Below are 60,948 nucleotides of genomic sequence, written 5' to 3'. Positions count from 1 at the left end.
GCCTCTATTAAGATCACCCTTCCTCTCCACCCAGGGCTTCCTCTGTATTTTTCTGCTGAAAGTCAAAGGAAATAACAAAGCCAGGGCTGCTGTTCAGCCTTCCCCAAATTTCGCTGCCCCCTCCATGACAACTCAGTCCCCAGCCTTCACTCTTCCCAGCAAAGCCACATTGCTGGGGATCTTCCCAGCTGACTTCTCCTCCCAGCATGAAGGATTTCCCCTAAGTGGAGGTGGGTCTTCATTCTGTTCTCTGAAGTCCTCCTAGGGACTTTTGGGTTTAAACAAGAGCCACAACAAGGGCCAGACTAAAAAGCTTTAAGCAAACTCAAAGAAATCGTAAGAAAACGCTAATTCTGTCATTTCCAGTCCTGAGGCAATACACTCTCATTTTCTACTGGTCTTTTTACACTTGGTGAGTTCCAGGGAAATGGGTGGAAGGTGTGGAAATCCTATTGCAAAAGCACCTGCCCACTCCTTTCCTTTCCCCAGAGAGCAACACACAGAACATTCTATTATTTAGTTAATTGCAAAGAAACAATTACAAAGGAACTTGGCAAATTCTCTCTAATCGCAGCAAGACCCATTGCAGTTCAGTAAGTTCAGCAAATTAGCAAATAAGTGAATATTAAAAGGAAAGAATAACACAGCTCAAATTGCACTTTGTTTGTTTGTTTTGTCACTCATGGTTTCTGCTTAATTATTTAAGATATTTCTTCATAAATTCCAGTACATTGTGTCTAACAATGACGATTTACTAGCATAGAAATGCAATACATGGCTATTAAATATCTGCTGAGAGGAGAAAGAAAACTGCCAATTCTGTGTGTAAATTATAGAGAGCCTGTTCAAGAAAAATTTCCAGGTTAGATAAATAGAAGGTTCTGCCACAATTTGTGTAACATACAAATAAGGATTACTGCTAGATAATGACAATGCTAAGTAATGTTTGTGCAGAGCGTTATAACCTGTCCTACAGGCACTGATGGTCAATCCCCTGTTTATTAAAAGCTATTCTCTTTTTCCATGCATATAACTAGAGGCCATTTAAACACAGCCTTCTTTTTACAGCAGCACTGTAATTAAATATCAGATTTTACAGTATTTCATGTCTGGATTCCTATTACAGGGAAGACTTTCAAGCTCCAACACATTACGGAAGCAGAGCCTCATCTCTGCAGAGCTGACGGACTGAGGAGGGGCAGAGGAGCGAGATCCAGGTGTGGTATTATCTGGCTGATAGCGAGGGAGGTAAAACAGCCATTTACAACGGGCATGATGTCTCTCCTGGTTCTTCCCAGACCATTTTGAGCATCAAGATTTTATGACACATCTGCTCACACTACCAAAAATAGAAGCCCTAAAGGAGCTTATGTTGTCCCCAGCACAAAGTGTCTTTGAGGCACACTGGCAATAACCTACCAAACAGAAGAGGAGCAGTTACAGTCTCAGCAACATCTTGAGACATAGCTCTGGTGAGGGGAACAACGTGAATGCTTTCCTGGAGACCACCATGAATATAGACACCCTCAGATTTGAAAAGGTGAATTCAGACAGCCAGACAGTGGAAGGGGCAAGAGAGGGAGAAGAAATGACTTGATCAGTAGACTACAGCAAAGTGTAGTTAATAAGAACATAGCAATGCTCCTCGTTCAAAGCTATTCCTTGGAGCACAGCGAGGACAGAATAAGTGCTAAAGGCCACATATAAGCAACAGCCAACGTGCCTTACGTACACCTGAAAACAGGGCAAACACTCAGAAACTGATGTCAGCGCTGTCTCTACCAGCAAAGAACCACATCAGCAAACGTTCGAAGGAAACGTCAGAGGAACTGATGCAGCGCCAGACCACCAACCCTGCCTGAAAATCCTCCCCAAATAACCTCGTCTAACATGGATATTTTGCAATTTGCAGGCCTTAATGATGCCCGTTGTGAATGAAACTTTTTTTCCCCCTTAGAAGCTGATATGGGAAAAGCCATTAGTTAGCTGACAAACCTGTCATAAACAGATGCTGCAAAGCTTTCAAGAGTCAAGGGCATTCTGACTTCAGATGAAACCAAAGTATGGTTTAATATAGAACTAGTGTGAACACTTAATAGCCTTCAACTGAATTAAGGACTAGTCTGCTCCAAGAAATCGTATTAAAACTTTTCCATTCACGCCACATGGCTTACCTCCAGTGTTTAAGACTCAAAACTGAAGTTTCTGCTAAGAAATCCAGAGCATATGTCAGTGGAAAGATCAAAAAAGTGAAATTTATATAATATATTCATCAAACACACAATGTTTGTTTCATCTTGTACTCTTATAGCTGTTTTAGTCCTACCACAAGGACTCTGCTTGATAGGAAGATGACTACAGGATTCCCCTGCCTTCACAGCAGTTAGCAGGGTCTTTATCTTCATAAAGCAGCATAAGGCTTCTTTTTCCCTGGGAGTCCCTAGAGGATTTTTCAGTGGACCTAGAAAGGAATGCATACACCCTAGTTCCTTCCACCAGAGCTTCATAAACAGCAACAATAACGGAGGTAAGGGGATAGCCTGTAAGTAACAGGACAGTCTTCAGAAGCCTGTAGACTCCTACTCTTCCCCCAGCGGACAGCTGACCAGTCTCACCCAGTCCTCTGCACGTCCAGCACTGCCAAACCCTAGCCCAGGGAGAGCTCTGTGGCCTAGTGAGTTCGAACACCGGTTATCCATTCTGCATCCCTCCTACAACAGGTTTCCAAGGAGTAGGAATCAATAACGGATTTGGGCATGTTTCTCTTCTCTGGCAAACTATTCTGAACAGTCACCACAACGATTTCTTTTGAATCCTCTATCTGAATTTCACTGGTACGGTAACTGGTCAGTGTGACTGTTGCAACCAGCAAGCAAGCAGCACGACAGATGAAAAGGCATAAACGAAGCTCACTGAACTCCGCACCAACCCAGGTATGTTTGAGGCAATGGCATGGCTTTTAGTTACACAACAACTTGACAGGATTGCTTTTCTGAATACAACACCTGAAAGGCAAGACTGAACGCAAAAGCCCATCACCTCTTCCAATTCCACCAGGCTTTGGTGAAGAACACCATTCATTCCTGATGGGACAAGCTTGAGGGCTACTGAAGAAGAAGTTTCACACCCCACATGTTTATGGGTTGTCTTGTTACTATCGGCTCAGGAAACAGTCAGAGGTAAAAGGTCAGCCTAGATGCAAAGTGAAAACAAGAGGAGCATGCAGCAGAAATGCACAAACAATTGATTTACAAACTTTATTTGAAAGTTCAACAATTAGAAGAAAATACATTGCAATTGTTTTAGCTTTTAAAATATCCCAAAATAAATTACATAAGACTTGCACAGTTCTAAATATTAAAAACATTGTAAAAAATAATGGCGCTCTCATATGCCAAGCTTAATCCTTTTTGACCATATTAAAAGTTGCCTGTACAGAGATTATTTTGATAGCTAGGTAGAAAAAAATAGACAGTTTTCAGATCTTGATGCCACAGTAAAGAGTCACAGGCATAGGCACTTAAGGGCAAAAAGAGATCAAGAGAGATAACATCCCATGACAGTCAGATCTCCATCTGCACACCCGATCTCTAACTAAACACCACTGTCAATTGCAAAAGGCTTTAAGCAGGGGACATTATCCCACACCAGTAGAATGGAAAGCGTGCTGTTAGATGCTGTAGGTCACAGTGGAGTTTAATTTTAATTTTAATTCAAGACCTTGACGCCCCCACAAGGTTACCAGTGCTTTTTACAGAAGACGTGTGTTTTTCAGAAACTGAGCATGTTTATATTGGGCCTCACTTGACAGGTTTGAGCCACACCGATTTTTACTGTCCTCAGCTCCCTGTTAAGGAAAAATGCCCTTTATTTGAAAATTAACTTTTGCATCTTTCTTTGTTCCACACTTCTTCCCAGATTTACAGGTGCTGGCATTCAGACAGACAATCACAGAATGAAACCTAATGTCAATTACTGCTCCTTTCAACGCTCCATTACAGTTTTGTTATAACAAAACAACATCAAATGCCAGGAACACCTTGGAGGTTTTTCTTTCTACTGTATCACACCAAACTCCTGATGTGCAGTGAGCATACAGTTATCTTCCAAACCAAGATATGAGTTTCAAGCCCAGCTCAAGTTCAGTATCAGATTTTTGACAGCTAGAAGATAGCAGACTCAAATTTAGGTAGCTCTAGACACATTTTCATTAATCCCAGAAAGCATTTGCTCCTTTTCACCCTGATTTCTGTCTGTGCCTTTGGGTCGTACCAAGATATTATCTCCCCTCTACCCCAGAACTTGTCTATTGACAGCACTACTGCTAGTCACACACTCAGTTAAAACACAAGTCTCTCAGCTCTGTATCTACTTCCTAATACTTTCATATTGATTATTATAGCACAGTAAAGTAAAAGAATGTCATCTGCACTACATTTGCTGTTCCCTATAGGGTAACAGCTCGGTAGGTATTTTATATCAGTCTTGGACCTGACACACTACATACCCTCCCCCTAATGTGTCAGAGTCCTCAGCTCTAGTTACTCTCTGGAGGTATCCATGACAGTCACAGTTACAGACTTGAAATATTATACATAGGCAACTCAGTATAGCTCTGCTTCTATTTAGCAAAATGACTCTCTTTCATAACATCACTTCCAGAAACAGAGGGAAACAGGTCTCAGCTTCTGCCAAGAGGATTCTATCCCTTTTATTCTTTTATTTTATATATTTTTTGTCCTTTCTGCAGATGATAGTCATGTGACCGAAGTACCAGCAGGAAAAATTTACCCAACGGTAGCGTAAATGACATTCTTCAGACTGCTTTGGGTATGGAGAGCTCCCAAAACTGCCTTTGGAAATAGCACAGGCAGCATTTCCACTGATGGGATTAAATGAAATCAGCTGCATTGTGCTGCAGCCATCCAGTTTCCTCTCTGGCTGCAAGTACTGGCATGAACCATGATAAGCCTCAGATAGTGCTTCATTGAAATCAAAGAACCGAGACAGCTCTGACTTATTAGTATTCTGTGAAACAGCGGCGACTGATTTTTAATTTAAAAAAAGAAGAGGGAAAAGATGATAAAAATCTTATATTTAAAAGTGTGCTTCCTGTTTACAGGAATCTTTATTACTCCTTGATGACAAAGAAACCATTAGGGTCTCCACAAAACCTTCACTGTGTGTTTGTAAAATTAAATTCTCCTTTCAGTAAATATCACATAACCAATCTAGTTCACCTTAAAAAACAACCCTACACATTGTAACGCCTATGAAGGATGTTGGCATGATAGTAGGAACTATAAGGTCCTCCTTCCAGTCAAGAACGGGTACAGTCTGCATAAAAGATCTGGAAAGACCCACCTGACCATAATCTCCACAGCCCATTATGTCTTTGGTCCTTCCATGGACAACAATATTGTCAAATAGTGTTATTTCTAGGTGTACTCTTAACGTCTATTACAAACCAACTTCTGTTGCCAAACCAAACTGCACGGGTTGGGTTTTGTATATTATGCTCACCCCAACCCGCACCCCTCCGTACAGAGCTGGAAGCGCCCATGCTCTCCAGCAGTCAGCCTCACAGCTCTGCCTGACGACAGAAGGTGGCTGTATATTGTGACCCCGCTCCCAGCCTGTGACTGGACTTACTGTGCACTCGCTATACATCTGTCTCTGTGTTGTGTGCACCTGTAAAGTACTGCTGAGAGGAGAGATCAGCCACAGCAGACTTAAAACCCCTCAGCGCTCAGCGTACGAGCAGTCTACTTAGGTGAAAGCTTCAGTCAAGTGACAGAAACTAGAACAGGACGTAAAGCAACATATCTGTGACGTCAAATGTTTTCTTATTAGAGATGACCCTGCATAAGCCACTCATATTTGTGATATGTAAGCAGAAAAAGCAGTCACAAGGGTATCCTTCACAGAACACTCCTGCTATTATGCACCTTCTCTGACAAATACAAAAAACTGATTACGTGATTGGACATTTCAAATACAAAACAGTACCATACATATCATGGCAAGCACACTTGGAAAAAATAAATAAGAAAATCCTGCTGATACAGTAGGACTAGAATAGCCCTATGAAAGGGCTTTCTAAAAGCCTTTACAAAGTCTGGACAGACTGTAAATGTTCAGTATAAAAATAAACAAAAAAGATATTAAAATATGACACGGTAAGATTTTTAAATAGAGAGGAGGTGGTAACAAATACAAGCTGTTCCCCTTCATGGACACAGGCTGAAAACTGGAGCCACGTCATTAACTGCTTTACGATTTCACAAATTATTTTAGTTGACCTGAAACAAAACTTTGACATGGAACAGCTTAAGGCTTTATTGCTTTCATTTAATTTTGGCAATTGGATTTATAATCCTCATTGCAAGACAAAATATTAAAGTGTGTTGATTCAGTTTTTAAATCCAAACTCTCTGCGTACCAGGAGGATGAGGTTAACAGCCAGGCAGTGGCTTTTAGCCATAAAGTCTGAAGCGATGACATATCAAACAATTACTTACTTATGGCTGAAATGGTGACAACTGTCACGAAAAGGGGCTGATATCTCCCCTTTTTCATCTTCCATATACTTTATCTAGGTAGAAACAGTTTTGTGAATAGAATAATTCAAGCTCACCAGAGCCTGTTACCAAAACTTAAAAGTGAGCGTAGCTTTTCTTTGTCTGCAACAACGGAGAGGCAACGACAATATCATCTGAATCGTCCGAGTGAGCTTCATCCACGGGCAGAGGGAGAGGAGGCTGCGCTTGCTTCTCAGAGGACCTGGCTGAAATAATTACAAAGGAAACAAGGTCATCAATAAACAACATTGACAAAAACAAGCCCTTGTGGGAAGTGCAATATTCTCCGAGCCATTAAGTTTCCAGCATTACCCACAGTTATGAATAGCTCCGATCTATCTTTTTCCACATGTAACTATTCCCGTTCCTCTCCAACGAATGAGCATGCACGGCAAGCGTTAAGCTGACACACCGACCACACCTGATTTGTCTTATTGTCTTTAAATCTCTGCAAGTGGTTACACACCACAAAGTAAGGCAATTCAATACTGAAGCCATCTTGGGTCGTAAAAATAAATATTAGATGGCCAGAAAAGGAAAAAATGACCCAAGCAAGCTTAAGCTAAGCAGAAAGGTCATAATGAGAACTTCAGCCAGAGAAAATGGAAATCAGTAAGTAAAAAAAGGATGGAAGCTCTCAGTGACTTTCATCCTTATATTTGTTAAACACCAAAAATATTATTCACTTGCTGTACTACCTTACTTAATGACAATAAAAATGGTGACCACACCGTGGCTTTTTTTTTTTTTCCCCTCTTACTTTGCTGTTTTTCTGGGTGCATGGCTCTATGCATCTCATTGACTCCAACATTTGAACAGGTTCAGGGCATGAACAGATAGAACCCTAATGATTCCAGTAAATACTGGAAAAATCAGAGGGATGAAATGGATACGCACAAGGCCCCTGAGATCTGATGAGCAGAACCAGCAGCTTGTATACCCTCTGCAAGAGATCTATGAACTAAATGATGACAGCTATTAATACCTTCTAGCACAATATGCTCCCCTCAGCTCCACTTATTTTTCAATTTAAAATATCAATTCTCTGAAAACACTGTCTCCCAGAGAAGAAAACAAATCAAGACAACCTGTGGTAGAAAGAGGAAACAGACAAGTAAGAAGCCATATACTGAGATTTTGACCCTGAAATGGAAGGGAAAATGAAGAGCACCCAGAGAATATTACCTGGGGAGAACAACAGATGTGCCATGGGTCTCATAGTGAAATAAGAGGTTCCTGACACGGAAAATAAAAACCCTGGTATGGAAGAAGAGGCACACACAGCAACTGGAATGTGGAATAAAGACAGGAGACCGCAACCAGCCCAGAAATAGAAAAAAGAGTGACAGACAGAGAGCCTGTGAACGGAAAAGAGGAATGCAGGGAGGCCCTTACACTGACCTCAACCTACAGAAGCAAAGAAACACGCAACTTTCTAGCTAGCTAAATTCTTCTCCACTTCAGTCAAAGAATGCAAGAGTTTTTCAGGAATATTTACGAGCCAGTAGTACTGGTGATAAGGATGAGCAAAGAGAACTTCCAGAAGCAGGCGTGATAAGTAGAAGGTGCAGCTCCAACAGATGTGACACATGAAATAGCTTAATATTGTCCAAATCACTGTTGATTATATCCTGCTATTGATGTCTGAGATTTTCCCGTCTTCATGTTCAGTTTACTGCACTTCAGAGCGACAACTTTATCTTTGTGCTTGTGAGGGGGTAAACACTGATTAGACTTAAGGGTTGTGTGTAAATAAATTATGATTTCAAAAAAGCCTCAAATTGAGTTAACAGTTGTATCCAGAGCAGCTAGCAATACGCAGAGAGAAACGCTGCCCTTATTCGAGTTTGCTGGGCATGTACAGAACATATTCTTCCTTCCTGACACTCCCCTGTCAGAAAGAAAGAAAACGCTAAGTTTCACAGACTAAATTGTTACTATCTTTACCATTTCATGGCAAGCAGCAGATATGGCTTTACAAATCTCAAAGTACTGTCCACATTCTGAAGACAAGCAAAGCAGCACTGAATGCTACACCATTTTTGCACCCCCCCCCCCTTTTTTTTTTTTTTTAGAAAAAAGTCTGCAATGCTAGACCAGGATTACATAAATTTGTTCTAGCAGATACGTAAGATTCTTTAAAACACATTTTCATCTTTCCCACTCCTCTCAAAGTAACCCTGAAAGGCTAGTGAAATTAAGTGACTTACTGTAACATATACTTTCACTGAAAGTTTAAGATCATTGCAAGATCTAGAGGTCACAAAATGCAAGTTTGGACTTGGGACAAATGAAGCAAGAGCTTGTTCAACAGCTGCATGATTTAAAGCTAAAGGAATTTGATTGCTTTAAATCACTCAGCTGTTAAACAAGCTCCTTGTCTCATGTACTTTCCAAGCTGCAGGATGACCAGTGAAATACATTACATCAAAACCCAATTTTGCTAGTGGATTTTTACATCAGTCATGAGCTAGGAACGACAGATGTTGGACTTTCAGTCACCTTTAACCTGTTTAAGCTACATGAATTCAAAAGGCAAAAAACCTGCTATAAGCAAACAGATTGTCGAGGGGTCACATTTCTTCATAAAGACGGCACTTACACCAGAACGTTCTCCTCCCTTTGGTATTCTTTTCCCCAATTTGTCTTTTGGGAGAGTTTGGTTAAAAACTCCAGTGCACCAAGAGCTAACACTTCACAGAGCTACTCCGTGGAAGACAATGTTTTGGGCACTTGTGAAGAGGCATGCTTCTGTAACTGCACAAGTTACCTAGATACATCGCAGATTTTGAAAATGTCACCCATAATCGTAAAATCAGCAGCAAATATAACCTGCCTTGCTCCCAGTCCCTCTTCTTTTATATTGACCAGAAAAGGACTTCAAGGAAGAAAGTTTGAATGCTTATGGTCTCCTCTCTATCCCTTCTGGTGTAAATTCTTCCAGAACTTCTTCACTCATCACTTTGTGATCATAATCTGCAATAAAGGTTAGCTGTGGAGACTTCACAGCTCGGTAGTGACTGTGCCCTATTAGTATTCATATGATTACCAGACTAGCTTCATCTTATACCCTTCTTGGGTTTTCAGAAGCATTTCTTCAGAAGCACAAAGCATTTTTTTTTCCAAGTGATTCTTTCTCTTGGGGTAGAATTTCGCAACTGATTTACTCTGGGTTTAGACTGAGCATACCAGTAATGACTACTGCAGCACAACCCAGGCAAAACAGGATGCTGCAGCATTGTTTTTCTGGATACTGTCACTAGACAGAACTAAAATGACTCAAAACTAACATCTTCAGAAACAAGTACTACCTACTCCTTCACAAAGTAGAGTACGCTCGTGAATATGGAATACAGTAAAGTTTTTTAAACACGTTTTGCTTCGCTGAAGGGTAACCTCTGTATTCATAAGCCCTGCAAATCTGGCTCATTCCCCATCTCATATCTTAGAGAAACAGCCTCAGCTGCTTACAGCATGCTCTGTCTCTGAGCAAGTCCGCAGGGACTGTCAGCTTTTCGTTGACAAAAAACAAGTTAATGTTTCTCAGGTCACCCTCAAAGTTGCTTTTTTCTCCAACTGGTCCATAAAAGTCTAAAACATCCCACTCTGGACAGAACCAACTTTTTTTTTAACTTCTTTGAAACTGCATGTTTAAGGCTTATTGTTTTGCTATTCCTACTTAGTAATTCTAACACCCCCTTAAAAGCCTCTTTGGCTTTAACTCCCATCTTCTCACAAACAGCAATGAAGAATTCAAGAAGGAAACCAAATGGCACAAGACAGACGTTTTCCCAGTTTGTATTACAGTGGTACTCATTGACAAGGCTATCCAGGACTTCATTTTTCCCCTTACTGCAGCAACTGAAGACTGCTGCTAGGACAGTTCTTTTCACCAGATGTCTGTTCCCTTCAGAAACTAAGTCAGGATGGTTCTCAGCTTGTTTATTGCCTCGGGGTCAAAACATAGTGGAAAGTACCATACTACAGCTACAGGGCTGGGGGGATTGAAAAATACAGGGGAACACCGTGTTCCTTGAATAATTACCACTCAACACCAGAGAGAGACCTTCCAAACCATGATTGCGTCAAAAAGGCAAAGCATTGTGAGGAAGCTGGTACTGACACGGTCAAAGCTTTTATTTCTTTATGTAAGGGACTGTACTTGCCAGTATAAGCAACACGTCATCAAATTAAAAGACTACACACAGAGCACAAGTATGCATTTGCACATGTGTGCATGTTCTCTATAAAATGGTGTGTGCACCCACTCAAAGCACCCATACTTGTGAACACAGAGGAAAATGAGATTACCAGGAAGAGATGACATGAAGATTGAAGGTCGTCTCTGGAGCGCTGCTGAGACTGGTTTCTTCTCTGTAACGTGAACCGCAGAATCTGCTTTCTCACTTGCTGCGCCGGACACAGAGGGCCTGCAAAAAGACATACTGCATAGCGCGAGGCACGGAGCAGCGACTGAAGTCTGTCTGCAGAGGGTATGCTGAAATGTTTCTTGGGTCATAGCCTCCAAGAGACAAAAGTTTATCATCTGCAGAAGTGAACTTGGACACTAAAGTGAGGCCACAGCCACATTACTCTCTTTGTAACCACAGCAGGCAATATTAAACACTTTCGGAGCCGTAAACCATGGAGAAAAAGGAAGTATTTTTCAAGACAGAGTCATCACAAACATTAGCAGTAAGCAAAATCACAGCATTCTTCCTGAGCTAGGTCACTAGATGGTATTCTAGCTCTTCCCTGTTCTCCCTCCACATAACCCTGAACTTTTACATGTCAGGGCTCCAGAGTCACTTACATTAAGCAAGTGTACTAGCGACTGGTTTAAGAGAAATTTTAATTTTTAATTTTTTTTTTTCCAGAGTGTAATTATTTTACTTTACTTGTCCTCATTGCAATGAAAGAGAACATGCAACAGGATATGGGAAGACTGCTGCTGCAACCAGAAACCCTTTTAGTTGCATACCCTTTGACTTTTCTCATAAGCAAGACCTCCCTTGTCTTTGTTGGAACAACAGCCTTGTTCTCCTCCTCTGCCCACACTAAAATTCTATTAAAAAAACAACTCCTCTCCTGTAATAAAACCAAATTTGCTACTGCACATGGCAGAAGTACCTATTCCTTACTCACCTCTCCTCAAGCAGTACTGTACGTGCCAAGTGAGCCCTGAAAACGGACTGGATGAATGTCACAATCTCATCTTTCTCCTTGCAATCAGAAGACCAGGAGTTTGACATGGAAGACACGCAGGAGTTCTGCAAAGCAATCAGATTAAAGAAAACTGACCTTTTAAAGATTGCACAGAAGCTTGACAGTAGCTTTCACAATCTTACTCCTGACTGTGAAAGTGATAGTAGAGCAAATATTCCCATCTTTTGGTCTGCAGTCTTTAAGGTTCTGTGAGACTAAATCAGCATGAAATGCAAATCTGATCACCATACAAGTTTTAAAGCATCTGTATTCAATTAATGAACGAGCAAATACCTGCAAGGGAAGTTCATTTATCTTCCAGGAAGGAAATCTTTCCAAGTCAAAGGAGGTAACGCAACCTTCACAACGGATATATCTTCTGCTTCTATCAAGCAGAAGTATTCAGTCCTACTACACTGGGCCAGTTTACTGAAATAAACGTGCAACCAGATGGACAACCTGGATGGAGAACTCCAAATTAACTTTAGCCTGCTAAAGGTCCAAAGGATGTTTATATAAGTTGGCAAATGATTTACAGAAACTAGATGTTTAATCGGTAAAGAAATTGTTTCCTGTTCAGAACTGAGCAATCCGGAGCGAGTTTGATGTGACAGGGGACACTACAAGTCTTTGGTTGAGCACACCACACGCAAGACTCCTTTACTTTTCAATCCAATCAAAGATGCTTTCCAAACTCTTATTTCTGAACTTCAGTTACAAGGTTTGTCTATTACTACAGTGATTCAGTAGTGAACACTTGAGAGCAAGTACAGTTTTCAATAGCACTCCGAGTTAAAGAGCCAAAGGGTACGTCATTAGCTGATGGGAGTACCAGAAAAAAAGAGGAGACCCAGTCATACTCCATAATGCAGAGAAGTTACAGCTTTACTTCTAAGAAAAACTATGAACTAAAGAAGATGGAAAGGGAGGCTAGGGAATGAGCTCGGTATCTTTCTGGAACTACAGTGGTGCTGCCAACCAGTGCATTAAAACATCACCGGGTGATTCGGAGAATTAAGTCTGGAAGTACAGTACTTCACACTGTAAACTAAACATAATGGGATGCCTGGATACCCGTTCGCCCCAACAATTACCTTGTGAGATTTTGCATTGTGCATCCTGTTATTCAGTAACAGTTTCTGTCGAGCTAAATGTCCTCTGAAAGCTGCCTGAAGCATAACAACTGCCTAGCATGGAAATAAATAAGCAGATGTTAGTTCCTTTGAAAGATGGCAACTATAAATTAAAACAAGAGTCCAGAGGGAAGAGGCACACGGGGAAAAGAACTTTTCCCTGTGCAACGGAAACTCTTCGATGTTTGGACATTTTCTTACGTTTAAGGGATACCCACGTCCCCATTACTGCACAGGTACTCTGCTGCAAGCCAGAGAATTCCCAGCTTGTGACAACCCATAGACATAAACCTCTATGGTTTAAATTCAATCTGGGATGTGTTTAGAATCACGTAATACAGAAAAACTCTCCTGTCTTCGCATCAAATCTTGTTCAAAAGTTTCAGAAGCGTTCATTTTGCAGAAGGTACCAAGTACAGAAAATTTGAGACCAAATGGGGAACACTGACAAAATACATCAAACAAAACGAGGACATCAGAAGGTACGTCATGAGCCAGCCTGAAGAACGAACATGATCTTGGTACAACAGTTCATGTTATAATAAATGCTCTTTAAAAATAAAAAAGTTATTTGTTTGTGCTTTCATACAAATTAAATCTGTTCTACTGTTTTGTTGGGTGTTATAAACACACTCACCTCATCCATAGCAATTTCTTCTTTCTGAAATGAAAAATGCAGAAGTTAATGCCACAAATATATAACTTTTCTCTAATAAAGATTTTCCAAATTTCCCCAACAATTAACACACACAGAAACACCTGTCCCACCTCTCCCTGAAAACTCAAACAATAAACTTAAGCAAAAAAAAAAAAAAAAAGGTTTTCCCCTTTTCCCCTTTGAAAGATGTGTAGATAATTCTTTTATCTTTAATTTTCTAAGAATCACTTACAAGACCCACCTCACACCATGTGTCCTATACATGGAAAAAGCATCATTATGTTGTTACCCATAGAAAAAAAATTAAGTTAAACGCTTTTTTCTAGACCATTTTGTCCTAGTTGGGTGAAACTCAATATACAAAGCTTCCTGTATTGTTTGCAGAATTTCTGCAAGGGGAATTTAACTTCTCAGTCATACTCCAAGGAAGCAACAGCAGCAGCACTGCTTCAAACACTGCTACACTTCCTTAGTTCTCTGCTTACCCAGATGCCCCCTCAGAAACCGGCTATCTCACAGCACAAACAGCAGGGTTCTAGGGAGCAAAGACAAAAGGAGCAGCAGGGAGGACTTGAAGAAAGCATTGGAAGAGAAGATGGTGGTAAGGAATTATACTGGGAAGCGCTGCTGCAGTCCCTGGAGCCTGGCAGCAGGTTACTGTAGATAAACACAAGTAAGATTCAGAGCGGGATGTCCTCGCTGTTCTATGACAGGAAAATCTCACCTTATTTTGGTACATCCTCCACTGTCTTTGGATGATTTTGGCTGCTTGCTCCTTCCTGTGATCTTCTTTGCCTTTAACCATGCAGACTGGTGAAGACTGCAAAGGAGAATCTTTAACTTAGAACACTAAAGACACAAGTTGGAAATCTAAGAGGGAAACAGGTTACCAATGACACAGAAAAGTCAGCACCAAAGTTGTTACATGTTCATCCCGCCTGCAGGGTGGAAGGAAGTTACAGAGGAAAGTCTGAGTTCTGAATACTGCTCATGTTCAAACCCATCACCTAGATGACTGTTACAGTGAAGCACATTCCTGTCCCCATTTTAGCTGTTAGAAGAGCATGGGAATGGGAAGGTTTTTGTTTACACATACTCCTTTTTTTCTATGCATTGCTACAGCAATAGGAGCTCCAACAGTGGAACCCACTGCTTTGTTGATCAGAAATGGTTTGTATGTTATCGACAGACTGAGGACAAATGTCAGGATATCTAATTTTGCAATTCTTCTTCACGAAAGACTAGTTAATTAACTGGGCAGCTCTCTCATGTCTCTCATCCTGGCAACTGTGGCCCCATAATCATCTGTTTAAGCTTACTGATGAGTTGGCCATCGTATGACACCGACAGGACGGAAAGCTTGTGTAAATTGGTGTAACTCTACTCTTCTATCTTGAAGAAATTAATTAGAGGAAAAAGACAGAAACCATGAACAAACCAAGATTTTGTTCCAGTTATTTCTTCTGAAGTTGAATATTCCACCTCTCACCATCTGATCCTTTTGCTCCCTAATTATCATACCTCACTTGCCAAACAAAAGTTAACCGCAACTTTAAATGACTAATTTAATTTGTTGGTGTAAAATTCTAAGTAGAGGAACAAGAGATTTCATAGACTCTGAAAAAACCTCTTGATTCTGTGAAAAGGGTTTATTTATAACCTAAAACGCTGAGTTACAGGCTTAAGTTTAGCAAATGGATCATGTTATATTAAAAATGACAACCTACTATTAAAATGAAAAATTGGTAGGAACGCAGTGATAATTACAAATAATGGGAACATTTCAATAAATGGATGGTTACTGGCCAAGAATATATATAGTCTGCAGAGGGAAAAAGGAGCTGTTTATTGGCTGTTTTTAAAGACTCAAGTTATTTAGTATTCAAAATATCATCTAGCACCCATCAGCCTATAACACACAAAAAAGAACCTAAAGAATTGCACAGTATATCAAAACCCAGCACCCTCTTAAGCTAGTGGACATTTTTATTCATATTTTTTACTACCTGTATTTCAGGGTCTATTTATTTTTAAGTAAAAATGATCAAAATCCACAGTAATAATTTTCAACTAGTTTTTAGTGAAATGAAATTAACGTGACCACACTGCGTCTGATAGCATGACTGTCAGTGCCTATCCATCTCTACTGGCCTGTTACCACATTTGGTAGAGGGATGGAAGATTGCAAAAGTATCAAGTTCAGTCATATTTCACAAAAAAGCCCCAACTGATTACAGACCCCCATTTAAGACTGTCCAGGATTAACAAATGCACAAATACATTTATTAGATACCAAAAAATACAGAAAGAAGAGGTTATGAATACCTCAACTTTAAAAAAAACTACAGTTCAATGGGAATAAAGGTTTCTTTTCTTGTATTGACATCTTCCCTAACTCTTTAATATGGTGTTCCATCAGCAGTGGAATTAAAAACCCCTCAGTTTTCATGATTATTAGTGCTCTACACCCTGTAAACCTTCCCATGAAAAAGTATCCCACTTCCATCCAAACAGAAAGGCTAGTGACTGTTTTCTGACTGGACAGCACATGTGCCCTAACTATCACCTGACGAGCATAAAAATCACTGAAAAGAGTCTTTTGTCTTTTGCCAGCCTGCAGTGAGCACACTTATCTGTGTCTCTATCCTTTATCTAACTGTCAACTCCTACAAGACCTTCCTCCCTCTACAAAATTGGACTGAAATTATCTAATGAGTTCAGATATTATAAGAAGATATAAGCGAAACCACAAATTTATTTATTTTTTTTAAAGTAAAGCAAAACCCCCAAACACTTAAAAGTGTAAGCTTTTTGCAACATTCCACTGAATAAGATAAAAGCAATGGTGAGGCAGATTATCACTAACAGAACTCAACCCCCCTCAAGTTGCAGTGCTAATTATTGAAACAACTTATCAACAAATGCTGGGAATTAACCATCATTCAGAATCTCTATGACAAGATTTAATTCCTCTCTGAAAAGACACAACGAGCAGCTACTTAGACTATCATCCCAACTTGCAAGGTATTAGTCAGACGCAAAGGAAAAAAAAAAACACCCAACACAAAACCACTGTCTGTACCTTATTATGCTTTTCCACTGCATCTTCTGCCATTTGTCTCTTCTCTTCCTCCAATTTTGACTCCAATTTCCCTACTTTCTGTGCCAGGTTCTGGATCTCCTCACTATGGTTGGAAAACCAAAGATATTCAGAGCTAGAAATTTTCTGTCGTTCCTGCTTTGAAAATACTGAACCTATTTCATAAGGTTTGGTTGCTCTGGGTTTATTTAAAGGCCACAGTGGGAAACTGCTCAGGATAATATGATACATATTCTTATAGTAACAGATATGTAACATCAATTCTCAAGTTGCGATAGCACAGCCTTACGTTAAAACCAAGAAGTCCCAAGGCTACAGTGGTACCCTTCATACTATCAATATTACATCCAGATCTGCTACAGTTTCATATTTGTCGGTCAAAGCCCTTTGTTACGAAGCAATAATGAAATAACTTGTTTTCCCCACCCTTGCACAGGATTATTATCAACAGTTACAGAGAATACACGAAGTAAATGGAATGACATATTCGCAACGGTCTAGAAGCACAGGCCAAGGTAAAAATACTACAGTTTTTTCTTAGAGAAAAATTATAATTTAATTCTTACTTTTACTATACTTAGTAAAAGTATACTTAGGTCTTCCACTTCCTCTAAAACCACTCTATAGAATTCTTCCCCTAGTAACTTACTCCATCCCTCCAAAACAGTTCTGCCTAAGTGAATTCCCAGCTCCCTGCAGTTTAGATGAACTCCTATGGATTTTGAGCCACTTGAAAAGAGAATTATACTTTAACAGGTATTTTTTGGTTCCAAAAGGATCTACTAGTACAAAATATGATACCTTAAAGTTTGCTCTTCCGTGCTCTTTTCTTCCATCTTATTCTGCCACTTCTGCAGCTCCAGCTCCAATTCAGCCTTGGCCTCCAGTAGCTGCTTGATATCTAATCTACAAAGGTATAAATAAATCTAAGCAATACTTAAGACGCTCATAGGTCAACAAAGTAGTTATTTTTTGTTCAAACTTATAAATAAAATAGGCTGTCTCAAATTTGCAGAGTAAGGAGATGTTTCATTTTTCCTTTTAAACAAAACGCAGTCATACATCGTTCAAAAGCAGGCGGCCCCTTCGCAGGCTCTCACTGTACATTTTCGTTAAGAGGTGAGTTGACACAGGAGGCAGAGCGTCCTATCAACAACAGAGCTGTGTGCCCATCTCTGCTCGTCATCAGATGGACCTGCCTGCCCTTATGCACTGACACACCAACGAGTCCAAAGCAATACACGTGGCAAAGCAATTGCTTACTGGGCAGAAAAGAAGTCACCGTGCATCATATGGCAGGAGGCAGGCTTAAATGGAGAAAGTGGTAAATCAGGACAAAACATGTTGAAAAAAACGAGACAATTTTTACAGCAGAATACTTGCAAGAAGCGCTGAGTAAAGTGACATATAACCTTTCAAAGGCTTTCAGTGTGGTGGCAAAAAAATATGCCTTGAAAACGTGTTAGAAACAAGCAGAAATTCTCATTTTCCATCCTCTCGCCAACTTTTTGGTTTCTTTCCACAATGTAATTTTACAACGCTAGTAGGATTAGAATAAGCTTTAGAAATAAAAGCTGAAGGGACCCTCAAAATTTGTTTTCTTACTGAAAATGTGAAGGACTTATTACATCATTCCATAATGTGATAGGAAACAAATAATGAAATAGTTCACACCTACAAAAGAATATCATCTCAAACAAGAGCCGCACTTACTCTTTATCGAGCAGAAGATTTTGAAGTGCCTTCCTATCACTCCTCAGCTTCTTCACTAGCCCTTGGAGGCGACGACATTCCTCAACGTGGTCTACCTGTTGAGAGGCTGGATGATCCAGGTCTACAGAAGGTGAAGATGACACAGCGAGTAACTGTGATGACTCGCTCTCTGCTGAGGACACCCTGGTGCTCTCCATGGCACCTACTTTCTAAACAGGATAAAACCACACCAAAAAAAAAACAAAATAAAAAAAGACAACGACAATTAAATTTAGATCAAATGGAAGTTAATTCTGAAACGTGCATCTACACGTAAAAACTATGAGAAAAGAAAAAAGGGAATAATGGCACAGGGTACAGACGTTTACATGCATGGGCCAGGCTGATACACTGAAGGACTACACACTATGAGCACAAGCCAGTGGTTCTGCATTTTCTGCTTGATGACAGGAAAGATGGCCACGTGATTATGATCACTTACTTCTTCTAGTTCTGAAATCCGCCTCACCAGCCTCTGTCTGCTCCACTCACTATAACCTAAACACAATAACAACACTTTAAACACGAAGCTGTATCAGTGAGTCAACATTGCTCTTGCTTTTTGAAACTTCTGTCCATATAGAAAGACCACCTAAAGACCTCTGAACTCCGACTTTAAATACGCAGCAATGAAAAAAATAAGAATGGTCTTAAAATATCTGACTTCTACACCAAGTAACTCAGAAATCAATATAAACCATTCATATTCATCGGTTTTCAACAACTGTTTCCAGTGAAATATTAAATCTTCAAGTGGTTCCAAGTCCAGAATTCTCAGGGAAAATAAAGGAAATCCAGGTCTGACTGGAGTAGCATATCCAGATATCAGAGAGAGACTCCTGTAAGAAACTTCTCATTCCAACTTTTTGAATCTTCACCTTTGTAATAACTCCTTTATTTCTACCACTGTAGGGTCCTGCTCTCAAACACATCTTTCAAGTGTGCCTAAATCCCCTGCCCCACGTTCACCAACTTTTCAGTACATACTTTTTGTTCGATTGGAAGGAGGAGAACTGCTCAGTACATGATCTAGATCTTCTTTCAGCCTCCGATTCTCATTCTGTAACTCCTTGATGTTCCTGGATAATCTCAGGACAGCGGCATTCAGTGCCTTCAGTCGTTTTTGGGTATCTCTGCCCTCTGTACTTGGAAACAGGGTCAAAACCAGAAAGTTAACTAAAAGCAGAGAACAAAGCAGCAGCATTAAAAGGAGCAGAACAGCCTCACCATTCAAGTCAGCTGGCTAAGGTAACTGTCTCAGCCCACCCCCAATAGCATTTCTCAACAATTTTATTTGAGGAGTTACCTATTCTTTTATGAAAAAACATGCAAAGACCATCTTGCTCAACACTTTCACAATTGTTTTAATTTGCATCAAAGAAATAAGATACTCTGAAACTCTAGAAGTTCATTTATTACTTTTACTTCCTCCCCCACTCTGTTTCATTAACGCATAAACAAGGGTGCTCGTATGAGTTTGACTTATTTGGTTTTCTATTCGTTTTGTTAACCAACCTTACAATGCTTTACCAGTTCTCTGCGGACCACTGATTCAAAAACACTTACCTTCAGCCAGTTGGGAGACTCCTCAAAAAAACCTGTTCATCACAGAGAGCTAACCTGCGTGCTCTGAATTGATTTCTTTCACTTAATGAACAGAGTGAGATTGGGAGAGAGAAAGGGCTATACACAGGCGGAATAACTCTCAAACAAATCCAGCACACAACTGTATTTTCCGGTAACTGTGAATGCTACTCTAATGAAAAAGAAACTATTCCTGTGAAAGTAAACCCCAGAGAAATTTCTTTCTTCATTTAAGATACGTTTCAGTCGATAAGAGATTTGAAACAGATTTGAAGGATACAGCTAACATCGATGTGATGGGAATAAAAGGCATCAGAAAACGTAAAGCCCGCTATGCATTAAAACTTTTAAATGTATTACCGTGATTTTGCCTTTTTAATTTTTCTAATAAAAGAGATAAGAAATCTCAGCTTCTAGATGTGCAAATTTTAAAAGTTTGCTCACAAAACAGATTCCTAGTGAGATTAAATACTTGTTCTTTGTTGCTATGAGAAAATTCTGAAAAACTTACTTCTGGAAGCAAAGGTCTGAAGTAACTGACAGACCTACTTTTGGACAAACACCACTGCCAATGACAATCACAGAACAGTTTGTGAAAGAATCTTACATCTCATCCACTGGAATAATTACAAGGTAAAGAGGGAGACAGTCTACAATTAGCCTGAGTGAAAAGCTGAATCTTATCTACCTTTTAAAAATTAAAAGGAAATGAAGCCATATAAACAAACAAATAAGGCTGCCCAGATGTCATGGGTGACTATTCATACAGCTGTCCCAGGCAGGAGGGGAAAAAAAAAAAACAAACTAAAAACCAAAACACACCACACCACCAAAAATGGGAAGTGACAGAAATTGCAGAAATCATAACTGTATCACCAAGTGCCATTACTGTAGGCTCAAATACATGAAAGAATTGCAGACCATTTTGAGGACTTGAAAGGTTGCCTAGTTTCTAGCTACAATTGGATACTACAGCTTCACATATAAATAATCCTATTTCAGCATCAACACTGAAAAAGAGGAGCTAAATGCCACTCACTTCAGCCAAAAATAATGTAGACAAGCATCATGAAAGAAACTCTCCTACAACTCTTTCTATGTGCCAGAGTCTTGACCTTCAACAGCATTTATTATTTCAGTGCTCAGCTTCTCAAGTAGAGACTGACAGTCACATAATGGAGAGAGACTGCCCTGACCACTGCTTTTTGAAGCTATGAATAAATGAGGACAAGGAAGAAACCTGATGACTCATTTTTACCTGTGAATAAATTAGGTGTGATGGCTTATAGCCTCAAGAGGCTAGTCACTGCATGCCTCAGCCAAGAGAGATTAAATTATTTATTTTTTTTTTAAAACAGTGACAAAACAAATTGCAGTTTTCAATCCACAAGAGACAGTGAATTAGGGAAACCTAAGTAGTATCCATAATGACCCATAAAGAGTTCTTATATGTTTCTATCAATCTAAATAATTACACCCAAAATTAAGACAGATGCCTGTACTTAACACTAGGAGGACAAGCATACTCTGAAGTGGTGTAGTAACAAATTTTCCTGTCCCACAAGACCATTACCCTCTTCTCAGCTTGAAAAACACTCACTTGAGTAGGTGCTTTTAATTTTCTGTCTTACTGGAGCTCTGACTTTTGCCGTTGTGCTTTGATTTTTATTTCCTCTATAGCCTGTTTACCCTCACCACCATGACTACACCCACACACTAGTGACAAGCACTAGTACAAGCTTCTCTGACAGTGTCTTCCTAGTGCCGCTCATGGATATCTCACAAAAGCTACCCTGACCCGCACATCTGTCTCTCTGTACTACAGGAAAATAATGTTTACTCCAAAATACCTTCTTTGCAGCATACATCCTAGAGCAGGATTCCGACCGACTCAAGAGTAAAATGTCAAACATCTAGTAAGTTTGTTTCAATCACCAGTGATGTCGGAATAGGTGTGATTATGGGGGAAGATGGATTTTATAAATTTTCAGCACTTCCATGTACTTTTAAAATAGCTCTAGTATTTTTTTCCACATCCACAAAATGATCTACCTCAAAGAAAGAAAACTTGACAGAGACAAGGCTGTGAAGCCAACCAAAGCAGTACCAAAAAGCAAATCCAGCAATCCAAATGACAAACTGTTTCCATGTAGTTGTTTTCCACCAGTTAAAGTAGTACGAGTGATGTATAAGACACATATATGCAAACATTTGCCTCAATAGAATTGAACATACTTTTTCCTCATAGTCTCAGATTTTGCCAGAAGGAGTTGGAGACGATGAACCTGTGAAATATGAAATACAGATCCCATTGAGGAGATAGCTGTGGAAGCTGACATCGCTAATGCAACACATTTGTCCATTAGGTAAAAATCAGAACAAGACTCTCTGGGCAATAGCAGAGGCAATGATGCCATCACTGAAAATCAGGCTACTATTATATTGGCTTTCATCTAGACACTTCACTTACAGACGTACATTAGCTTCTTTATTTCCCCCTTTCAGTGAACACACTCAACTTACTGAAGAAAAAGGGTTTTTTCAGTACATATTGTTGGAGTTATGAGAATATCTATGAAAATCTAATTCCAATGGCAGGTGCAGCTAAGCTGTAAGAAACCTATCTAAAACACTCCATTTATACTTTGACTCAACACTGGACAACTTCCTCTCCATTGAAGGACCTGTCAGATGTACCTCTTCATAGTAGGTTTCCATAGCCATCCTCATTTCTTCCAAATTATTAGTCTTCACATCTGCCTGGAATTTGCTGAAAATAGAATCATACAACAAATAATGCAGTCAGCCCAGCAAAGATACTGCAATATCTGCTGGTTTACAATTGTAAATGTAATATGCTAATATGTTCCCAGAATTCATTAAAACATCTTAAGGAACAGAAAAATACAAATGAAAAATAACAGACTTCAAATTCCCTCTATTATCTCATGCAATATAAGCCTCTACCCCTCCCAAAGTCATACTTAATAGTGTTGTCTTTCTCCTTGCACTGTTGTTCAAGCTTGAGAATCTTCTGCTTTAATCCACTAGCCACCTACAGAAAGAACAAAGAGCTCATGAGTCCTAGAGCAATCCGTCTCTTCACAGAAGTTCCATTTCTCCATAATCTTGCTCTATCTTTATAAATTGTACCTAACCAGTTATACTTATTCCTACACACTTCAGTACTCAGTAAATCATACGCATGTCTGCTACCCTGTGATGAAGGGAACACAAATAAAATCAAATCCCTAACTTATATCTGCAGTGACATAACCAGCTTAATATTTATACACAATCATGAAATAAAAACAACTCTGCCCGTTACCCTGCTAAATTCAAAGCCTCAAATAATAGGGAGAATGCTCCCTAAACAGATTCAAGATAATGACAACGAAGGCTCCTTAAAATAATGCTAATTCCAGATCTTTGTTACTGGTTTCTTATCTGACTATAGAAATAATGGTTACATTATTACCTAATTGCTTATTCTTTCTTATTTAATTTTACTTCTTTCTTCAGTAGTGTTTCAGCTTGGCAAGAGGAAAAAAAAGAAAAATGAAAGCAAAAGGTCATGAAGAAACTATTACCCATCCATTACGAGTCTTCTTTTCTGACAAAGCTCGTGCCAGCTCAGAGCCCTGCAAGGTAAGACAGATAAAGCAAGTGACCAGCCTTGCTACTTTATTCCACTGCTGGCTCTTTCCACAGAGTTTTCTAACCTAATCATCTCCACAGTCGCTTCACAGTCCAAAAGCTTAAGTTCTGAAGTCCCTATGCTCACTGTTTTATATTAGCACACTTCTCCCAGGATGTGGATCTGCACACAGAAAGTTGCAGCCACAAGGAATTCAGTGAAATTCGGGTTTTCTAACTATGACCCTAAATGCTTTGTGGGTCTGATAATAAGGCTCATCTTTTGCTTCCTGGTTCAGGTCTCAGGACCACATGCATCAGTCACCATGCAAGAGGTTAACTCCCCTTCTACCCTCACGCAAAATATTCAGTAAATGGGCCTCTAAAGAGAGAGCATTTTAATTTTACCTTCAGAAACCAAAAGATCTTTGCTAAACAAACTTATCTACACAGCATGGCACCATATTCCCTTGAACTGAGCTGGACTGGTGAGCTGAGATACACAAAACAGAAACCCCTTCACACCAACCAACCACATCTCATATTCAGGCTCATCATTCCTAGGAGCCGACACACTACAGAATCCTGAAATCTAGAGACAAGAGGAGGATCACACTGCCCAGCACTCTTTTGTCCCAATTTTTTCCCCCCAAGAAATAGTCACCCTGGAAGGATCCAACAGTTGTTCAATCTGTTTATCCTTTCTATTGTTCTCTTCTTCTAGTCGACGGAGCTTCGTTTTCACTCGATCTCCCTCATTTTTCTGAGCATGTATTGTCTAAAACAGGGGAGAAAAATTGTAAGCACATTTCAGAAATAGAAATGCACTGACTTTTCACATGGAAACACACTTTGATGTCACCAACAACTCAATGACGATGGTCAGGACGAAGCAAAGTAAAAAAAAAAAAAAAAAAAAAAAAGATACAATCATACTGGACCAGGGCTGACAGATAAGGGAGGTAACAGGGCAAAGACAAATGGCAAAGGTTTAACAGAAAGGCAACCTTACACAAATGATCTACAACAGCCAAGATACTTGTCTCTAGGTATCCCTAGTGTTCAACATGCCCTGTCCTCATCTTTCATACACTGCACTAAACTCAACTGACCAATTGTTAAAATGTGATGGGTAACAGCCAGGAAGGGGGAAAAATATAAATAAATTAAAAAATGAGGTGGAGGGACAAAGAAACCAAATGTAATGAACCTTTTCAGCGTCCAGCTAGGGCCATGGCTGGGGTTCAGGACTGGGTATACTTCAAGGCTTCCACATCCAGTACTCAGAAGTATCTATCACACCATAAGAACAATGAAATTGCCTTAAACAGACACAAGTTTAGTTTAGCCCTACATTACAAATGCAAAAAGGTTTGGTGGATGTCCCAGCTGTAGAAACCAAAGTATTCTGAACCAACAAGGCCTGGACACCTACAGGCAGATGGAGTGACGCTACAACTTTCCACGTGAGTGTCAGAGAGACTGTACCTTTTTCAGTTCTATAATTTCATCATACATATCTTCTTTTTCTTTGTAGTCAGGAGTTCCAGGAATGTAGCCTACAGAGAAAGGTACATAAAATAAGCAGATTGGAAAGAGGTATTTTCAACTAACCAGAAACCTTACAGTTAAAGGAAAATATCAAGAACAGCACCAAAACGGAGAGTAGGCTTTTTTTTTTTTTTTTTAAGAAGAAGAAAACTCAGCAAGGAAATCAATCTTAGACACGGAGGTGAAACGGAAATGTTACTGAATGAAACTTCTGACAGATTTCACAGGAAATTTCTCCTAAATACCTCTCTTGTCTTTGGTGCTAGATTAAAATATCCATCTCAAGACACACATACACTTGACAGAAGACTGCAGTCTTCTCATCCCAACAAATCAATTATTCCCAGAAGATTTCTAAAAGATGTCCAGAATACATTTTTCTATCTATGCCTAACATGTAAAAGTTAGTTAGTTAGTTTTAAAGTTGCCACAAATTGCGTATTACCAGTAATAGTATAGGTGTCACTTTAAATGGAAGTGGGATTTTTAAGTTTACAGTTCTCCTTTAAGAAAAGCAGGGTAAGTTTTAAATTTTGCTGTTCTCATAAAACTCAATTGATTTTAATACCACAACCACATGATAAAACACTTTCTAGAGAAGAAGTAAAAGGAGTCAATTACATAGAATTTCAGGCCAGCAGATGGTTTCTATCAATGGTTCCTAAACTATGTTTTGCAAAGTCACAATAAATTGTCTACAGCTGGCCCATTGAAACACATTACATTTGCAATGTTTTCAGCTGCAAATGCATGGCAATTTGCAAAAAGTTCTGAACGCTAACAGTGCTTCGTTGCTCAAAAAAATTTGGAAACCCCTATCTTATCCAATTTAGGAATCTCAAAAAGTATCTCATGGATCATATTTTGACACATGTATTTTAATACAGGCTAAACTGAAATGGCTCTTGCTTTACTAAAGCTAAGATCTTAAGCAATGTGCATTTTTACATGGAAAAAAGATCATTAACTTTTATCTACCACACCACTACATAGTTTACCATTACTAGAAGAACGAGAATGTTTTGGCTTCTTCATTCCTAGAGCTTCCTTTAAATACTCCGGAGTCCTACTAGAAATGTTAGTTCGCATATGCCCCGTGTCAATATCTGATTTCAGAGGATGGCTCATTCCTGCCAACAAAAATGGAACAAAAATGCAAAAATCAGGGATAATTGTGAATTAAATTTGTGGATTTATTCTGAGCAAATGCAACACAGAAAGCTCCAGATGCTGCTAATTATTCCCTCATAAATTCCAGTGCTCAAGATCAGATAATTCCAACCACCCAAATAAATAATAGTGAGATGACTTCCTATCTACCCTATAATCAAATACAAATCTATTTTTAAGGATTATATATGTTAAACTGTCCACAACACTGAATTTTATCCATATATGCAGATAAAGTTTCTATACTAATACCTTGTTTCAGTGATCCCAGCCACATATGTCTTGGGTTTTTTACAGCTGCACTCTCGAGACGTGCGCTGCCTGTTCCCTGCAGAGCTCGCCAAACTGCAGCTCTTTTAGGATACAGTTGTGTGCTAGAGCTGTACGGAGACTCTGTAACAAAAGAAAATATCTTAGTGTTGCCTTAAGAAGCTCAAGGTCACAAAAATTCTTTCTGTCTTGTGCTTCAAGGTTCCCAGACACAGTCCTATTACAAAGACAGAATTTAACAGCACACTACATACTGGCTTATATGGAGCAATGGGACATTCACCTAAAAATAAAATCATTATCAAGAAAAAATCCAATTCCAAAAAATGGAGACGCTTAGAAAGAAGCATAGTCAGAGTAATATGACTCAACATATGTAGAATTATTTATACGTACAGTTTGGATAGACAGGCAGGTATCCTAAGGATGCTTAAATTTATACATTACATTGATCTTTCAATTAATGTAAACACAAAGGCCCTATCAATGAGAAAAACATGTATGGCTAAACAGACAGAAGTAACTCTATAGCTCCTAATCCTCTAGAAATTTTCTTGCAGTAATCAAAGAACAGAATTGGCCTCATGTGACTGCTGGGAAGCCCCTCACATTACTACATCAGGTATGGTGGTCAGGTTCAAAGACTGACTCTAAGTCCACTTTAAATTGTTAGTACAGCTGTGCATTATAGGGGCTAACTACCTAGTCTCCAAATTACCAAGAGAAGTACTTCAATAAGTACTTCTATTTGAAGTAGTCTTCAAATTACCAAGAGAAGTAAGAAGTCATGTCACATACATCACAGCTGAAATTAAACAGCTATTTTAAATTTCATCATTTAGGCAAGCAAAGGGATTTCAGGAAAAGACAGACAGATGTACATTCACCAGAAGAGCATGCCTTCTCAATCTAAATTTAAAACTACAATATTATTTATTTGAAACAAAACAAAATAACAACAATCAGCAATGCTTTGAGCTAAAGTCTTCTTTGAAACATTCACTGGAAGTAGAAAAAGGGAGGTAAATGGCAAAGTATAGTAAGAAACAAAAACTCCAGAAAAAAGCACAAAACGCCACACGAAAACTGCAGATCTAATAACAACATTGTACTTCTAAGGTCATGTGAAAAAAAAACCCAAAACGCAACAAATGAAACAGTAAACTGCTTAATCTACAAACATAGATATCTACTGGATGGTAGGTAGCTCCAGGAATTCTGGATTCTTTCTACATAGCAAGTATCAGCATTTCTCCAAAAAGACAAGAGAAAAAGAAATTCAGAATGCTTGCCATCAGAAGGGTTAACATGAGAAGAAAGTAGTTTATGCTAGAGAATCAAGTATTACAACTAACCCGAAAACTTCCATATTTAGTCTATAAAAGTCTAACTTCACAGGTTACAGAACAAATCTCAGGTAGGTGTGCTCTGCACACACCAATGAACAATTCTAAAGAGAATAAAAATACGTTATTTCAAGTACATCTTCCAGTTCCTGTGTCCCACAAATCTAAGTTGTTCTGCAATAACAGAAGCAAAAGAAAAAATTCTGGAACACTTACTTGGCGACTTTGGAGGCTTGTGAAAAATTTTCTTCTTTAAATTCTGGAAGAGAAAAAAAAAATTATGTATTTAAAATATTCCACTCTTCAAAGATTTCAGCGTATAATCTCACAATCGGCTTCAATCTCCATTTTGTATGAAGATCATTTGTTCTAATATCACAAAATCTTTTGTGTGGAAAAGAAAAATAGTAGCATTAGTATATGTGGATTTGGCCACAGCAATGGTCACCAGAATTAAGGTGGCGCCTACTGAAGGTTTATGCTACAGATAAAAGGCAGCCCATTCATGCTCAGAACACTAAGACCTTCCCTACCAGTATTAAATATGAGTAGCAGCAAATTCAAGGTGATCACAGAGTAGAAGCTGATCTGCAGAGCCATTTAGCTAAAAGACAGACTTATTAAATGCCATTAAAACTCTGTAAAAGGATTATTGTGGCCCACAACTTGATAGAACAGCGAAATGAAGCCAAACATCATTTGCAGCCCCCAGTGCTGAGCATTCAGAAGCCAGAATTACATCTGGAATTAGAGGAGGTTTTTGAATCAAACTACATTGCAATAACATTGTTAGCTCTCCTCTCTGAAGGGTGTCTTATCAACCAGGAGGCATCAGGCGGATGTAGTGTGGGCAAGAACATGCTGAGAGGCCTTCAAGGCATTCATCCACACAACTCACCGCTTCTGTATCTGATCCACAGGTTATCACAGACAGGCTGTCATCTCCCTGCGAAACAGAGACATTAACTGTGACGTTTGCTACTAAATAATTTGTTATAATACATGTCCAGAAAACCTTATATCCTTTCACTATCACAATGAAGTTTGAGTGTAACACATTCAAACGGTAAACGCGTCACCGCTGTCACAAAAGCCAGCATCATTTGCTGTAACACAAACGTTCTGTGTGAGATACTGCAAGTCACTTCAGACTCGAGCCACAGAGACCTACGCACTTCAGCGCGCAGCACTACACCAGCTGAACCTTCAGGTGCCCCATCTTCCATCGTGCTCGCTCTGCATGAATTTCTCCGCCAGCAAGAATTAAGCAGCAACTCATTGGTCTGTCCCCTTCCTCGCTCACTTACTCCTACCCTTGCTATGCGATGGGAACTGTCAGTGAACTTGACTGGAGAAGTGATCGGGCTGAGGAAAAAACCCCAAACCAAGGAATCAAGAAGTGGTTAATTTTTCCTCAGATGGAGCCGACAAGTTTCCCTGCTTCTCAAACGTAAGCAGATTCACAGCAAGAAGGAAAATTTCCACTTGGCTTTCAAATTATCTGAATGTGTGCTGCCCTCCCAGAAAGAACATTTCCCCTCGCTGCTGACTCCATGGTGCTCCCAGCTGAGCACCACTCTTTGGACAGATACTGGTACCTCTCTGTAAAAGGCAGGACAGGGTGAAGTGTGTTTCAGAACCCTGGCTGGCAACAGGAGCTGGGCTTGACAACAGGGCAGGTAAAACAGCTTTTTGTGCTGGCTGGGAGCGAGCAGGTATACATCTCACACCCCACACCACACAGATTTTAATTTCCGGAGGCAGCGTTCCTTCCAGCACACTGATTATTTTTTGTTATTTTAAGGCCTTTTAATCACTCTGGGAGATCTCTCCAGCTGCAGCTATCGCATCAGGAATCGAATGTGGAAGGCGCCCAGCCCTGATAGATGACAGACAGCAAAACATTCACCAGGATATAAACGTGCATTAACAAAACCACTGCAGTCCTTGGAAGCCTTCACAGTCCCTTTGCTCTTGCAAAACGGGCCCAACAAGAGCCACCTACGACAAACAACAAGAGAACATGTTGGCTCCCAACAAAGGGCCTCAAAACCTCCCTCTGGCTACCGAGGGGCAGGGAAAGGAACGCTAACACCCCCGCTCCGTGCCACCGGCCAGCCAAAGAGATACGGGCAGAACCCAGAACCCCGCGGGCTAGAGACGGACGAAGCCGCCCTCCTCCGCTCCTAACCACCGCTTCGCCGGCCTGGCGGGGCTCACGGCTTTGCCCCGGCCCCGTGGACAGGCAAAAACCCTTCCCGAGCCGGGCCCGGGCTGGGGGAGGCCCGTGCCCGGGGCCTTCTCCTCCGCCTCCTCCCCGCCGCCCGCTCCTTACCAGCTCCCCCTCCGCGGCCGCCTCACCGGCCCCCCTGGCCATGGCGGAAGGGTGGCGGGGAGGCCTTAGCGGGTGGCGGGGCGGTGGGGGCCACCTCGGGCCATGACGCCCGGCTCGGTGCAGGGGGCGGCCGCGGCGGCCTGGTCCGAGCGCCGGCCTCCGCCCCCTGCCCGCACTTCCGGGTTGCGGAAACCATGGCAACCAGCCGCGCGGCGGCGGGGCGGAGCGGGGCGGGGCGAGCAGCGCCCCACCCTCCGGTCCGTGGCGGCGACGCCTGCGCAGAGAGGCCGAGGGGGGTGGGAGGGGCGCCGCCTGCAGCGGCTCCGCCACCGCCTCCGGGCACAGGCGGGCGGGCCTCGGCCTTGCTGCGGAGCGCCAGTGCCACCAAGCGGCCTACAAAAGCGGGGAACGCCGGCGGGCTGTGGAGCAGCCGCCTCTGCTCCGCCAGCAGCTTCTGCCCAGGGGCGCAGGGGAACGCCAGGCGGGGCGCGGCCCTGAGAGCAGTGTGTTCTCCCCCCCCCAGCCCCCCATGGGCACCGCCTCTAGAGCAACCGCGGGACCCCCCGTCCCGGCCCCCCACGGCAGCACCCCCACGGGCGGAGCATCCTCCCGTCTCACCGCCCGCCCCGGCCACTCCCCTTGACCTGGCCCCTTGGCCACGCCCCCACCTTTGCGACACTCGCTTTGCGGCGGGGGTCGGTAACACGGGGGTCTCTGACGGTGACGGCGCGGAGGGACCCCGCGGCCGGCGCCCTCCCGGTCATGGCCTTCCAGAGATCCTTCTACATCGCCCGGGCCCGCCGCCGCTTCGCCATGACCCGCGAGTGTTCCTTGCTGCTGCCGAGCGTCTGCGCCGCCCTGGCCGGCCCGCGGCAGGCCGCCTGCGACGACACCTGCCTGGAGAAGCTGCTCGACTGGTTCCAGGAACTGACGATGTTCGGTGAGTGCCCGCTGCCCCCAGGGTGTCCCCCCACCCGGCCCTGGCCGCCGGTGACCGCAGGGGCTTGTCCGAGGGGGAGGGAGGCCCGCAGGCCCGGTCCCTGGGGGAAGCCTCCCTCAGAGGGGCTGTTCCCTCGGTGGCACCTGAAAGCGCTGTTTAGTACTTGAGGGCTGCAGCTGGGCTTGGCTTTCAGGCGAACCCAAATTCGGCGCTAACAGTTGTGAGGGGTTACCCTCGGCTCAGGCTTAGAGTTCCGAGAGAGGACAGAATTCCTGGCAGTGACCTTCTGTTTTTTGGCTTCTTCTCGGGCAACCCCTGGTCGCTAGATCCTAGCGTGGAGCTGGTGCAGGACAACCCCTGTCTGACAGAGTTCATCGCCTCCGTGCTGGCACTGCCCAAGCCCAGTCCGAGCATCCTCTCCTTCACTCTGCAGTTAGCTGGGATACTTGCTGCTTCCGAAAACCGATTCCAACACTTGCAGGTGAGTCGGCTACCCAGGTACCTTCTGCCACATATCCGTTCCCTCCCTCTATATGGAGGACACCTGAAAATGTATGTGTTCTGCTTACAAAATTTCTAGTGATAAAATTTCAGTGGTATGGTAAGGAAGACCTACAATCATACTGTTCCTTTTCAGCTCTCATGTAAAGCTGCTATCTTCTTACTTCTCCCTTGCCACAGTAGTACTAACAATGCTGCTATGCAGTGGTTCTTATTTTCAGTTCAAAACAGTATATGGAACAACACCATGTCACAGCAGTCATTGCAAAATGTCACATCCCTGGACAGATCCTGTAGATCTAAACTGCGCTAACAGATGTAATTTTCCCTCCATAGTAGGTTGACAGGAAATCGCCTATTCCCTGTAAAAATGAGGGAGGTTTTTAAAGCCTTGCTTTCTACAACAGAATATGTTTATAGTACAAAACCCAAAATCCAAAAGCCTCTGTTCAGGCAAGAGATGCCTCCAACTGCATAAAGCAGTCTGATGAAACTGATGTATGCATAAGTTGTCCCTGGCATCTGAAAAATAAGCGATTTTGCATTTGACTACCTCAGTTGCTTAGTCCATGAAAGAGATAATGTATTGAGTTTAAGCGTGGGATTGTGAAAATTTTCTACTTTAGTTGTACTTCTAGCAATAGAAAGTTTCATTACAGTATTGATCCTGACCTGGATGGCAGAGCAGCCTCTCCACTCCCCTCGAGCCTCTTTGCTTACTGCTCACTCTGTGTGTTCTGCTCTGCCTCAGCAGGAGCAGCTGCTGGTCAGGCTCTTTGGCGGGGACGGGCCTCTGAACAGCGCGGAGTGGGAGGATGCGTCCGTGCGCAGTGGCTGGGTGAAGGGTGTGCACAGCATGATGCATCACCAGCCTGCCCTCCACTTCCTCTGCAATGGTGGTGAGTACTTCTGGGACTGTTAACTCCCCAAATCCTCTGTCTCTTCCATTCCACTCTGTTGCTCAGATGTCAAATGAGAGGTAAAAATAAGCCATTTGTCAAAAACACTGAAGTCTTTGAAAGGTGGTGGGGTTTTTGTTAAATTACTTAGGCGTTTAATTTCTTCTTTATTTTTTTTTCCCAAAAGCTGAAGATGCTGCCTTTTTTAGAGATGAAAGAGGCACATCTTATGAAACACACGGTAAAAATAGCTTATTGAGAGCCTTCTGTATTCTTGTTGGTGACTCTTACTAAAAGGTACATTTCAGTGTGATTTTAGTGCAGAAAAACTAACCAGGGGCTCATTAATCTCTTCATACCTGTCTACATTTTCAGTCCCACTGTTGTTACATGGGTGTGTAAATTCTGCTGCTAACACCAAATTAGATCCCAGGTACAGAGAGGTCTAAAAGACTGGATTGGTATTAACATGCAGCACGTGCTGCTGTCTGTGTGATAGAAAGTAGTGCTGTTGCTGCCATTCACGTTTTTCCTACTGGTTGTGTCCAGAGATGGTACAGGCTCCTTCCATAAATACACAGTGAGTGTGCTGTCAACTCTCCTAGTGTTACTAATGTTACATCGAAGTCCTCTTCTGTTCCCGAGTTATTAAAACACCAGAGAATCTGAAAACAATCTTTCTTGTTTTGTTTGCTTTTTGTTTGGTTGGTTTTTTGTCCGTAAGGACTAGCTGACTTTGAAATGCTGTAGAGACTACAAAATAAAGTATAAAGAACACCTCCACCACCGTTTAAAGCTGTGTAGTACTTGAATTAGAATAATATATGGTTGGAGTGCAGCAAGGCTCCACCTCACAATAGGAAGGCTGTTGGTTTTCCCCCGGTGACTTGTTTTGTTTTTACACAGGAGGCATAGATGTGATCTTCACTCTGCAAGGGGATCCCAGCCTGTTCGTGGCTTCAGCTGCCAGTCAGCTTCTGGTGCACATGCTCACCCTCTCTGTAGAGTCCGAAACAACTAAACCTCTCAGTACAAAGGACCGTGACTGGCCAGCGTGTGCCCAGATGATCATAAAGCACATAGAAGATTCCCTCCAGTCCGGCTCTGCCTCTCGCATCGAACAGTCGTTAAAGCTGTTAACTAGTTTGTTTGGCAGTTGTCGTGCTGCATGGACTGAAGTACTTTGGTTAGGCATAGCAAAGCAGATAGAATCCTTTTTCATGGAAGAGACTGTTCAAGCACCCCACATGCTGGCAAATCTTTTGCTTAACATGGCACGGTAAAGCTCTTCTGGAACCTTGGATCCAGTGATAGAATATATTTGTTTTCCACCATCTCATAGGACATATTACTTACACTTCCTTCTTCTCAGGTCCCCTGTGTTTTGTGACACTGAAGGCGGTTTTTGGGCATTAGTGACTTCTGCGCTGGAACGCTTAACCCCAGTACAAGCGGGTCCTTTGGTAGTGGGAATTCTGAAGCTCTACAAATGGTAGGACTTAATGCAATGAAACTTTTGTACTCTGTGAGTGTTTCTGTATTAGTATCTCTGATGCCTTTCCAATAACTGGTTTTTTCTTCACTGCATTTTCCACTACATTCCTTAATACGTAAGACTGGTTGGCCAGAATCATGCCAGTAGCTGACCAACTTCAGACACTGATAGTAAGAATAGTACAGTTCCAAAGAGAGAGAAATGAAAGGAGCCAGTGTCATGTTTATGTGTATACACTTGCATCTTGCCTTCAGCCAGCCCATTTCAGGAAGAAATAGCAAACTCCTTTAACTTAATACTGCCAGGGTTGACTAAGATGGACACAATTTGACTGCCTGTCAAATCCAGTAGTCTCTGTTTAGTTTTCTCTTTCACAAAAACACTGACTAGTGGAAGAGCTTTCACTGCTGTCCAGCAGAAGTGTGCATCTGGAGGTTCTGTTGGCAGTTGTCGAATAACCTAGGTTAGAAGGAACCTGTAGAAGTGATCTAATTCAACCTCTTGTTCAGTGCAGGGATAATTTCAGAGATAAATCAGGTTGCTCAGGGCCTTCACCATTCAAGTTTCAAATATCCCCAAGGATAAGGATTCCACAGCTTCTCTGGGCAACCTGTTGCAGTGCTTAACCACTTTCATTTTGCTATGAAAAGTATTTTCTGTATATCCAGTTGGAATCTACCCTGTTGCAAGTTAAGATTCTTGTCTTGTGCACCTCTGGGAGGTCTGCCTGCATCTTCTCCGCGACCCCTCTTCAGGTAGTGAAAAAGCATCAAGAAGTCATCAGATGAACACAGGATGTATGGATGCTGATTTACAGGCTCTCTTAAGATACATGGGAACCATTTTGTTGACAAGAAAAGCCTCTCCCTAAGCCCCCTTCTTTCACAGAATCCCACTCTCTATTTGCACAGCTTAGTAAGGCTGCTTCTAAATTCCAGAGCCATTTCTCCTCTGCTTTTGGTTAGCCAGGGAAACTTGTAAGAAGGCTTGAATTGTGCTAATACTTTCATTGCTCTGCCATTGCTGGCTTGTTTAAAAGCCTGCATGAAAAACATTACTCTGCTCGGCATTTGGGGGCAGATGTTTGGGAAGGAATTGAAGTGTTCTTGTTTCAATAACTGCCGTTTCCTCCTTGAAGCCCACAAGATGTGAGGATTCAAGCACTGACTGTTCTACTTCAGCCAATGGACTGTATTTTGAGAGCAGCCTCCCAGCCGCTGGAATACGCAGGTACAGTTGTGATAGGAAAGTTAGAGGCTAGTCTGCTTGCCAGGGTTTTAAGTGGTGCAGACAAAACTGGAGGAGGAAGAGTAGAAGTAGTCAAGGGCAGTAGCAGTGTTGATGGTAAAGTGCAGCATCCTACTAACAGTTTCATTTGAAGGGTTATTCATACTACATCACCTGAATATCTTGATTAACTTTAAAAATCACAGTCCTTTGTATTCACTAACAACCCAAGCTCTTCCCTTCTTTGGTCCTCTAGGTGTGCTGGATGAGTCTGTTAGTGATCCCATCACTGTTGAAAGTCTTCTGTCCTCCAAGTCATCTTGTGCCAGTCTCCTGTGTCAGACCCTCGCTCATCTGGAGGAGCTACTGTCTCTGGTAACATTCAAAGAAGGAAAAAAGCCTGTGGATCAAATTGGTCCTTGAACGACAGCGATAAGATTGGTTACAAACTTTTGCAGTACATCTGAACAGAACGTGGAGAGGAGTTGACAGTGAGGGCTTCCATACATTAAAGAAATCTAGCACAGCAGACTCCAAATAGGAAAGCAGGGGAATACTGAGGCTTGTAAAGAGGGACGGCGCTTGGTTTTAAATCTGTCTTCACAAGCTTTGTCACCGTACCTTACTTCTACTGCAGTTATTAATCCAGTGAAAAAACATAAATTGAACTGCTTTCCCAAGCAGTGAGAATCTCCTTCCAACTGTGCAATAGTTCTTGGGAGAGAGGAAGATAATTTGTAGTTATTAGCATTGTGGTACCTTAAGAACACACTAGAAATTGCAATTTTTGCCGCCTCTTGACCAAAAACTCCTGCTCTGTGTGCATGCTTGAGATTTTGCTGGAAACCTTTTTCTTTCTTTCTTTTTTTTTTAATTTTTTCTTTCACCCCTACCATTAGACTCATTTGCCGGTGGATTTACCCTATCCATCTTTGCTACACTCTCTCACGACAATACTGCAATTCTGTAATGGCTTCCTGAGTCCAGCTTCTCCTCTGGGAAGCAAGATAAGCCGAATCTTGATCAACTGCTTCAGAGTACAAAGGTCAGCTCTTGATGTCCTAGCAGCACTCTCGGAACGAAAAGGTGAGTTCATCTTTGCACTTTTTTAATTTTTTTTTATTTTTGCAATACTTGGCTATTCTGTAGTTGCAGAATTTTTCATTCCTCTTCACTGATCTTTCTGAATGAACACTGCCACTTCCATTTCTGAAGCTTTTTCACTTTTTTGTAATTCTTCCTACTTACTGACCTTGCTTTCTGTGCATGAGCCAGGGTAGATAATGCTGTAATTAAAAAAGGTTTTGGCGGTTGTGAGAAATTGGATGTTTCTCCTTTACTCTCAGGCCTGTATTTGCTTTCTTCTTCAAAATGGTTTTACAATCCTGTGTCTTTCTGTATTTCTGCAGCTGAATTGCGATTCAGCTGCTCCTTCTGTCAGTATTGGTCCTTGAGTTTTGATTTCGATGTTTCAGGCTGTGACGTGCTCACAGGAGGTCTGTTTGATGTCCTTCTGGCATACCTGGAGAGTCCCAACACCAGCCCTACTGTGAGTACGGAACTAAGGAGCGAGCCAAGTCTATTAGCTTGCCCCAGTGGGATGTAGTTCTGAGAAATTATCTGACAATAGTTGTTTCCCAGGACAGTTTGTATCAGAGCAGGTAGGAACTTGTCTTGGTTCTGGGTGGCTTGCAGGAAATAGCTAAAATTCTAATGAGTGAGTAACTGACCAATACATTGTTTGTGAAAAGACAGGAGCTATCACATCAAAGAGTAGCACCGGCATACTTAACTTGACATGGCCCTTAAGTATTGAATTTTTTGCATTAAGGGGTTTTGTTTTCTTGCTTTGTTTTGTTTGAATGACTCTGACAACTACAAATCAAAAGCTGGAGGTACTAAAACTTTATAATATGAGAACAGGCATTTTCTAGGTGTTTGTTAGAAGTGTTATATAAGCACAACTTATTTGTGGTGTACTTCTTAGTAAAGAAGCACGTGTACTTGTTTACTCTGGGAATTTCTCTGTAAGTTTGAGGCTAGGACAAATTTTATCTAGCATAAAGGCAACAACGCCTCCTCCGTAGTAAAGTAAATCTACCTTGTATTGCTTCAGGTTCTAAAGAAAACATTTCAAGCTACATCCAAGTGGTTGGTGCGCTTGCAGGAGCTGTCCTGCTCCAACAGTCAGTGGCAACAAACTAGGAAGATTTTGGAAGGTAACGAAGCTATTCAGGTTGGGACAGACAGCAGCTGGTGGCATATATGAAATCTGCTCTTGCCTGCCTTTCCTGCTCAGAGCACTTGGGATTCATTTGTTTGCAGTTATGTTGAATTTAGGTTTAGCTGCCCAAATAGTGCTTTGAGGAACTCTGGGAGAAGCACGCAGCAGCAAAAGGGATTGCATCAGATAAAATGATACAGAGGTTGTACAGTGATTGCTTGGGAATGGCTTGTTGCCTTTCATGTCCATTCAAGCTTGTCACCTGGCTTTTACAGATATCTTTCTGGTGCTGCAGAAGCGTTTGTGCAGTCCTTGCTGGGAAGTAAGGGATTCTTCTCTGGAGTTCCTCACTGTTCTGATTAAGTGCTTGAGAGGTAGGTACGGAGATTTAACAGTTCAGATTGAAGAAGTATTTCTTTTGGTGTTGTGAAGGTCAGTCAGGCTTGTGAAGCATCCTGTGACCTGTAACTGGAGGGGTGAGAAAAGAAAGAAGTGTCAATATTTTTACTCTTAGATCATAATCAAAATCTGACAAAAAGGTTAATAAACTTACCCTACTTTTCTGTTGAGCTCAGATTACTGTGCCCTCCTTAATGACAGTTTTGGCGAGTTAAACTGAGGGGTGTTGAGACAGTCTTATATGTTGAGACACTTAGGTCAAGGCAGATGACCATGCTTCATGGCAGATGACCATGCTTCATGGCAGATGACACTTTCCCTTTTTTCAGTTTGCTCTGCAGTGCGGAGTCTGTTTGGTTTCACTCATCAGGCTGGAGGCTGGGATTTAGGAGGCTAAAAGCTTTGGATTAATTACTGATTTTCCACTTTACTGGTAGCTCAGGCTTTGCAGCAGGTGGTACTCTCCTACAGTAGCTCTGCGATGTTGGAAGAGACGGGGATGTTGCCAACTACTGTTGACCCTAGGTCACAAAGGAAGTATCCAGCAGACTCAGCTGCATTAGCAGTTTACCCTGGAGCCCCTCTCAGTGCTGCTGTTGTGTTCTTTTTCTTTGCTGTATGCCTTGGTAACAAGAAAGGAAGGCTATTTTTTTCCTTCTTTAAGCAAAGGTGTGAGTTTGGTGCAGCTGAAACCATGTCCCTGCTTGCCCGGAGAAAGATTTTTCTTGTTGCTGGAAGAACTGTAAATAGATTTTTTCCAAGTTCCAGTGTCTTGCAGGGCTTGACTGAAAGTCACCAAGCTGCTGGAAAATGGGGAGCCTGACACAGAGCGTCTGTGCTCTTGCGAGCAGCTGCCTGGTCTCTGCAGTGGCTCAGCTCACTGGCAGCTGTCCCTGCAGTCAGTGGGCATCTTTGTATGACGCAAAGAGCTGTTTGCGTTGGACACAGCTTCATGCTCTGAGAGAATAAAGCCTCGCTTCTTTGGATTGCTGTCTTGTTTACAGACCAGGATGAGTTCAGGCAGTCCCTCCTGTCTTCAGAGGTGCCGAGGCTCACAGAAAGTCTTCTTGACGATCCGGAAAGCTACGTGCGAGCGAGTGCTGTGACTGCTGTGGGACACTTGGCCTTCATTACTTGCTTTGCTACAGAGTCACCTGTCGTAGGGAATCAGTACCATAAAGAGGTATGAGGACGTTGTGTAGCCCACTGCAGAACCACGCAGAACTACACATCAAATTACTGCTGTGCTACTTCACGAGTGACCTGCAGTCTCACGCAGGCAGATTTCTCAACCAGTAATGAAAGCGTTAGATTTTACTTCTGCTGTTCTTGTTTCTTTGCGTGTTCATTCTCTTTATCTTTCTACATGTAGAACACTGTAGCAAAGCTCCAGGAAATCTTATCGACGGACCCAGAGGGCTTTCCTAGGAGGGCTGTGATCCGCATCTTCACCAAGTGGCTGAGACAAGGCTGCACAGGTCAGCTGAAAGATACAGAGCAGTTTGTCTCTAGAGTGATCCAAACTGTGGAACAGGACTTAGACTGGGAAGTGAGACTTGGTGGTTTGGAACTGGTTTCAGTTTTCAGTAGTCAGACAGTTTGCCAGCTTGGCCTTCCTGAACACCCATATGCTCCTGTCCCATCTGCAGTCACTAGCTCCATTCAAGAGAAGGAGCTGCTGCAGATATTTTGCCAAGCAAAACTGTTCAGCTTTTTGTTTCGGTCTTTGTGCGACTGTGACAAACCAGTAGGTCAGAGAGCCTGTGATATACTGCTGGGCTTAAGAAGCGATTTCTATCCAGTTTATACCCCGAGGGATTCACAAGAGACTGGAGATTCACCTGCAGGACACAGCATTGCCTGGTTACAAAGGACGCTAAGGCAGGGTTCTCTGGCCCAGAACTTCCCCACAGACGGTGTCAATGGGGTGGATTTTGAAGATCCAGAGACCATGATGCTAGCTTTGGGTACAATAGACTTAGAGGAGCTACATGATGAGCTAAATAAAAGTAGTGACCATGTGGAGAAAAGCCCTCAGTCCCTCTTACAAGACATTCTTGCTACTATGGGGACCATAGAGGAGAATGAAGCTGACTGTTACTGAAGACATCTTTTGCTCCAAGGGAGCAATGTTTAAGCAGTTTTCTTCTGTAGAAGAATTTTTTGCTACCAGTCATGAAGTCTTTCTTGAGAGAGGATAAAGTTTTATGCTGAATGGAAAAGGATGATTTTGTTATCTGTTAAATGGGTTAGAAAATTTTGCTTTAACACTGATGAATTTTTTTGTTAAAAAGTGTAGTCTCCAATAAACTATGATTTGTTTTTCAAAGTAAACACATTAAGAAATGCATTTGTTCGGTTTTAAGTCCCATGTCTTTTAAGAAAGCACCAGACTATGCCTGCATAATGAAACATTTCAAAAAACAAAGCAGTGACTGAAAGCAAGTTGTTGCATGCTCCTTGCAGAGCTGAAGTAGCTAAAACTGGTGAAGACTGGTTTTAAGGGACACTTGTTTCAACCTTGTCCGTATCTCCATTCTAAAATCAGAGTTCTCTGCTTCCCTGTTGCATTTTGAAGTCTAGAGCAGAAGGTGGCATTTAAAGAGTCAAAAGCTGATCATCCTTAACATCCCAACTTTCATCACAAACTTTCTTCTATAGATAACATACTTGTTTGATCTCAGCAGTGACACTAAAAAGCTGACTTTGTTTTTAATTGAAGCCAGAAACAAGTCCATTTTGCTGAATTTTTCAAGTGCTCCCATTCTCCATTCCTGCAGAACTAGGCTAGCTTCTAACTAGTCAGAGAAACTGACACCTGCAGCTTTTTCATCGTAGACTAGATCTGTGCTTGGCTTTGGTAAACAATTAGAAAACAGCAGCTATAGTGGCAAAACGGCAAGAGTGTTTTCTGGGAAAAAACTGCCAATTTTTAAAAAACTCAGGGAAGGCTCTCGTTTGCGACTTGCTTCAGCGTCTTGCCATGTGCTAAGAAGCTTTCTGAAACCTGAGGAAAAAAAAAAAAAAAAAGGAGTAGATCAGGCCATGCTGTATTCCTTTCCAGCACTGAGGTGTTACTTAGCGTCCTTTATCCTCCCGCAGCTTGCGTACGAGGCAGGACCGCAACACTCATTTTAGGCTAATGGAGGCTGTAGCATCTAGTGCATTGGAAAAACTTCTTCAATCTCCTTCTTCAATATTATCCCTGCAGCACTGCAATAGGGTGACATGTAGTTTGAATTTCTTGCTGCTGAGGTTGAAGATTCACTCTATGCCTTTTAATGAGGTCAGCACACTTACCTGTCACTCTGTGCACAGCTTGATGTATGACAGAGCCCTTGGGTGTTGTACCAGCAGCTGTTATTAGGAGAAAGCAGCTCTGCTTCTGATACACAATTCTACCTAAGGATGGTCTACACTTGGCAAAAGACAGAAGATATTAAAAATGAGGCCTTTTCCTGCCACTGTGTTTTTCTCAGAAATTGAAACGGTTAGTGAGAGTGAAGAGATTTGCCTTAAAGAAGCGTGGATTGTTGGTGGGTTTTTAGTAATCTTGCCTGGTGAAGGGATTATAGTTCCAAACCCAGCATTATGTGTTGGTAATAGGTCAGGTACGCTCCAGGAAAGGAGACAGCAGGTTGCTGGGTAAACATCTTCTTGTGATTTCAGGGCTGTGCAGTTTAGGGGACTCCAAGGAATTACTCAAATATCAGCAAATTGAAAAAGTGACTTGTTACAGAAAGGAAACTCACTGCTTATTACTGAGGTCTCTGGACTCCCAGACCTATTAATTTTTAATAGAACTTTTTTTTTCTTTTAAATTGACTGGGATGATGATGACATTATTAAGTTTATACCGTTTACCTGATTGCAACCCAAAGTCTTGTTTATACACAGGGTGCTTGTACGCTAAAGCCAAGTGTACAACAAACCAGAGGGCTCCTTATCTTTAGAAGGGGCAGTAAGGACTCTTTTACTTTCATTAAAAACAGGTCTCGTCCTCTATCAATTAGGTGACTCAGGGCTGATTCTGTACTCCTCTCTCTTCTGAGCTCACTGCATTGCCTTACTTTGTTTGCTCTGCTGCTCTAGTTACAGAAGATAGACTTATTAACACTGAGATGCTCGTGCTGACATCCCACACCTGACAACTGGGAGAAACATGAAGGGTCATGAACATCTGAGCAGTGTGAGGAACAAATGCCAGGGACTAGAGAGGCTCAGGGAGACGAAAGCAAAAAACCCCCACCGTGATTCCTTCTACAGAGGACGATGGCAGTGGGATTTGTGAGCTGAAAATTTGGCTACCAAATTTGTAAACATGCTGCACCACCAGCTACTGACGTGAATGACCCATCGTGCTGGGATCCCCTCTCTAGGGGGCCCATCTTTGCAGACACAAGAACTCATACAAGCCCTACCCCACTTACACTGCCAACCCGTTTTCAACCCACTTCTTATGGACCAAAGCTTTTTTTTGCACCTCCACAGGATCCTCATCCCAGCCACGCAGCTTTCTGCTGCATTAAGAATTTACACCACGTGCTAGGTCTTGTCAAGGCGCTGCGGTTGTGGTGTGCCTAGGGGGAGGGTTTAACTGTCAAGGAGACAGTCCTGAGAAGCAAAGTTGTTACCCACACATGCACACTGAGCATTCGCTTCAACAAGTGCCGTTGCTACTCACCACTTCACAACGTGACGACAGTGGTCCCTCCGTGAACTCCCAGCTTGCTCCTGTCACACACTGAGGACTCCAACGCTGTAGAGAAGGAGGTGGCTGCTGGCCTTCCGCTGCGGACATGGAGAAAGTTCAAAGCTGCCGTTTTTGGGGTGGATTTCTGCGGTAACTGCTTCTTTCACACCATCGGTGCTGTAGCTGTGTGCGGTTCCTGCAGGAGGCAGGCACCACCGAGGGTTTTTCCGACGTGCACGCGCACACACACACTGCAGCTGATATCAGCAAAGGCTGTGGCCAGACATGGGCCTTGTTGGATGCAAAAAGCACCGAGGCTCAGCACTGTCATTTGCTTTAATGTGAAGAAAAAATTACGTCTCTGGTGGCTGGTACTGTGAAAGAAGATTACAAAGCTCATTTCAACTCTATCTGCACAGGGCCAGTGTAAGTTCTGTTGCCCGATTTGTACACAGGTATGAAATTCCTACAGTTGCTTTCAGTACATTTTGACAAAACTCTAAAGAAAGGATTTATCCTTTAACTGCTCAAACAGACACAGGAGAGAATAAGCATCTGTGGCTCAGCCCTACACCAGCAACAGCTTTATAAAAGCTGCCAAAAGAACGGCTGTTAATTTTCTGTTTTAATACAATGGGCATTTAAAATCCCAAGAATATTCTTTGCCTAATTACACTAACTGCACAACTTAGTCAAAAATGGGCCATAAATGTCTAAGGCTGTTGCTTTAGCTTAGATACATGTGCTCTGTGATTACAGATCAAATCATGCATATCTCTGCAATTTCTTTTGTCCATCTCCGATAAAATCTGTTCTACTTTTCAATACACATTCATCACGGCTTCCAAAAACTACAGTGTGTTAGAGACGAAACTCAACCAGCTTCACTGCAGAAGTTCTCAACAACTTACAATAGAAAAATGTATCAGTAGCAGCACCTCTGTGGTCTGTGTCATTTCCCTTTAGACCAGTGGGGTTTGTCCTCTGCTGAGAAATAAACCACCACTGAACGTGGCCAGACCTCTGCCTGCGTCAGATGTGCTCCTCCACAGACGGGACAGACCTTGCAAGCCAGCACACAGAGAGATGGAAGGGTTTCCTTCTGAAGAAGTGGTGTGTCTGAACGAGGTGGAACAACGCTGGCGATGCACAGCTGTGATGAAAGCACTGGGGCTCTGCAGACACACACATCGTGGATACGCTTATAACTCATCCCCGGGTGGAAGGGGAACTGAGCCGCCTGCCTCAAGAGTGCCTGCAATACTACAGGTGCAGTTACACAACTGTTTCAGTTAAAGCAAAATGAAGCTAAAGAAAACAGTATTTCTATCTGCAATACTGGTACCAAGTCTCTGCTTAGAGCACAGCAGCTTAATGTGTTTATTTACTGTAAATATATAACAGGGCTGCAAAGATGCCTTTCTCACGGCTGCCTCCAAAACAAACGCATCCAAACCAAGGTATTCCCCAGTTGTTAAACATCATGCAAGGGCAGGAACATGCTGTCTGGGACAGAGGGTGCACCCCTTCCTTTGACAGACATTGCCCCATCAAACCAGATCAGGTATAAAGTAAAACCACAACTTTGAACAGCTCCTGTAGAGCATTAGGGCTTGAACCATGGCAGGACTGCCCCTTTTCACCAGACTGCCCCTTTTCACCAGACTGCCCCTTTTCACTCCTTTTCAGTGCAAGGTAGGTGGGAATTACCCTTAAGAGGTGGGTACACTTTCAGATCTTCAGTTCTCCCATTTCATTATCTTGTTGTCTTCCTATTTCCAGTCTCCACTGACCTGGTATTCCCTGAGCTTTCAGACTGTGTCAGCAGAAGGCAGCAGGGAGCTTGTGCTGCTGTGCGTAGGGACATCAAGGCTCGCCTCAGCCAGTCCCTCACCACCACCACCACCGCCACGCTCGGAGCTTTGGCCTTGAACCAGCTTCTGGGCTGGGGTGCGACCAGCACGAAGGAGCTGCAGAGCCAGGTCTGGCAGATGGTGAATCCAAGCTGTACGTCTTGAAACACAACTTGGCCCAGCCAAGCCAGCTCAAAAATAAACTGTTATTAAGCTGCGTTAGCCACCTCACATGGGATTCTTTGGATTTTGCCCTCATATAGGCCGGTTGGGGCACAGGTGAGCCCTGGAGCCCATCGCTTTCAAAAACAAACACCCTTCACGGGACTGATCTCATGATTACAACTCTCACTACGTGCCAACAACAAAAACGCTGCAGTTTAAACACAAATGGCAATGGTTGCTAAGTGACAGCATCCATACTGGCTTGTCTCAGCCGTGAGACAAACAGCTGTGGCTGCACAGCCATCCCATCTTGTCCATGTAATTGAGGATAAAAATGCTGTTTTCATTACCGTCTAGTAACCTTAACTTAGACCTCTCAGAATATTTTATGCTTTAGGTTTTGACCGTGAAAACAAGGCTAAAGCCTCCACTGAAATCAGTGGAAGTGAGTTTGGTTCAAAATATCTTTAATAGTGCAGGCTCTTTCAACGTATTTTCTTCCCAGTGAACTAGTGCAAAAGACAGCAACATGGCTTTCTCAGCTAAATTGTCAGTTTCTGAAAAACAGGGAGCTATGTGACAGTATTTTCAGTGAAAGTCATTTGAAAAATCAACAAAATCAACAAAAACTACACCTGTCAGCTTCTAAAGTGAACCTGTGGGCTATGTTCGACAGTGAAGGCTTCTGCAATGTTTGGAAAAGATGATAACTTTTTCAGAGCTGCAAACAACATATATCCTTATAAATAAAGTATTTAAGCTGGAACTTTAAAATTACATGAAGTGGTGGTTGAGTTGTTAAGGACTCCGGGATCCAGAAGGCACAAAGGGGTCACTGGCTCTGGAGAAAGCAGCAGTGGGACGGGGTGGAGGGAGCCATAACAGGTACTTAAGCACCATTTTGCCTGGGTGGAGTATTATAAACCCCTAAAGCAGAGAGACCCTAATTAGCACGGCTGCCAGACCAATGCATCCACGGAAGGTACATTTTTAAAAAAGGGGAAAAAAACCCATATTGCAACAGGCTGTATACAGCAGCTCGCTCACCCTACGTACTCTCACATGCTGCAGAAAACCTGTTTGAGGCCATGCTGGTAGCAGAGACAATGGGGTGGATCTGTCAACATCCCGTGAACAGATCGGAAGTGACCAGGAAAAGCCACCACCCGGCTGCCAAACGGAGCGAGAAAGGCACAAACAGGCGCGCCCGGCTCGGCACGGCCGCGCGAACGCGTGAGCTGCGCGGGCCTGTCTGGGCACTCGCACACGGGGCATCGTCTTCAGCAGCTGGTGCAGCGCGTCTCGGCGTGGAACACCCTGCCGGAGTGCATGTGACCGCATTGACTCCCAGCGGCCGTTTTCAGTGACTACTGAAGCTAATTATGCCCTTTCCTAATGAATTCCCTTTCAGCTCCAGCCACTGAGGCCTCGATTTCCAGTGCCAGGAGTAACAGCCCTGATCCTGCTGACAGCTCTAGCAACACACGAGTCGCCGCTGCAGTCAAAGCTCATCCATGTGGATAAAGCCAACTTGACTGTTGCCTTTGGTCACTACCTCCGCGTCAGCATATTAAACACTTCTGTTTTACACATCGTGCCAGAGTAAAATGTGATTTATTTTTTTTTCCCCTCCATATTTTACCTGTAAACGCAGCACTTTTCCCAGCTGTTCTTATCCTCACATTGCTTCACCACAGTCAAGAAAATGAGCATGTCTCACACTGGTATTAAAGCCCTGTGTCGCTGCTCTCCAAATCCCGCAGCGCAGGGTGAATATTGCTGCGCAGACAAAGGTCTGACTTTTCAGCAGCATTAAATTAGGCAGCTCAAAGGTGTAGCACGCCGTCTGGCTGGCTGGATGAGAGGCACGTCCTCCGCGTACGCCGCAGCGCTGGCGGGCAGACAGCTCAACCTCGCCGTTACTACAGACATGGCATCATGGAAGGGAAAAAAAAAAAAAAAAAAAAAAAAGAAGAAGAGAGAAAGACGTCCTGTCTCCCTAATTCCTGCTGAGAACTTCTGCCCTGTAGGGATCAGCCGTTCCTTCCTCCCTAGTTTGGGAGCATCTTCTCCGCCCTTTATTTATTACAGTGAGATCAAAGATCCATCTCCATGGAAACATCTGAGCTGAAAGAGTTTCTGCACTATGGCTTTACATCCTGCACGTAGGTTTTGGCACTGGTTTTTTGAAACAGAAGCTTTGAAATGATCAGCATTCAGGTCTCATCAGATATGGTTTGATTAGTAATAATTGATAACCTGAGCAGCACGTGTATGCCTGTAAATAACATGCACGGTGCAGAGCAGAACAGCCGTTGCATTACGGCATCTGCAGCCCATGAAGAACCTCCGCGTACAGCTGAATGGTTGGGTATCCATGTCCTGGCTCCTAGAGCTTCCAGGCTGTTTCTCTCACGGCCAGAGTAGATAAGGGACACGGTCACAGGTGCTCTTCAATAGCTGTCACACAGCCTCCCGGCACTATGTCCCCACATCTGAAGTTTGGTAGGACTTTCAGCAGCCCTGCAGGCCACAGCCACGTGGGCAGGGCTGCTGGAGCCCCTCACTGCCCGCTCTGTGCTGCATCTCGGACCTCGGAGGAGGCAACTAGGGAACTGCTTGGACTTATCCACTTGTCTCAACACCCGGCCCAGAAAAGGCTTCATGAATTCTGCATTCAAGCTGTTACCTCTGGACTGGCAGCAGCCAGGGCACTAGTGCTGGGTCATTCCAGTGACTTCCCTCCCAGTAGTGCTGAGCTCTAACTCCTTCAGCACAGTCACTCGTACAACTAATGCCCAGGAGAAGGAAAATAATAATAATAATAAAGTAAACCAGACATGGTTTACAGTATTTTTGTTCCCTGTTCAGCTCACCACATGGCCACACAAACTGTTAAACTGCCATACTGAGGGCAGGAGCAACCAGCCAGGAGGAAAACTATTCCAACAGCCATTGCAGCAGCTGCAAACAGAAAGCGGACGTGAAGCTGCAGCCTCCCAGGAAATCCGGGATTCAGCTTAAGCCTCATGCGAAGAAAAGTCAAGACAAAAAGGAGAGAACCAAAACTCACTTGTGAGGCTCACATTTTCACGGACATGTCCCAGGAAGGGCGAGCAGGGACTGAGGGGTAGCCAGAACTGTGTTAACACCAAAGCAGAGCTAATAGCACTGACCTGGAGAGCATCAGCCAGCGCCTGGGCCCGAAGGAAGCCCCGTGTCCCAGCGCTGCCAGGGGCAGACCGTGCTCCCAAGGAACTCAGACCGCATCTTGCTGCTGCTTGCGGCAGCGGTGAGCCCCGAGTTGCCCATATGCGCACAGAATGTGATTTTTATAATCGTATTAAAAAATTTCAGAAGAGCAACTGTGCAGAGAGCAATCCAGCTGCCAGCATTTAGCCTTAGCCTAGGGCACACGCAGAATCTGCCAGGCATGAATTAATACCGCATAAGCTGCGCCATGCTGAGTTTCATGGCTTAATTATAAAAGAGAAAGCAATAATCAAGGGATCTGTAAGGCTAATAAATGTTCTGAGAACACCAAATGTGACACAAGAGCTGCAGCCAGTGCGACAGGACATGAATGCATTTTAAAAGTACATTAATCACACACCGTGTATTAATTCGCAGCTGGTTTCCAATGACAGCACTTGGCCTTTAGCCACCTCCATAGCATCACTGGGCGCAAGCGGATCATCACCTAGCCCAGAGCAAAGGGGGCTGTAGTCCACCCACGAGCAAAAAAAATCACAGCCATGCATCAGTCCCACAAGACACAGACATTAGATCTGACTGAAAGCTCCGCAGCCCTGTGACTCTCCACTCCCTTGCGCTAGGCTCGGTTTAGCACTCACACCTGTATCAACATTTGGAGGTTTCTGGGTCAGCGATGCTGTCCACCAGGCTCCACAGCGTGAGTCACCTGGCAAAGGACAGTGCAAGGAGAAAACCAGGCCCCTGGCAAATTCTTCAATCATCTCCGCAGTCAAATGCTTGAAAGCGCTTCTGTTTCCCAGCGCCTCGAACTATCTCTGCTCTCCATCTCCTATTTCATCTCACTGCAGCTTTTTAATTACACAGACAGCTCATTGCAGGGCTTTGCCTCTCATTCACAGACTTCCATTCTCCTACATGGAGTGCAATTTTCTGTAGAGGGTACTGTCTCCAATTAGATTATTGCCCATGTGAAACCTGATGTCTTCATGTCTCTGTCTTAGGGAAAACTCTAATAAACCATAAAATGGAGATGCCACCAACAAAACCCCCTCCACCTGTGTTATCACACAGTGATCCCCAAATTCCTGTAGACCAAGATGCCCATGCAGGACACGACCCTGTCCTTTACTGGCTGCTGACATCAGCAAGATACTCCTTGGGCTGAAATGCTGCAGGACTGGGTGCCAGTCAGGGCTGCATGTATAGAAACTTGAAATGATCCCAAACATCCACTTCTGCCCCATAATTTATTGCATCAGATACAGTTCCCTTATGGCAAACATCTCATCCTCTAGCCCGCTACAAAGGATGGCTCTAAGCAGTTCTCTGCCCAAAGATCTATTATCAAACCAAAGCATTTCAAAAGAAATAGCTACCCTTCTTCTCTTACTAATAATCCCAAATTTAACTATGGCCTACTTAACACCTCCTCTGAAACCAGGAAGCGAGCTGCTATTTCTGCTGGCCTCAATAAGTGGACCCTGCTGAACCTCAGGGAACACACAGACCAGATACCACGCTGAGCTTAAAGCCTGGGATGGATTGCTCAGGCAGCAGCCTCCTTCCTTGCTGTTCCTAAACCCTAATCAGGAGCCAAGAGGAAGCAATCGTGAAAATAATAATAATAATTAAAAAAATAATAATTTGAGAATCACTCTGTAGATTCCCCAGATCTTCTATGCCAGGCCAAATTTGTACACTGAAGTTGAATAAAATATATAAAAAAAAATATATATCTGCCCCCTCTCCTGCCTCGGCGACCATATGGGGACCTGAAATCACACTTCCTCATGGGAATGAATCATGGAGCATCCACACCGACTTCCTACAGAGAGACACCAAACATGAAATCAGTGGTAAAAAGGGAAGACGACCCTGCATATGGGCACAGCTTGGGATAAAATAAATTTTCCTTTGATTGGCACAAGACAGATTTGGACCAGCTCCTGCCTGGATCTGGGGGTTGACAGCCTCTTCTCGAGAGTCTCTAATGCCAGTAACAAGTCTTAACTCTGAGTAAACCCATAGTATTAGAAGCTGCCCAGAAAGCACATGGAAGAACGATCTAGCAATGTGTTTGCAAGTAAATGGCTCCCTTTCATCCCCCTGCAGATCTTCTGCCCAGTGTTTTCATCTTCACTCCGTAGCTGTTCTCTATTTTCTCCCTCTTATCTTTTCCTCCAGCATCAGCTTGTGGCAGCAGATTGCACTCGCTCATCAAAGGAGGGCTGGGCTCTTTTTGTTTGTTTCTTAACGTCTGTGGCCCAACGCTCGTTTTCACTCGTGTTCCTCCCCAGGCCTGCCAACAGAGCCTGGACCATGCCAGGACACAGCAGAGAGGGACAATTTTGCTGATCCGGCGCGATTCCAGACGACCACGAGCATTGCCTTAGAGACGCTGATGCCTCCACTCCAGCCCCTACCAGAAGGCGCCTGCTGCTCTCTGCTTCTCTTCTACCTCCTCCTAACTGAGGAAGGGAAGCTGCCCTCCACTGCTGCCGATGCGAGCTGCCTCGCTCGGATTTCTCCAGGGAATCACGGGAAAACCCAAGCACCACACTCCCATCGCTGTTCACCCATGCCTCCACGAGGCTCATCCATCGGGCCCTTTCGGCAAGGGTGATGGATAGGGCGCAAGGCAGCACCCTGGGGCACATCCTGGCACACAAACGGGGACAGCTTGGGTAGTGCCCAAGGTGGCAGCTGGGCGAAGAAGGGGCCTTTCCAAAGCACCAGCACAATACACTGCATTTTTAGGGTATCAAATGAAAAAGACAAGGAACATTTCAACTCCCTTTCAAGCCCTCTGATGTACGCATAGAGCCAAACCAACTGATTTCAGTGAGGAGGCATACAGTTCCTGTAGTCTGGTCAGACGTGGTCCCTCAGACTCTCCTGTTCAAGGTGAAATCCTGCTTTAATAATTCCTCATCTCCTGCTTCAGACTCTCTGTCTACCAGCTCGTCAGCTTGCAAAGGGAGCAAACCTGTCCCCAGACAGGTCCATGAGACATCCTCCCCGTCACTCCCAGGATGGTAACTCTCAATCTCCACTGCAAACCAGTCAGTCCTGTTTCTACTCTGCCTTTCCAACACCATTAAAATGTAGCAGATCTCACCCTTTGGCTTTTGTGTCTGTTCCTCCTAGCAAATTTTGCAGCCATCTCATTTTCATAGAAGCAGCAACATGAGACTAGATTCTTTTTTTTGTTTCCACCTAATTCATCTTGTGCACAGCACAGTCCAAAGGTGAGACAGCTCCTTGCCCAGCTGTGGCTGCAATTGTGTTAGGATCAACAGCAAAGTAGCTGCTGGTAATTCTGCAGCGCTGCCCAAATGTAGGTCAGTGCTTTAATTCAGTGGCACAGAGAACAAGAGCTGAACCCACATTGCTTTCTCTAGACTGATACCAATGTCCAAACTTTAAGAAAGTTTGCTCGTGTGCTTCTACACTTTGTGATGGCATCCTGGCCTCTTTAAAACTGCCTCACGATTACAAGGATGCAGAAATAACACTGACTTCTGAACAGCCAGAACTCAAATAACAGGAGAATATTTCACACCTACAGCGAGTAATTTGCTTTCTGAAAAATAACTGCATAAATATTCAGAGCGTAATCCCACCAGGGGAGAGCCCCTGCAGAAGCCCTGCATCAAGCTGAAAGGGCAAGCAAGGCTGAAAATGGAACTGGGAGAAGGGAACCAGTCTGCCCCAGTCACCCTGCGGGTCAGCAGCAGAACTGAGAATGCCCCCGCCACCACCGCAGAGCTCGCTCTTCATCAGCTTGGGGCAACTGACTGATGCAGCCTGGGGGTCGCTTACCTCCAGCTGGGCATCCAGCAGCCTCATGTCAACCTGGGGTGACAAACGCAGAGAGACCCAACACAGGTCTGCACCGCCAGTCTCACACACACCGACAGCCCGGCTCAGCTGGCAGGACAGGGCAAAAACCCCATCAGACAGGGCAAAAACCCCATCAGACAGGCCGGGCCTGAGCGATCCTCTGGCTGCCCTTGCCCAGCTGCTCTTCAGAAGGGGACAACCCAGCGTGGCACCATCGCAGCTTTCCGCGAGAGATTTGGAAATACACACCCAGAGCACAGTCTTCAATTCGTTTCCTAAAGGCCAGGTGAGACCACAAAGTCACTTCTTCACCTTCTCAGAGCAGAGACCACTACGTTTCACACCCCCCCTTGCTCTGCTGAACCCAAGAATATGTGTTTGGCTGAAGCCCATCTTGCAGAAGGGCATCTTATCTTGATTAGAAAACACCACCATATGGAAAGACTTTCACTTTCCCCAGTAATTTTTCCAGCAGCTAATCAACTCCATTCTTAAAAAATTAACGCCTATTTTCTCATTTCAATTTGTCTGGCTTCAGCTTGCAGCTGTGGGTTTGGGCCGTGTCTCTCCTCTCTGGCTTAAACAGCTCTTGGGTACCTGCCTTCTCTCCTTCTGGAGCTATGTATGTGTCACTACAAAACTTTGTTCAGATAAACAACTACAATTGCTTAAGTTCCAGTCTCAGACATTGATTTGGGGATTTTTTCCATTCCCCCTGAGGATGTGGTGCTCCACGAAGTTTCCTGCACTCACCTACCCAAGGCACGCACCTCTGTGTTTTACATCCTTCTACGTGGAGGCAACGGATTGTGGCCTCTCTAGGAAACGCAACTGGGCATAAACAATTGAGTTTAGAAGCTGAATAATGATTGCTGCTGCTCGCTGCAGATAAAGGCCACTTGTGGTGAGCATCACGTCTCCGCTGCGACCAGCTTTAATCACAGCTGAGCTAATGCCGAGCGCAGCCGTCCCAGTGCTCTTCCGCTCCCTCCCCAGCCTTAAATCGCCTTCCCTCCAATTCACTGCACGTCTGTCCTCTCTAAGTCCTGGCTGTCTTCTCATCCCATTTTTGACCACCTCTTTCTCCCTTTTCTGCTTTCCTATTGTACTGATCTCTTAATAACACTACTTGCCTCCTAAAGAGTCAGAGGGTGAATGTGTGGCCGTTTCCTCATTGCTCGCTTTGTTCCTGCTCTCCATCTCCCTCACTGTAAGCTCTCCCGGGCAAGGACTACCCACCTCCTCCTGTGTCTGCCCACCATAGATGCAGCATTATGAGAACATTTAATAGCCAGTCCTGTTTACCTGTGCTGGTCAGTCAGTGCTCTGGCAGCTAAGCCAAGTATTAATTATTAAGTTTAAATGCAATATGTTTCTTAGCAGAAAAAAAAACAACCAAAAAACGCATTTTTGGAGCACGCTGTATCAGGACAGTATTTTTGTCTGGTTTTAGGTCACAGCTTCCTCAGGGCAGGAGCCGACTCTTTGAGGCTTGTATTGTTTCAAACATGTTGATGGTGTACTACGAGCAACTCACAAATAGATAATTTAAGTTAATTAATACAAATGAACTCTAATTACAGGCAGCAACGAATGAAAACAGCACAGAGGGCATCTTCTGTGCTTGGGGTAGCAGCTGAAGTGGAAGACGACGCTATCGCAAGGCCTTAGGACTCCCTCCCACCCTCCCAACATGCTGAATCTCAGGAAGGTTTCCCACGAAGAGACTTTGTGAGCAGCTGCTGCTGCTGCCAGGAGAAGCTGCTGCTTCACCTCTCAGCCTGATTATGACAGCAGCAAATTAGGGCAATTTTTCACCAGTGATGCTGTCGGTGCCTCAAGAGCAATGCAGGTCCCAGGGCCGGCAAGCTGCAGCACACAGTGGTGTTCTTATTCTGCTGCTTGCTCACCCCACAGCACGGCACATGGTCATTTGTCCACTTCTACGGCTACCTCGGCTCCAGCAGGACATTTCTGCTGGCCCGTGCAAGGCTCTCGGATGTGCTGGGCGTGCAGACAGCATCCGGGGCTGCCAGGACCACTACAGCTCCTGCAAAACATTTTTTTTTTTTTTTTCCTAATTTCAGCTTATGTCACTTAGGGACACGCTTGGGACCCAGCCAGGGTATTCCTTTTTCCTTCCATCTAGGGATGGCAGAATTGAGGGATCAAAGCACTGAAGGGATCAAAACATGAAAGCCAGAATAAATGAAGCCAAGAAGAAAAGGGAACGGAGATCCACTCCTCTGATGTAATTAACCTTTCCAAGAACAGATAATATTCCCAAATTAAAGGGCATTGTGGGACACAGAAATGATGTACCGAACGTGAACGCTGCTCCCATGGAGGAAAGCGCGTTGGTCGCCAGTGTAACCACCTCACTGGCGCTCCCGTCGCCAGACGCTCGCCCCTTCCTTCGGTTCCCATCAAGAGCAGCGACCAAAGGGCTCCCAGTCCCTCTGGCACTGTCGCATCGCTCAGCCCCAGGCTCTTTTCGGGGAACGCGCTTCCCAAAACGAGCTCTGCCCTCGCTCCCGCTCCTCTCTCCCAGGCTCCAGCCAGCCGGGAGGGACCCACCGCTGCCACCAGCCTGCGACCACCCGCCGGCACCTTCTCCCCGGGCCCCTCCGGGGCTTGGCCTTTTGCCACCGCCCGGGGTGGCCACAGCGCGGCCCCCCCCTACCCCGGCACCCCACGACCCTTTCCCCCCTCCCCAGTTTGCAGGGGCGGGGGGGTCCCCCCAAAGTGGGGTGCCGCTCTCCCCCAGCCCTTGTGCTGCAAACCCGCCCCCCCCCCCCCGGGCAGCTCCGCCCCAAGGGCGCCCCCGGCGGTTGCCCCGCGCATCGGCGGGAGGCGGCTCTCGGCGGCGGCTCGGCGAATCCCGCGGGCTCCCGGCGGAGGGGCCGAGCCCCCCCGCTTTGCTCCCCCTTTTCTTTTTTTCTTCCTCCTCCTCCTCCTCCTCCTCCTTCTCCTCCCGCTGCTGCTGCTGCTCCTCCTGCCGCCGCCGCCGGGCTCCGCTCCGCCTCGCCAGCCCCGAGCCGGGTGCCCCGGCCCTGCCGCACCTCCCCGGCCTCCGCAGCCCCGGCCCGGCGGACGGTGAGTCCTGGCCCCCCCCGCACCGGGCGGGTCGGGGTGGGCACGGGGTGGGGGGGGGTGGGGGGTGGAGGTGCGGGGTCGCGCTCATCGGGGCGGGGGGTCCGGCCGGCGCCGGGGTGCGCAGCTCGGGGCATCTCGCCGGCTGCCGGGCGTCGCTGCCCGGGTGATGGTGGCCGAGCTCGGGGCGTCCTCCCCCGGGGATGGCGGGTCCTGCTGAGGGCATCCTCTCCGCCGGGGTGCAGGGGGCCGCGCTCGGGGCGTCCCCCGCCGGGGGCTGAGGGTCCGGAGTGCCCCCTTGGTGCTCCCTCGCGGGGGTTGGGGTGCCGGGGGCTGAGCTGGGGGCACCCTGCCCAGCGGGGCCGGCCGCCGGGCTTGGTGCATCCTCCCAGGATGCTGGGGGACTTGGTCCTTCCCCACCCACCCGTGCCCTCCCCGCCCCGGGGAGCAGCAGCAACTGCCCCTTTTCCAAAGCCGCCAGGGCTGGGGTGGGGGCTCGGGTGTCCCAGGAGCAGGACCTGCTTCTGCAGCCTTTCCAGAACGTGCCTCCTACCCGGCAAAGCTCCGGGCTGGCAGAGCTGCCTGGTGGTTTGGGGACAGCTGGCCACTAAGAAAGCTTGGCTTTGGGGTCTGTCGTGGTGTCCCCGTCCTCCCGTGTCCCCCCCGCCCCTGCAAGCTGTGCTGGCTCTGTGGCTCCTCAGCTGTGGTACTCCCTGGGCGCCCCATCCTTCTCCCTGGCTGTAAAATGCACATAAACATCCCCTACCTGGCGGCACCGCTTAAAAAGCACTTGATTTCTTGGGAGGAGGCACAGCATTACAGTGCATTTATACTGCATGATGAACCACTTTTATAATGCCTGCGCTCGAGGGAATATCTAACCATAGCCATACCTGTTTGGGCATTCATCTGGATGGAAAATGCAGCCTCTTTCCTGGCTGACACTGGGGTTGTCTTGCGGAAACCATTTAGTCTGTCTAGACAAGTATGATGAAGAGCAAAGTGCCTGGAGCTGTGAACGATTAGAGCTCGGGTGTCTCTGCAGTGGTAGGTTTGGTGTGCAGCACTGATAGGTGTTGCTCTGCTTCCGAGTGCTTTTGGGTCTTTGGTTAGCAAACGCACAGGAACCAGCCAGTCGATTGTAGAGGTTTGCTTCACGTAGGAGCGAAAGAAGAAGAATGCAGCCAGCCCTTCATCACGGAGTTCAACCAGACTAAAACGCAGAAAGCACTGAAAATGATGAATAAATGGATGATGAGGGGGAGCAGGAGGAAAGGCATACACTGTCAGCTTACCTTCTGGAGGGTAGCACAGAGAAGTTCCTGGATGTTTGTATGACACTTAGAGAGCTTCAAATAGAAGGCAGTAAAAAAAGGTAGCATTATGTATGAGCATAGAATAAATAAAATGCACAGAACAGAAGACTGAAACTGGGAATAATGTCTGTCCTTAATACATATTCAAATGAAGGAAGTGTATTGAAGAGAGCAGGCTTTAACGTAAAACAAAATCGAGGGGAAAGTGGATGTGTAAATGTTCTTAAATACTTAAGAACTCTTAAATAAGGACAGATGGAAGCATCTATCTCCATCTTATGTATTTAATGACCTTCACAAACCTAGTCTTTAATGCTGCAAACCTTTCTGCATGCGAGTTGTCCGTCTGACTTGTCCAACAGTCCAAGTAAATTAATGAGGAAGATTCACATGAGGACAAATTTCCAGGACTGAGCCTTGCAGCGATAACATATCAATCGCAGTTCCAATGTGACAGGTAGATTCTCCTCCCAGTAAATGCATATATGAATCCCTGAAGGTTTCTACAGCACCAGGAATGATTTTTTTTTTTGAGAGAGAGACCACACAAAGCACCTGTTTCTGAGTCACAAACATCTTCTAGAGACAGTACACATAAATATTACTGGGACCTGGCAGTAAGTGAGGCCAGGAGGTTTTAGCTGACTTTATGGTCTGGAACACATCCAGATCTGACTCAGTGTTTTGTGGCCATTTAATGCAAAATGAACGGAAGATGCTACAGTTCCTAGTGGGTACAACATGGGGACGATCAGGTCCAGAGCGTATGTTCTCTGTGAGCAGAGGAGATCAGTTCTGAGAAGCGCTGAGCATCTTGAAATTCTCCCGCAGCCCCTGGGAGTTGCCCTATTTCAGGTCTGAACCTGGCCAAACAGAGTTGGGCTGAGCTTATTCAGCAGGCAGAGCCTGGCTCTGTGCAAGGGGCTGTGTGGAGCACCTCGAGGAAGGAGCTGGACTAGTGAGAATTTTGTTTGGACCAAAGTTAAATGCTCTCACACCTCGGTGTCCTCTCTCTGTCCCATCACACTGACTTTCTTACCCATTGACAGTTCACCTTCTCAGTCAAGAAAGATCTCTTTCTATACATGTCAACAAATAAATTGAGAAAATTGCTTTCAGGCTGTCATTCATGTGGTACTGGGAAGGTAAGACTGTAATACTGGGAAGGAGAGACTGATCCTAGAGTAGCAGTAGCAGACACCAACTGCAAATCTCAGGATAAAGAGCTATTAAGCAACTAGGGCATGTGTTGATAATTAGTTAATGCTTGTTACGTTTGCTCTGGGCTTTTAATTTCTGTTGTCTGGCTATGAATTTTCTGCACTATCACTGCTTGTTTACAGTACAGCACCTAACTTAAGCAATTAATCAGTTTTAAGAGATTGTGCTAATGTCCCTCTGACATCCAAAGAGCGCAGTTAAGTGAGTCTGCCTCTAAATACTTCACAAGACCTGAAAGGGGAAGGAAACAGAATGAATCTCCTTCTGTGCATCTGCAGCCTGCAGTGTATATGAGAGTCAGCGTTAGAAATGACTTTCAAGTTGACTTATAAACAACTTTAGAATGACCAGCTTTAAAAAAAAAAAAATTAAAAATGTATATAAAAATACAATCTGTACAACGTTAGGGCCAAATTCCATAAAATACCAAATAAATCCATTATGTAGTGAGTGCCCTTCTCTGGACCTGTACAACATAGATTTTCTGCACACAAGACCATTTCTGTCTCGTCAGAATATCCCGAATGAACTTGCACTGTGTGACACTGCCTTGGCTTTTGAGAATTACACTGTTACTGTCAGCCCCAGGCCTATCTATCCAAGAAAGCAATGTCAATATAATAAAGCATAAATGACATAACTGTGAATTACAAAAAGAATAATTCATAGGTAATTTTCAATTAGAGAGAATAATTTATAGGTGCCTGATTTGCAAAGAGAATAATTTATGAGTAACCTGAATTGCATAGAAAGCGCATTACAGGTTACTATAAGAAAGGGAGTATACCGACTGCTCAGCTGTCACATGCTGAGACTGGGGTTTGGGTGCATTTCTTGTGAAAACACCCACTAAGAAAAAAAATTCACCAAATTCCATAGTAAAAAGACGTGTGTAATATGCCCAATGTGATCTGAAACCCCTATATGTTACCGAAAGCTAGATGTACGGCCCGTGTCGTCTCTGGAGCTCCTGCCTCACATCATGCACCACAAGCAGAAAGGCCACAACTGGTTTCCTACAACAAAACCATCGGAGAAGTCTGTCCCCAACAGTGGACAAGGAGCCGAGTGCCAAAACCTTTGGGTTGTGTGTGTCCCCACTGCGCTGCATGGATGTGGTGATGAATAATATGAAAGATTTGATTAATAGAAAAGAGAGGGAGGTCTCCATAAACTGGATTAGGATTCCCAGCACAGGCTGGCTCCTTCCCTGTGCTGTTAGGGACCCTGCGGGTGCCAGGAGGGCACAGGCTCGTGTTTCTTACTGCGCAGACGGGCATCGCTCCTTCATATGATCCAATATGAGCGCTCCTGGTTTTGGAAAAATTACACTGGCAAGTGGCTGCAAGGTGGAATGGCAAAACACAGGTTGGGAATAGGATGCCTTTTTCCAAAGGTAGAAGTAGAAGATGGCGCATCAGTGGACATGGTGAGTGTCTCCACTTGCGGCAGATCTTTAAATTATTGTTTTGCTTAAAGCATTTCCTCCAATGCAAGCACAAGTTACTGGCCTTTTAAATAAAAATAGTTACTTTATCCTCCTCAGGACTTGCTAGTCAAGACCTACAGTTTGTCATTAACCAAGGGGCCAAATTAGCTATTTTTTTTTCTTTGAAGACACGTCTTTTTCCTATAGACCTGAAGGGCAGAAGGATGCATCGGTGCTTCCACTTCTTCATCGCTGCCTTGGCATCTTAAAAAAAAAGGGGGGGGGGGGGGGGAAATCCAAGCTACCATGCCATTCCCTCCTGAAGCACTGCATCAGGGAGTTATACAAGGCATCCTCAACACAAGAGCTAAAAAAATAGAAAGCCCTTTTGCACTACTTCAGTTAATGAAACACTATATCCATATATTAGATCAAGCACAAATAACATCTACTGTAGTTAATGTAGTAAAAGAGTTTCTTTTTTAAACTGCTAAAGTTGTCCATAAAAATTTTCTGAGGCATTCATTTTCTCCAGTGAAGTATTTTAGAAACAGCTTGTTAAAGAGAAGTAATTGTGTTGGATTTGGAGAACGTAACGGGTTGCTGCTATTCTGTTGAAAGCAAACGCAGAGTCTCCAGGAGAAGGAGGCACGCATCGCTCCAGACTCTGCGTTGCAAGTAAATTCCTGTGCTTGGGCTTTCAAACCACTGAAGCATAATCATGGACATCCTTGGGCATGGTGGACATTCACAAAACACCCATGGTCATAGCTGGGAATGTCTGGAGCTGGGTGAATGTCCCCTTTCAGGAAGCCTTGGGAACAACGTATATCCCATAGCTTTGGGTACACATTGTATTCCATGAAAGCCCGGGGGAACACAGGCTAAAAGACTGTGCGCTCATTGTATCTGCTGTTGCCTACATCCACTCTTTGCTACTTCCCATGTAGAAGAGAAAAATCCATTCATTTTCTAACCAGCTCCTCCTCCCCCAGACCCACACTCCATTTATTGTCAGGAAGCACTGATGAAAGGGGCTCGTGCTTCTCAGAAACCTTCTTTGACAAGATCACTCTCAACCTGGACCAAGTGCAAAGTCTCTCCTTGATTTCCCTCGGAGCAATAGGCCATCGGTAGCTCACAGGACCACATCTTCAGTCATTTTAATATTGCTGATAGTCTCCGAGCGTAGGTTCTGCATGTGTCTGGAAAAATGATGCTTGCGTTTAAGGTGTGTGCAGACCAAGTGAAATCTTGCCCTTAGGAAAAGGCAAATCTTCACCCTAACCCAAGGCAAAACTCCTGATGAGCTGGTGGGGTCAGACTCTCACTTCATCCTCCCAAATCTGAAGCAAGTCAGAAGCGTAGAGATTTGGGTGACAAAGCGCAGAACACCTTCACGCGAACTCTTGATGCTACCTGTGAAAATCAGCAGAAGCACTTCGGACATTTTTTGGGCAATAAGAAGAGGTGGCTGAGGAAGCATAGTGGACTTTATTTCTAAACTTTCATTCAATTAGGGCCCTTGTACCACTTCAGATCCCGCCGTCTGCTGCCAGCCTTTCGTGCTAGAGAAATACAAAGCTTGCAAAACCAAACCTGCTTACCCGCTCCCTCTCCTAGGCTATATACCCTTAGCACCAAAAAAGATCATACAGAACAAGTCTTTTTTAAGGACTGCTTATACCTATGCCTATCTTCCCAAGCGTTAGACATAAAGAAATTCAGGCTGCCGCCTTTCTCTTACGGTGCAAACTACCAGAGTCTTCTGTGCATAACTGAGGAAAGACTTTGGCTCATGTTGGTACTATTTTTTAAATACTGAATTTTCTTGTTGTATTGCTGTCCTCAAGGGCCACTGAATGTCGTTTACCTGACAGAGCTAGGCTGCAGACCTACTTGAATTACAGACTTAACCAGTTCCTCCTAAAAATATTTTCCCTTTTCTTTTTTTTTTTCCTGTGATTCAGTGATGCTGTTATGATGGTCAGCAGCTGACACATTGCTTATCCACCCAGAAAGCTTGTCTGGTTTCTTTTAAGTTAGTATTAACTTGCCTAATAGAAGATATTACTTATTCCTAGAAACCCTGTGCTTTTGTGCATATGTACCT

At 44.0% G+C, this 60,948-nt stretch overlaps 2 protein-coding genes across 3 annotated transcripts; one reads left to right on the top strand and one right to left on the bottom strand.

Moving 5' to 3' along the window:
- Positions 1-5,950: 5,950 nt before the first annotated feature.
- IQCE (IQ motif containing E) lies at positions 5,951-30,363 on the bottom strand. Of its 2 annotated transcripts, none has more exons than XM_086472929.1 (22): positions 30,322-30,363; positions 28,885-28,932; positions 28,203-28,245; positions 26,623-26,763; positions 26,199-26,330; positions 25,138-25,208; positions 24,314-24,427; positions 23,604-23,654; positions 22,998-23,068; positions 22,711-22,783; positions 22,249-22,298; positions 19,417-19,574; positions 18,872-18,927; positions 18,391-18,599; positions 17,479-17,583; positions 16,660-16,762; positions 14,302-14,397; positions 13,557-13,580; positions 12,881-12,973; positions 11,727-11,851; positions 10,893-11,026; positions 5,951-6,787 (listed from the first exon to the last, which is right to left on the bottom strand). In XM_086472929.1, the coding sequence occupies exons 1-22, from the start codon at positions 30,361-30,363 to the stop codon at positions 6,657-6,659; spliced, it is 2,070 nt and encodes a 689-aa protein (XP_086329055.1). In that variant the 3' UTR covers positions 5,951-6,656. The 2 variants fall into 2 exon arrangements, with proteins under 2 accessions (XP_086329055.1, XP_086329054.1); XM_086472928.1 differs by having other exon boundaries at positions 10,893-11,011.
- A 720-nt stretch (positions 30,364-31,083) lies between these two features.
- On the top strand, positions 31,084-40,307 carry BRAT1 (BRCA1 associated ATM activator 1). The gene is made up of 13 exons (XM_009958183.2): positions 31,084-31,261; positions 31,588-31,742; positions 32,514-32,661; positions 33,568-33,940; positions 34,034-34,153; positions 35,295-35,386; positions 35,640-35,758; positions 36,283-36,469; positions 36,859-36,932; positions 37,500-37,602; positions 37,883-37,981; positions 39,011-39,189; positions 39,379-40,307. The coding sequence occupies exons 1-13, from the start codon at positions 31,084-31,086 to the stop codon at positions 40,108-40,110; spliced, it is 2,559 nt and encodes an 852-aa protein (XP_009956485.2). The 3' UTR covers positions 40,111-40,307.
- Positions 40,308-60,948: the final 20,641 nt, after the last annotated feature.

The sequence above is a fragment of the Leptosomus discolor genome, chromosome 14, assembly GCF_034619465.1.
Source record: "Leptosomus discolor isolate bLepDis1 chromosome 14, bLepDis1.hap2, whole genome shotgun sequence".
Lineage (NCBI taxonomy): Eukaryota > Metazoa > Chordata > Aves > Leptosomiformes > Leptosomidae > Leptosomus > Leptosomus discolor.
This window is presented reverse-complemented; position numbering and strand designations above follow the sequence as displayed.

Coding starts and splice junctions, on each gene's coding strand:
- IQCE (XM_086472929.1), bottom strand. CDS start 30,363: ATGGCCAGGGGGGCCGGTGAGGCGGCCGCGGAGGGGGAGCTG. Junction 16,763..17,478: donor ACGGAAGAGCAAACTTTAAG/GTATCATATTTT, acceptor TTCCAACCATAG/TGAGGAGATCCAGAACCTGG. Junction 13,581..14,301: donor GGAGGATGTACCAAAATAAG/GTGAGATTTTCC, acceptor TTTTCATTTCAG/AAAGAAGAAATTGCTATGGA.
- BRAT1 (XM_009958183.2), top strand. CDS start 31,084: ATGGCCTTCCAGAGATCCTTCTACATCGCCCGGGCCCGCCGCCGCTTC. Junction 32,662..33,567: donor CCACTTCCTCTGCAATGGTG/GTGAGTACTTCT, acceptor GTTTTTACACAG/GAGGCATAGATGTGATCTTC. Junction 37,982..39,010: donor TCTGATTAAGTGCTTGAGAG/GTAGGTACGGAG, acceptor TCTTGTTTACAG/ACCAGGATGAGTTCAGGCAG.